The following is a 72,089-nucleotide window of genomic DNA, read 5'->3' as shown; positions in this document are numbered from 1 at the left end:
GGATCCACAAGGTTAAAATACTACTCTAAAAATACTCTCAACTGAAATCCAAGAGGTTAGAGCCGTTGGGAAAATTTGAAATATCAAAAATGCAAAAAGTGCATAAAAGTTGCTCATAACAACTTTTGACAACTTTTGCAAAAGTTGTCAGAATATCATCTTTTGCCTCCTAAGCCTTGGGTCTAGTTAACACCCTCCTAAAACATCTTAAAACACATGAGATTAACACATTTGATCCCGTATTGTCCAAAAGACATAATTGGCTCATAGAAATGCCAAAATAGGAGTTTGGCTCACAAGATGGGGTTCCTTATTACAAACATATAATGCATGATTTAAGACCTATAAAAAACATCCTAAAGACATGTTTAATTCCTTATCCACCCTTCTAAGAGTCTATCTTATCATAATTAAGAGTTTGATGGGGTGCTCCTGCACTAGATCGCAATTTTATGACACTATATTTAGCCCCCACTTTAGCAGGAGTATAAGTGTATGCCAATATTGCCAGTAAAGTATAAGGAAACAAGATTGAAAGACTTTTACCTTGTCAAAGAGGAAAGATACACCAAGCCCCCAGTGGACTTAGGATCTTATGACTTTGATTGACAAAGTAAAAGGGAAGATCAAGAAGGGGAGAACCATGACTACAAGTAGCAAAGTTCCCTTCATTATGAGTCATGAAAAAAAGGATACCAAACATTACAAAGAAAAACAAAGTTCACTAAGTAATTCTAAGTATCAAGAAGGAAAATATGAGCGGAGTGTATGCCCCCATGTTAAAGCGATCACATGTCTTATCGGGAGTGATTTCTTTAAGGTCGGATATACCCAAGAGAAAGAGAAGGGATGGAGCACGTTATCGCAAGGATTTAGCCCCAAATCAAGGAATAAACCCAAGGATAATGAACATAAAACATGAGGTAGTGTCTCTTTCCTCACAGTCAGTATGTTGTATGATAACTCATGTATATCATGTATGTATATGTGCATAATAATCGTCACTCCCCAAAGAAGGACACTACCTTAGAAGAAAGGGAAGAGAGGATGTCTTTTGAGTCAACATGAAAGAGACCAAGAAAAGATCTCAATGTTTTGCATCATCCCAAAGTAGACATTAAGGGAACAATAGAAGAACAACAATACACATAAAAGAATGCTCACAACAAAGAAAGAAAAGAGAGAGAGAGAGAAGATCTACAGTGCTAATATTGCTAATCTAGCATGATATCTTCCTCTCGATCTTACTGATCACTATTTCGGGAAGGCAAGCAACATGCTAGAGGAGCAACATAGAGCACAACAGATGGAGCTATCACAAGATCCAAACAAGGACTATGCTTATGTTGTAAGTCACTTTGTTCGATTCTTGGAGCTAGGATTAATGTTTGTGAAAATTCAATTGATAAAATCTTGTCCACATCAATATATTCATACTCACTATCAGAAGCATTAGGAGTTGTATTGCCATTATGAATAACATTTTCACCCATTTCTTCATCAAATTTTAGAGAAACAAGAGAAAGAATATGAATAGGAGTAAAACCATCACATGTTTTGTGCAACTTATGATTGAGTCTAAGGAGATTGAGTATTTTGAGGGATAGCTTCACAAGCTCAAACACGACATCTTCGTCAGTGTTCTCTCGCACAATAATTCCATTGAGTCTTAGTTGAAGGCTGAGAAGGAGGAGGAATACTTGAAAAAGTAGGAATGTTTCACTCCTTGATATTTGAAGGTTTAGGTTGAGGTCTTTTTGGTTGAACAAGAGGAGAAGCAAGCCTCTTCTCTTGATAAGAGGAAGGAGGTGGAACTGCACCATAGAAAGGAGGAATATTAGGTGTAGGAAGGAGACCGGGTCCATCATGAGGAGGAGGTATAGGTCTAACCTTAGGAAGAATATTGTTGTTCTCCTTAAGAGAAGGTAAAGTCACATCCATAGGAATAGGTTTACGATCTTCCTTAGGAGGGAGATTAGTTCTATCCATGAGGGGAAGAACCTCATATTGAAGAATAATAGGAATGTCAAGTGTTGGAGATCATATATTTCTTCTATTTTTGATAAGATTGAAAAAGAGAATCGCTCCTTGACAGAAGAGATTGAAATTATTTAGGCCAAAAGAGATCAATAGGAACGTCAAGGCTTCTTTCTGATGGACAAAATAAGCTATGTTTCACAATTATGATTTCTCCATTGTAAGAAAATTTCAGACACTTTTGGATTGGAGAAGCAATAGCCTTCATGGAAGATTGCCAAAGATAGCCCAACTTCACAAAGAATTGCTCAAAAGAGGGTAAGATAACAAAGTCAACATCCATTGATTTAGTATGAACTTCAATAGGAAGGGTGATAGAACCAATGGTAGGCTAAGAGAAGCTATCAAATAACTTCATAACCACATTAGAAGGATGATATATTGGTTTATGCAATTGTAAAGTGAAAAGATACTCTTCAATTATGACATTAACCATGCAAGAGGGATCAATCAGGGCACCACGACAAGGGATATCCTTAACCTTCGCAACTATGTATAAAGGGCCATCGGGTGCTCTAATGGTCTCACTAGGGTCAAATGTAATACAAGGATCCTTAGGCATATCTTGTGTTTCTACCTTGTTCACCAATTATGGAGCCATAGAGGTGAATTCCTCATAAGAGAAAGAATTAGGCATAATCTCAATAACATTAGAGGTATGAGAAGGCAAGGGATCAATGAAAATATTAAGATTTTGATTAGGAGGAGCTACTAATTTATTCCCTTTATCATTCACACCTACCATAGATATAGTCTTATTATCAATCAAATTTTTAATCTTATTCTTCATTGCGAAATGTTTCTCAATATCATGACCAAGCTGACAATGAAATTGACAAAAGGAATTGTCATCAAAATAATGGGATGCAAGTTTAGTTAGATCAATTTTTTTTATAGGAGGAAGTTTCATAACATTCATGTGCAATAACTGAGACATAATACTCTATAAAGATTCATTCAAAGAAGTAAACTATCTTTCTCTTTGGAAAAATTTAGAAATAGAAGGCACACCTATTGTAGCATTCACATTGTGGTTTTTAATTGTATCATTGAACTTGATGAATCTTTTTGTTGGTTTGAACTTCGCAAACGGTTGTTGAAAATTGTCCCCCTTATCACTCAAAGCCATAGGAGTGGATTGTTCCATTTGACTCACAACTAGTTGATAATTGTGGAGTGTTGCGCACAACTACGGAAAGGAAGTAAACTAAGACAAAAGATGTTTTTCCCAGATATCTTTTTGTAAATTAGAAATGAAAATTCTTTCAATATCATTATTAGGTACATGAAAAGAAATTTGAGCACACAAATGCTTATATATACCAATGAAATCAATTAGTTTTTCTTTAACCCCTTGTTTACAATGCATTAAATCAGTCAAAGTTATTTTAGGACCAATGTTGTTTTGAAACTATTGAATGAAGGCATTTGATAGTTGTTGAAAAGAAGTGATAGAATAAGATGGCAAAGAGCAATATTATTGTAAATCTTTATCTCTTCATGTTCTTGTAAACAGTTTTGCAAGCAATCGTCGATCATAAACAAAATTAGTACACAAGGTTTGAAATGTTTTGACATGCATAAGAGGATCACCTTTTCCATTATAGAGTTCCAATTGAGGGATCTCAACATGTTTAGGTGGCACAACTTTAACATATCAAAATAAAGTGGGCTCGCAACATCAAAGGTGGGCACACTAAACTTGGATTGACTCATAGAAGCAATTTGTTGTTGTAAGGAAGACATAGTTTGAGCAAGATTGTTAATTGTCATTTTGGTAGAAGAATTGATGATGGACATTGTTGATTGAGAAGGTGGTGTGATGTTATTGAAGGAAGGCATGGCTTGAGAATAAGATGGTGGGACATTATGATAAGTAGGCATAGGTGATGACTAGGTAGGAACATGGACACTTAAAGAAGGAACAAAGTTGTTGAAGGAATTTCCCCCTTGTGTCACATTGATTGGTTGAGGAATAGTTGGAATACTTATGGAATACATACGTAAAGATGAAGGATTAAATGAAGAAGAGGAATTGCCCCCATGACCAATGTTTGTAAGAATGACACTTTGAGTTGAAGTAGCCATGATATTGGAGGTAAAATTAGGAATACTAGTCATAAGGGTATTCAAAGGAATAGAAGGATTGACTTGTGTTGGAGGTTGTGAATAACCTAGGGTTTCAGCACAACTCTTGATAGGCATGACATTAGAATCAACAATATGTGCAATGCCACGCAATATATCAATTCCATTCTTATCACTTTGAATCATGCGCTTAAGGCCTTCAATTAATGGAAGGACTTCACTATTAGGGTATTCTTGGGACATCCATTGTTGAAATTTATCAAATTGATTGTCCAATATGGAAAGTTGATCTATAGAAACCCTAGTTAAAGCTTCTTCTTCATCATGGGATTCATCAATGGGGTGACTAGGCACATGATTAGGATGGGAAGAATTAGCTAGATCCTCATGAAAGAAGTAACCCAAATTCGGCTCCATCTTCTTGGTAATTAAAACTTGGGAAGCCTTAATTCTAATGCTTCGTCTAACGGGGATAGGATAGGTAGGACTAATAGTTGTAAAACTCGTGCACTAGAGGGAAAATTTGAATTTTTAATTTTGGAGCAAAGCTTACAAAATTGATTAATACAAAAAAAAAATGATTACACAATTTCCAAAAATGAAAGGAAATTGAAATTTTAAAATTAAGGCCAAGGGAATGCCACTTAATTTTAAAATCAAGGCAGACTATAATTAACCTCTTAATTTTAAAAAAACTCTTGAAATTTGAAATATTAAATTTTGGAGGTATTTCTGATTCTAGAGGGATAAAAAATTGACAAAATCAACAAATCTTCTAGATTTAAACTATTAAATACAGTCATAACAGTCTCCCAAAATTTTGGGAAAAAAGTCAAGGACCGTGGCAGGAACGCACATGGTCCAACCAACTTTTTTCAAATTTTTGAGGGATAAATATTATGATGATTTCAAAGCTAACCCCCCAAAATTGATGAATTTTATGACCTCTATATGGGCGAAATGAAGGCACAATGTAAAAATAGGACCCTATTAGGGTTTTGAAGAAAAAGAGGATTTGAAATGCAATTTTAAAAAAGGTCAAACCTAATGGATAGGGACACCTTGGAAAATGTTCAGAAATCTGAATTGGAATAAAATTGATTAGAAATTTGCACAATATCTAATTAATTTTAAAAATTAGGGTTTTATGACCTAACCACTTAATTGTAAAATTTGAATTTTGAAAAAAATGGGGGAAATTGAAAATTTGAATTGTAGGAATGAAGACAAGTCTGAGAACAATCAAAAATCTAAAAATTAAATGGAAATCCAATTTTTGCACAAGTTCAAGATGATTTTTTGAAAATTAGGGTTTTAACAAGTAACCTCTTAATTTTGTAAAATTGATTTGGAAATTGAACAATATAATGAGGAAATTGAATTTGATAAACAAGACAATTTTCAAATCTAAGGTAACCACAAGCAATTTTTACAAAATTACAAGTTCAATTTTAATTTTAAAAACTAGGGTTTTTAATGATTTAACCACCAAGTTTGTAGAAATTTGAAACTTGTAAATGAAAAATATGCAATTTTGTTCAAAGGAAAACATGCAATACATCAAGTTTTCACCAAAATGTAATGTGGTCAAATGTGAATGAGAGATCAAGAGGAAAACTACCATTTCCCTTCAAGGAGAGATGAGAGTTTCACTACGGATTTCCCTTCAAACACTTGTCACCTAGTTACATTGGAAGAGGAGAGGATAATTCACTAGATTCAACCTTCAAAGATGAAAATTGAATTCTGAATAAAGTGGGAATGATAATTTGATCCCCTCTTCCTTATTTGAAATGGAAAGGAATTGATTGAATTATGTAGTGCAAAAGTGACAAAGAACTGAATATAACTTCAGATTGGAATATGGGATGAAGGTGTGCACCTAGATTTGGTAGTAATATTATGAGATGAAGTCGCCCTAGGAATTTGAGGAAAAGTTGTTTGGATTGTGGCGAGAATGTACATGGTCCTCCAAACAATCCATGAAACAAAAAGGGTTTTTCTTCCTGTACAAATGGAGTTCAAATCTGAAAGTGCAATTGTGCACCTACAACCTACACATAGAAAAGAGAGGAAAATGGGTTGGGATTGGGGGTTTGCCTTTAGGTCAAACCCTAGTTTTGGAATTAACCAAGTAATGAAAGAAAGTACTTGCAAGTGGCTCTAAATAAAACACTGAATTGTAAATCACCTCAAGGGAGGTTGTGATAGAAGTGCTTGTATGGAATTGAATGTTGGAATCAATCTCCTCTTCAATGGTTGAATCCTTGACTTATATGCAACACCTAGCCTTGAAGGGAGACTTTGGAATTCTCAATGCTGGAAAGGAATGCTTGAATGCTCTTGAATGCTTGATCTCTTATGCAACTTGACAAACTCTAATCTTATCCAACCTCAACTTATAAAAATGAGAGGATGAATACCCCTTAAATACATGTTAGTGGATTTGATTTTTGTCACAAGCCAACATTGGGGGAATTTCCTGCTCAATGCATGCTCTAGGAAGGTCCTACCGCAAAATAGGGTAGGGATAGGGGTGCCATGCCCCTATTCTAGGAGGAGAGTGGCACCTAGCCTACCCCTTTCTCCAAGGAAGAGTGCCGACATGGTGGTGAGGAGGCCAAGAAAGAAGTTGATTCCAAGGGTTGAGAAGTCTCCCATCTCCGATTAGGCTAGAGGATTTGATGTCGCATGAGTGAGGACCTTAATGTAGTAGAAAATTGCTAGGGTCATAGTTTTATGACACTAAAGTTACTTTAGTCTGCTTGCTAGTTTGATAATTGGTGGTATATGTCCCATATAACCTTTCTTGCTCACCTTAACTAGATTATCAAAGTTTATATGGCCTAATATTTTGTGCCACATTCAACTCTCATCTACTTGTCCCATCATTCATTGGGACTCAAATAATTCCTTCATGTTGTACACATTTCCATTTGTTCATTTACCTTCTGCAACAATTTGTCTAGTACTATCCTTCCTTATCTAACAACTGATAGAGTTAAATGTGAATTTGTATCCTTTATCACCCATCTGACTCACACTTATCAAATTATGCTTTAGTCCTTCCACATAGTATGCATCACATGCTTTTAATTTTCCATCTATGTTTAGGGTTCCTTTTCCTTTTATCTTGATGCAAGAGTTGTCTCCAAACCTCACCGAACCTCCATTCCAAACATCAAACTTGATGAACTTCTTTTTGTCTTCGGTCATGTGATTGAAACATACATTGTCTACAACCCATAAATGTCTTCTGTCTACATGCAGGGAAGTTTGCATAATCAAACTTGATTCTACTTTATTCCTATCCTTCTCAACCCAAACCAGATTGGCTTCCTTCTTCTTGTTAGTTGCAATTTTTTGCTTCGGTTTTACTTCCAGTTTCTGATCTGGTACTGACTTCTTTTTCTTAGAAGTCTTGAGTTTGCAATGCTTTACAATGTGGCCAACATTTTGACAATGATAGTATTTCACATTAACATTGAATGATGAATTTGAAAAAACTATTGTAGGATACCAGCTGACTTCTCCTACATTCATAACTCTTATGACCAGAACCATTACATTGATAACAAGTGACATTCATCTCTCGAAGTGCTGCAAACAAATTTCTACTTTCAAAACTAGTTGGGGACTTACACAACAAATTACAATAAGAAATTCTATGACTAAACTTATTACACCAGTAACAGTAACCACAAAATTTGAGTACATACCAATTTGTTGCATTGGACCAGCAAACCTTTTTCTTGTCGGATGTTTTCCTCTCATGTTATTGACTTTAGTGAACCCCTCTTCATCAATCTTGAACTTTCCTTTATGGTTTTCATTCTAGAACAAAGAGTGAACCTTCTAGTTCTGAGTATTCTGGTTCACAGGCAAATTTCTTATAGCTTCAGCATAGGTCTTCTTCTCGGTAGCTTTGTTGACAATAAGGTTTTTTTTTTCTTTACTCTCACTTGAAGAGGTAAACTGTATTTCCTTTCTAGATGTGTCTTTTCTATTTGAACTTTGTCCCTCTTCAAAACATAAACCTCTAGTATCTTTTCAGTGCTTCTAATTACTCAACATTTTGTCCAAGGCTTTAGTGTTGCCCTCATAGTTGATCCTCATCTTCAAATCATCCTTTCTCTTTTCAAGTTGTTTTCTCAGCCTTATAATTTCTTCCAAATTCTGATGCTCCTTCTCTTTCTTTATCAAATTGGAGGATGAAATTTCACATATCCTCTTGGCCTCTTCCAACTAGAGTTTCAAATTGGAAATTGTTTTCTTGGACTCATCCAAAGATTGCTTCGAATGGCCGTGTTCTTTAGCAGCAACATACTTAACCTTCTTGAGATCTCTTCTTGTTTTACTCAACTCCTCAAGAGAACTTATGAGCTCACCTTCCAGTTCCACTTCATCTTCAATGTCTTCATCTTCATTATCTTCACCAATCGATTCATCTAGTGCCATAAAGGGATTGGTTTTTCTTTCATCCTCATAACAGTCATTTTTTGAGGCACTTTCTTCATCTGTGGCATCATCTTCAAAAGTATGCAGGTTGTTTTGATTCTAGTAGCTTCTTCTATATTGTTGGTAGGCATTCTTATTTTTATCCTTACCTGAAGGTCTGCTAGTGCTTTGTTTCTCCTCTCCAACATTCTCACTATAGGGACATTTTGAAGCAAAGTGTCCTATTTTACCATAGTTAAAACATTTGAGAGGTAATTTTTCATTGTACTTATTGGATCCTCTTTTAATCTTCCTTACAAAGTTTGCTACCAATGTGTCCAAGTCTTCACTATATTCTCCATGAGTAATTTCTTTCTTACCCTTTTTGATAGAGTTGAAAGAAGCCTCTTTCTTTGAAGTTTCTTCACTGGTTGTTCTCATCTCATAAGCGGTTAGGGACCCAAATAACTCATCCATTGAAAAGGTTTTCAGATCCTTGGCTTCTTCTATTGCATAGTGTCAAACTTAGATGTGAATGATCTAAGTACCTTTTTGACAATCACTTTATCAACTATATCTTCTCTAAGTCCTCTAATAGTGTTCACCATTTCATGAATACTGTGAAGATAATCAACAATTTTCTCTTCATATTTTATCTTCAAGCCTTCAAGCTGACCTCTTAGTGTTTTAAATTTAGCCTCCTTGACATTGACATCTCGTTCAAACAATCTTTTCAACTTATCCCAAGTTTCCTTGGCAGATGAGCAGTGCATCACCTTAACAAACTCATTATGAGAAAATCCATTGAGAATAACATGCTTGGTCTTGGCATTGTTTTCACAGTCCTTCTTAGCATCTAGATCTATAGGAGGATTATTAGGGATAGTATACCCATTGTTCATAGACATCCAAACATCAAAACCTAGGGAGGACAGATAGGTTTCCATTCTTCTGCTCCAAAAGACATAGTTGGTACCATCAAACATGGGAGCTTTAGATGAGGAAGATTCAATCCTTGCCATTGTGTTCTTAAACCAAAATCTACCCAATCTAGAGAAAGCTTTGACAAACAAGGAACCTAATGCTCTAATATTGATTGTAGAACACAAGATATCATTGAGAGGGGGGGTGAATCAGTGATTATAAATAATTTCAAATAATGTGTGCAATAGGCAGGATAATGAAAGCACTAACAAGAAATCACAAACAAGAGCACATCACATAACACCAGATATACAAGGAAAACCCAATGTGTGAAAAACCTTGGTGACAAATGTTGCTGGAGATCTACTGCTCCAAAACTAGCCTCGTAGTGAAATAATAGTTTTACAATGTTTAGGGCACCAACCCCTAGAAATTTATGGGTACCTACCCAAAGGAGCACTAACTCCTATTCTATTATGAGCACCAACTCAAGGAGCACCAACCCCTACACCGAGCACCCACTTGTTGAAATACAATGAGATATAAAATTAATACAATGATAAACACTTGGTTACAATGAGTTTTGTAACACCTGGAAACTATTCACTCTTTCGGTTAAACTCTTATCTGTCACACAAGTTCTTCTTTACTAACGGTCTTTTGTTCTTACTTTCTAAATCCTTTACAACTTAGAATCACCCTTGTTAGATCTTCTTTGAAACTCACTTTTCTCTCCTTCACAAAATGTTGCTCTCTTTCTGGTTCAGACACTATCAGTTTAATAGACTATTATACTCTGTAACAGTTTACCGATTACCTTAATACTTGTCGGTTAAACCTTCCTTACTGGTTCTTCTCCAACACTTAGTCACTTCAATATTTTCTATCTCACTCAGACTGATCAACTCTTGCCTTGCAGAGATTCACTATATCATAAATCTCTCATCAAGCATCATCTATCACACTACTTCAGTTTTTTGATCTGCATATTTATATATATGCTTTCCCACCAAAACAAAAACTCAAACTTCACTCGCTTAGGGTTTTCTTCACCGGCCTTGATCTAAATCAAACCATATCTCATATTTCTTGAATTGACAACCTGCAATAGTACAACAAAAATATTTGTCCTATTTTATTCTTCCTATGAACATTCACTATATTTAGCAAACTGGACTCTGTTAATCAATCTTGATTTTGTCGATCGTAATAAATGATCTAGTAGTTTCTTTCTCCAAATCAACTAGAAGATCAAATATCCTACTTTGATCATGATGTAAAAGAATTAAATCTTTGCCCTTTGAAATGCTTTGAGCCGCAACCCTCTGCAATTGATCTATGATTTTTGCAGTCAACATTTAATATGGACTTAGTCAGCAACTACCTCACCGATGCACCATTCATCTACCACTGCACATTTTCCATAGAGAGTCCATGTGACATCTCTGTCAGCATCCAACTCACTTGATTGTGTTAGATCAAATTTGGTCACCGACCGAATATTCTACCGATATACACTAACCGGTTAACCTTCATATCGTGCACTTCACTATTCTATCGGTTAGGTCATGTTATATCAGACTGCACTTACTGGGCTTGCATGCTTACTGATTGACATCCCATACCGATTGAAATCAACATGCCAACAATCTCCAATTCCCATAACAATATCTTGCATACCGGTTGACATCAATGACAATGCAATGCCAACATTGTTGTCATTGATGTCAACATATTCCTATGATTTATTTCAATGTGTTTGGAAAGATTTTCTAATTCGGTTTTGTAGTTTGGTTTTCTTGATCATTGTTTTGCAGAGCTTGATATTTCCTCTGGTATATTCCAATGTGATTAGATCTTGTGTTGAGACTTTGGGATATTGTTTTGGTTGGTCTTGTGTATCTTTATTTCAGTTGGTTTGTGATTTAGTGCTCCTCAAGTTATCTCTCTTCATGTCAGTTGTTTATTGGTTGTATTCTTGAGTTTCTATATGTTGATCGATGAAGATTCAAAAATGGTGTTGGTGTAATCACTTCAGATGATTCCAATGTGCTTTTCGGTGTTACCTAGTCGTGTCCTATTTGTTTTAGTAATCAACATTGATCGTTGTGTGAGTTTTTGGTGGTTTTCATCAACCCTTATTGATTTGTGTTTTATGCGGTATTTCTGGTGGTGTAGCTTGTTGCGATTGATCTTGGCATAATTTCCAGTGGATTTTATTTAGGACCTTGGTATGCTATGTAAATCATTATATTGGTCCAATGATTGATCTTTGTATCATGTGATGTAATTTTGTAATTATTAGTTGAGGATCAGGATTTAGTCGACCTTGCTATCAAGGTTGATGAATTATATATATAGGTAAATTATTCATGTAGTTTGGTTGTCGATATTGTGTCTACATTATCAGAGAGATATTTATGTGGGAACAAGTTATTTATCATTCGGTGTTGAGTTTGAGGTGAGATTGGTGTTGCAAAGTAGATAACTATGCTTAACCAAAACTGTAATCAAGCATTTGGAGATGTTATTCTTTCAGTTCACTTCTTTCGGATTGTAGTCTGAATATTATTGTAAGTTAGTGAGACTTCCCTGAGGGTTGTAGCCTTCAAGGCAATTATCTTTTGAGTAGTGAGCTCTAGGTAGTGTGGCTGAATGCATGTGCATTCTCCATTGTAATATTTTCACATACTACTATAGAGTATCATCTTACTGTGGGTAGGATCCCACTGTGGTTTTTCCTTTAACCATTTTTTCCACATCAAAATATTGGTGTTGTGTGTTGTGCTATTAATTTGATTGTTTTTCTATTGTTGTAATTTAGTAGATCTGTTATTATGCTTAAATTTTTTATTTCTAATGAAGACTAATTCACCCCCCCTCTCAGTCTTCCTTCTTGGTTGCTGCTAACAATTGGTATCAAAGCTAGATTCTCTGGTAGAAGCTTAATAATTTGAGGAGGTCTGGGATGGCATATCAAGGTATTATTTTCAAGAAGGATAGTCTAAGATTTGATGGAAGCAACTATACTATATGGAAGAACCAGATGGAGGTGCACTTGAAATATCTTGGAGAAGATTACTGGAAGATCACAAAGAATCCCTATGTTGTTCCTTAGAATGGACCATCTACTCTGGATGAGGTTGAGGAAGCACAATATAATATTAGAGCAAAGGAAGCATTTCTTAGTGCCTTGACTAATTCAAAATTGAAAAAAGTTATGAGACCAAACCGCACATGAGATCTGGGAGAAGCTTGAGATTATGTATGAAGGTGACAAACAGGTGAAAGTTGCTAAGTTGCAGAGTTTAAAAGGAAAATATGAGACATTGAAGATGGGATATGATGAGAACATACATTCTTTTATGGCTAAGGTGAATGACCTTCTCCTAGGTATCAGATGTGTTAGTGGAAGCATTGACGAAGATGGAATTGTTGCCAAGGTACTAAGATCTTTTCCCTCTGCTTATAAACATAAGGTTGTTGCTATTGATAAGATCTGAAGTGTGACTAAAGTGACAAGCGATATGTTGGTTGCAAAACTTGCTGCATTTGAGCTGAGTGAGTTTGGAGAATCATATGGAAAGTCTGAGATAACCTTTAGAGAATTTGTGTTTGTATCTGATAAGAAGAAGTATGATCCTAATGAGTGCAGAATATTCAGATATGAAAGAGAGAGAAGAGAGATAGAAGAGAAAAAAAGAGAGCTTGATGAGCTTGAAGCACTGATTTCTTGAAGATTGCCTAAAGGTGCTGGTAAGTATGATGGAAATTTTCCTTTGAAATGTTTCTCTTGCAATAAGATATGATATTTTGCTTCTAGATGCCCAGAGAGAATGGCTAAGTATGAAAGGCATGATAAGTTTGATAAGCATGATAGGAATGATAGATATGACAAGCATGAGAGGTATGAAAAATATTATAAGACTAACTAGAAGTTTAGAAATTAGAATAACTATTATTATGTTGCCTATGAAGGTGTTACAGACAATGAATCAGAAGGAGATGAAGTTGTGTTTATTTCCATTAAAGAAGATAGACCCGTACCTATTGATTCCACTACCTGTTTTGTTGAGGAGAAAGCTTTGGCTACTAAGATAGAAGAAAAGGATGAATGGGTGATTGACAATGGTTGTTCACATCATATGATTGGTGATAAAAGAAAATTTGTAATCATGGAAAGGTATGATGGTGGAATAGTTATATTTGGAGATGACAAATCCTATGTAATCTATGGGAGAGGTTCTATTTCTTTTGATGGTAAGCATAACACTGGTGATGTCTTGTATCTTGAAGGTTTGAAGAATAATCGTTTGAGTGTTTTATAGATGGTTGATAATGGTTATGATCTACAATTCAAGGATGGTAAATGCAAGATCTTGAATGCCTCTGGTATAGAGATTGCATCTGGGACTAAGACTGAAGGTAACATTTTTCATTTGAATGCTGGTGAGAAAAGTTGTTTGATTATGATAGATGAGAGTTGGTTGTGGCATAGGAGGATGTGTCATGTGAACTTTGATTCAATGATTAAGATCTTTTTTACATATGTTGTTAGAGATATGCCTAAGATAGTTAAGCATGTTAATCCAATATGTAAGGAATGTCAGTTGGGTAAGTAAACAAGAATTTCCTTCAAGATAAAATAATATCCATCTGATGGACTACTAGATCTTGTGCATATATACCTACATAGAATGGATGATTATTTTAGGATGATGTGGGTTGTCTTTATGAAGCAGAAATTAGAAGCATTGGATAAAATCAAAATATTCAAAGGTAAGGTGGAAACTGAGTCTGGATTGAAGGTGAAATGTCTGAGATTTGATAGAGGTGGAGAATTTTATTCTAGTGAGTTCAATTCATTCTATGAGATGCATGGAATTAGAAGACAATTGTCTACTCCTAGAAACCCTCAGCAAAATGGAGTTGTTGAGAGGAAGAACATAATTGTTTTGGATGCTGCAAGGACTATGCTGATTTAGGGAAATGTTTCAAAGATTTAATGGAGAGAAGGCATTAGCACTATTGTTTACACATTCAACAAAGTTCATATCAAAGGTGATACCGATAAGACCCCTTATGAGCTATGGTTTGGTCATGTTCCTACTATGAGATATTTCAAAGTATTTGATAGCAAATGTTATATCAAGAGAGATAAGGATATAGGAAAGTTTGATGCTAGAAGTGATGAAGGTATCTTCTTGGGATATTCAACCAAGATCAAAGACTACCGATGCTATAATAAGAGACTAAGAAAGATAGTTGAGAGTGCAAATATGAAAGTAGACAAAAACCCTGGGAAGCAAATCAGAGCATGCAATTATGATGATGGTCAACATGTTGTTCTAGCTCTTGTTTAGCCTGAAGAACCTAAGTAGAATGATCTAGTAAAGACTATTAATCTGGATGTTGTTGTTGTCAGTGAAGATGTTCAGGATCTTGAGAATCAAAACAATCAGAAGACTCCTAGGTATGTAATATTGAATCATTCTAAAAATCAGATTATTGGTGATAAGAATAAAGGTGTAATGACTAAAAGAAGGTTAGTTGTTGAAGAAGTGTGTTTGATTTCTAAAGTTGAACCTACAGATGTTGTTGAATCTTGTAAAGATGAAAATTGGATGAGAGTTATGGAAGAAGAACTAGATCAGATTGAAAAGAATAATACTTGGGAGCTTGTGCCTAGACCTAAGGATAAGAATGTTATTGGTACTAAATGGGTATTCAAAAACAAATTGACTGAAGTTGGTGAAGTTGTCAGAAATAAAGCAAGATTGGTTTGGAAAGGTTACTCACAACAAGAAGGAAATGATTATGAGGAGGCTTTTTCTCTGGTTGCTAGACTTGAAGCTGTTAGACTATTGCTTTCTTATGTTGCTTATAAAGATTTCAAGGTTTATCAAATGGACATCAAATCATATTTTTTGAATGGTGATCTAGAAGAAGAAGTTTACATTGAATAGCCTAATGGATTTTCACTGTCAGATGATGGAGACATGGTATGCAATTTGAAGAAATCCCTTTATGGATTGAAACAAACTTCTAGAGCCTAGTATGCTAGATTAGATAAATACTTGTTGAAATTGCGATTTACTAAAGGTGTTGTTGTCAGTAATCTATATTTCAAGATTGAAAATGATAACATTCTAATTTTTGAAGTCTTTGTTGATGATATTATCTTTGGTGTTGATGATGACTTGAGCATGAAGTTTGTCGGTGATATGCAATTTTTTTTTGAAATGTCTATGATTGGTGAGATTAAATTCTTCTTAGGTTTGTAGATTGCATGGATAGGAAAAGGTATATTCATATCTCAAACTAAGTATGTGAAGGAATTGCTGAATAAGTTTAGATTAGGTGACTCCAAACCAGTTGGAACTTCTATGGTGACTGGTTGTAAATTGTCCAAGAATGATGAATCTCCTAAAGGTAATGAGAGTTTGTATAGATCTATGGTTGGTGGACTACTATATCTTACTCAGACTAGGTGTGAGATTAAACATGTTGTATGCATTTCTGCTAGATATCAAGTTGATCCTAAAGAGAGCCATGCCACTACTATTAAGAGGATATTCAGATATCTTAAGGGGACTGTGGATTATGGTTTATGGTACCTGAGGAATGATGATTTCATTTTGTATGCCTACACTAATACTGATTGGGTTGGTGATGTAGATGACTAGAAGAGCACTACCGATGGAGCATTATTTTTAGGTAAGAATTTGGTCTCATGGGCTAGCAAGAAACAAGATTTAATATCCTTATCTACTATTGAATCTAAGTACATTGTTGTTGCTAGTATTTGCACTCAGGTGGTCTGGATGAAGCAAATATTAAAAGATATCAGAGTTATCCATGATGAGCATACTATTATATACTGTGATAATTCCAATGCTATCAACAAGTCAAAGAATTTTATGCAACATTCAAAGACTAAACACATGTCAATCAAATATCATTACTTGAGAGAGAAAATTAGTGAGGAGAAGGTGAAGCTGGAGTATGTATCAACAAAGGAATATATAGCTGATATTTTCACAAAGACTTTGTCCATAGATACATTTGTCTATTTGAGAGACAAGTTAGGGATATCCACCTCTCCTGATGAGAACTAGATGCATTGAATTGCATTGATTTGATGAATTTCAGAGCCTTATTCTTTTATCTGAATTGATGATTTGGTGTTGCTCCTTTGCTGCAGTAGTTTATGTTTTGTGGAGAAAAATTTGTGTTTCATATTCAAAGGGGGAAAATAAGTTTGATTTGATATCTTTGGCATTGTTGTCAAAGAGGGAGAGGGTCATGTGAAAAACTATTTTATCTATCTTGATCTTAGGGGGAGTCTGTTGGTGATATCTTCTTTCTTTGCATTGACTATTTTTCACATTTATATGTTGCCATCAATGCCAAAGGGGGATATTTTGGATATGGTTGGTCATTTATGCTGCTAGGATATGTTGTTGTCATTGATGTCAACATATTCTTGTTATTTATTCCGGTGTGATTGGAAAGGTTTTCAGATCCAGTTTTGTAGTTTGGTTTTGTTGATAATTGTTTTGCAGAGGTTGATATTTCCTCTAGTATATTCCGGTGTGATCAGATCTTGTGCTGAGACTTTGGGATATTTTTTTAGTTGCGCTTGTATCTTCATTTCAGTTGGTTTGTGATTTGGTTCTCCGCAATTTATCTTTCTTCATGACATTTCTGATTGGTTGTATTCTTGAGTTTCTAGATGTTGATCGATGAAGATTTGAAAAGGGTGTTGGTGCAACCATTCTAAATGATTTTAATATTCTTGATGGTGTTTCCTAGTCATTTCCTATTTGTTTTGGTGATCAACATTGATCATTGTATGAGTTTTTTATGGTTTTCATCAACCAGTATTGATTTGTGTTTTATGTGGTATCTTTGGTGGTGTAGCATGTTGCAGTTGATCTTGGTATAATTTCTGGTGGATTTGATCATTTGGGAATTTGATTTAGGAACTTGCTACGCTATGTAAATCATTATATTGGTTCAATGATAAATCTTTGTATTGTGTGATGTAATTTTATAATTATGAGTTGAGGGTTAGGTCTTAGCCGACCTTATTATCAAGATTGATGAATTATATATATGGGTAAATTATTCTTGTAGTTTGTGTTTTGATATTGTGTCTGCATTATCAGAGAGATATTTGTGTGTGAACAAGTGATTTATCATTCAATGTTGAGTATGAGGTGAGATTGGTGTTGCAGAGAAGACAACTATGCTTAACCGGAACTGTAATCAGGCATTTGGAGATTCTAATCTTTCAATTCACTTCTTCCAGATTGTAGTCTATATCTTATTGTAATTCAGTGAGATTTCCCTAAGGGTTTTAGCCTTCTAGGCAAATATCTTTTGAGCAGTGAGCTCTATGCAATGTGCCTGAATTAATGTGCATTCCCCATTGTAATATTTTCACATACAACTGCAGAGTATCATCTTACTATGGATAGGATCCCACCATTGTTTTTTCCTTAACTGGGTTTTCCACATCAAAATCTTGGTTTTGTGTGTTGTGTTTCTAATTTTATTGTCTTTCTATTGCTGTAATTTTGTAGATCTGTTATTATGTTTAAAGTTTTAATTTTTGGTGAAGACTGATTCACCCCTCCCTCTCATTCTTCCTTCATGGTTTCTACTAATAGTAAATAAGGTCTTTTAAGAGCATATGTGATTTAATAAGGTCATTGATACCATTAGGTGTTAGCTCAAGTCCTATTAGGGTCATATTGTTAATATTGCTCAAAGAAATTGTTAAATTGACAAAAGTTGTCATTTTGTGAGAAATAGGTCTCAATGGGTCAAAATTGATGTTTAATGGTATGTAAGGTTTTTTTTGGATCTATTTGAACTTATCTAAGTGATTTTGAGTTATGGTTTCATCTAGGATCAATTTTTAGACAAAAGTTGCTCATATTGTCAAAAATTGTCAAAAGTAATTTTTTGTGTTTGAGAAGGTAATTAGGTGTTGGTTGTTAAAACCAATTCAAAATGTAGTTATAGAAATTTGGAAGGATTAGGAACCATTTATAAAGGAATTTCCTCTTTATATGCAAATTTGGTATGTCATGTATTTGAGAAGAATATCAATACAACTTGAAGTTTCTACATTTTTCTAAGTTTTCTCCTACATAACAGACTATTTTTGAGCATTCCTCATCATCTAAAATCATTCATTATCTTGGAAAGCCTATTGAATATTTATTAGGGATGAATTTTCTTTAATTTATATTTTTTGGCATTTGATTTCATTGAATTTTTAGAGAGATATAATAATTCTAGTAAAATCTATCAAAACCCTTACTAGGGCAACCCGAGAGGGAAAAACGATGAGTTTTGGGCCATTGCACAACCATTAATGTAATTTTATATGGTGGATGGAATATTTTTATTTATATATTATTTATATTGTTATGCAAGGACTTCATGTTGACATTGGTATGTGCAAACCATGAGGGAAAGACTGAAAATTCAGTCTTAGACTGTTAAAACTGAGTATGAAGGAGGTATTGGAGTTTGAGTACACCAAGTTTGGTTGTGATAAGTAAATTCAAGGCTTTATTGAGTGCGTAGGCACATAAAACACATATTAAAAGAGGTTAATATCTATTAGAACCAATCTAACCTTAATGCTTTATGAGTGTCCACAAATCACATTAACTATCATAGGTTGACAGTGGGTTACATCACTATTTTTGCAGACTTAGAAATGAGTTTGTTTGTTGGGTTTGATGCTAGGGGTGTAGTGGAATAGTCCTCCATATTCATTACAAATATTTGAAGTCTCATAAGAGAGAAGTGTCCATATAATTGTGACTATCTCCACATTGTGTATGACTGTCCTAAAATCAGTAAAATTACAATAAACATTGTCATGTCTACTTGGGTGGTTGGGAGGGTAGAGAACCATGAAGGAATGTGTTTTTAATTCCTTGTAAAGTTTCAAGGGGTTTGTTTCCTTGTGAGTGTCAATTACATGTTGTTGGTGCAGGTTGAAGCCTAATGGGTGTTTGGTGTTGGGTGAGTGATTACCAAAAGAGAGTGAGTAGTGAATTAGGTGTTGGAAAGTTGAGAATGTTGTTTGAACATATTGGTGAGGGGTTTTTTGAGTATGCTTAAATTATTGGGTGAAGACTAAGAAGCATGAGTGTTTTTTGATGTATTGGAGCAGTTTTAGGGACTGGTGACCTTGTGAGGGAATTAGTGACAAGTAATGGTTGTCGCCTTATTGTATAGGTGAGTTGGGAGAAAGATATCCCCTATTGATTGAATTTGTGGGATTCTCTGCATCATCTGCATATGTAACCTTTTGGTGTAATAAATGCAGTTTTCTTAAATTATTCTGGATACCTTGTATACATAGACAGTTTGTCAACAATTTTTCTACAAATATTCAAATTTGCTCATACTCTTTCAGAATTCCTTCCAAAAGATCTGCACTATCTGAATATAGCTACTAACAATCTAGGATCTTGTAGCATCATTTCTAGTAGGGGAGAAAGGATTGCCATGAAAACTCTTCTTAAGTCAGAGCCCTCAATCTAATTCCCAGAGGAATTTGCAACACTAGAATCATGTGCAGACCCATTTCCAAAATCTAGGTCACTCTTCTTCACCCATATTTTCTTCATTTGATATCTAATCTCTTCCACAATAATTTTTCCTTTTCCCTTATCATATTTTTGTTACAAGTGTGGTTGTTGTTGCACCAAAAGATTGACCTGTTAATGCTCGATACAACCACTAGACTTATAGAATCCACAGGAGCTAGTTAATCCATGTCACAAGCTTGAGCATTGCACTGTATGACACAAGGAGCCTAAGGGCACATACCTTGCAACAATCCCCCCAGGGAAAGCAAGGGGTTTGAACCTATAACCAAGCTCTGATACCACTTGTTACAAGTGTGGTTATCATTGCACCAAAAGATCAACCTATTAATGCCCGATACAACCACTAGACTTATAAAATCCACAAGAGGTGGTTAAGCCATGTCACAAACTTGAGTGTTTCACAGCACAAAACAAGGAGACCAAGGGAACATACCTTGCAACACTTTTTGCACATTCTTTCTCTTGTCTACTAGATACTTCCTATTCACTTTCTTGCTTCTACAAAATCTTTCATTGTGACTAGATTTGTTGCAATTGTAGCACACAACATTTCTCTGATTAGGCATGTTAGTCCCATGATTTCCTCTCAATCTACATTGGTTAGCAATATGGTCAAATCTACCACATTCATAGCATCTAACATTCCTTCTATTGAAAGATTTATTTGCCATACTTCAGTTGGAAAATGCACACTCCAATGAGACATTGCAGGTGATTGAAGGTTTTATCATTGATGTAAACCTTACAATCCTATGACACCGACAAGGCATTCTACCGGCACTAGCAAGATCAAACTCTACACCAGCACTCAGACCACTGGCATCGGCAGTGAAAGGAAGCATACCAACATAGGAAGCCGACAAAATTTTTGTTGTAATATATTTTGTTAATTATTATAAAAATATTGTAAGCCGACTTGGCAAGATGTAAAATGACTCTTATATAAGAGAGATCATTGTAGAACATTGTAATGATGTAGGATTATTATGGAGGAATGTAATTAGGCAAAATAAGGCAGACCTATTATGCGAATTATAGGTTAAGGGTTTATGTAAGAAGTAGAGTAGAAACGGATACTGGATCTAGCATTATAGATGCTATTTTGAAGCAGTACAAGACACTGGATTTATGTAATCCATTTTGTAAGTCAGTGAGACTTCCAATTTTGTATTTGAGTAGTCAGCTCTAGGCACTTGGCCTTCTTGCATGTGCAGGCCCCTCTTGTAGCTGTAATATTCTCTTATTGGCTAGTAAGTGAATATTGTGGGTCACAAATCCCACCGAGGTTTTTCCCACACTGGGTTTCCTTGTTAAATCATTATGGTATGGTGTGTTTTTCATGTGGTTGTTGTTATCTCTGTTTATTACATTACTTTTTGTTTACCGATACACAGTATTAATATGTTCTGCATGTTTTAAGTTAAGAAATTACTCAAACCGGTTAGATACTGATTCACCCCCCCCCTCTTAGTATTTGTGGGAATCCTAACAATTGGCATAAGAGCTTGGTCCTCTATTTTCAGAAGCCTAATAGCTTGAGGAAGATCTTGACATTGGTAGAGATGAAAAACTTGATGAAGCAACTTGAAGCAGCTCTCTCAGAACATGATGGAGAAAAATTGAAAAATATCAAACTTGAAGATGATCTAAAAGAAGCTCAGGATATTATCCAAGCACTTCAAGAAAATATTACTATTGCAAGAAACAAGAGAAGAGAACATTGTGAAAAAATTCAAATTGAGAATGATGAAAAGGAAACTCTTAATGATATGATAAACAAGCTGAAGCTAGAGAACATAGCAACAAAGAATGAAGACTAAGTGATATAGAAAATGAGAACACAAGACTTAGCTATGAAAATGATTTGTTGAAGATAGATCTGATGCACACACAAAATGATTCAAATGAAATGATGAGACAAAAAGAAATCTTAGAAAGAGAACTGGATATTGCAAATCAGCACAAAGAAAAATTCACGAAAAGCTCACAAGAACTTGGTGACTTGTTGGAGAATCATAAACCTAAAGGTGACACTTATTGAATTGGCTTTGAAGTTGGTGAAAGCTTTGGTACTACAAACACACAGGATTATAGCAAACTGGTAAGACAACCTCCTGCTTATAAATTCAATGGAAAATGCTTTAACTGTAACAAGTATGGTCATAGAGAAAATCAATGTAGATCTAGAAGTTATCAGAATACCAATACACCCACCGGTCAATGTTCAAAATGTAACAAAGTTGGTCATAACTCTGAAAAATTGCAGAATGAATGTGAGATTTTATGTTTGTGGAAGATTTGGACACTTATCTAGTCAATGTAGAACACAAATTGGCATAGGTTATGGAAAGGCTATTCAAAAAAATAATGTTACTTGTTATGCATGTAACAAAATTGGGCATATTGCTAAATTTTGTAGAAGCAAGTCCTCACCAGAAAACAACAAAGCTCCTAGCTTGAAAGGAAAAGAAAAAGTTGAAGAAGTTAAGCATGAATTTTCAAAACAATGGATTAGAAAGTCAAACCTAAATGGTGTTGGGAATACTCCTCCACCGGTAGAACCAAGCAACACTCCACCAGTAGAATAGAGTAGCACTCCACTGGCAGGAGTCTCTTCATCCAATTGAAGAAATTTCTTTGAGGGTTTGGCAATCAATATGAAATATGCTATTATTCCCTCAGTTGATGGTGAAAAGTAGAAAATTACTTCTATACCAGCAAATAAAGTTAAGTGACTACTTAACCGACATGCATTAAATGTGGTAGTTGGCAGATTGACATTATAAATTAGTGTTTTTGACTCCATTTTACTTCACCAAGCATTCAAACATTCGAAGAGTGCGAAATCTCTAGAGCTAAGGCGTTTCGAGCAAAGAAGCAGGGCATTTCAGCAATCAATCTTTCCAAAGGAAGAAAAAGGTATTTATAATCATGGCATCCTCTTTTGTACCTAAATTCATAGAAAACCCTACTATAGTGGAAGTGATCAAGCGCCCTAGGCCCGTATTTCAGCTAGTTCCCAAGATAGCAAAGAAAGATGATAATGTTGATGCTTTTTCCCAAATTCCCAAAGGAGTAGTTTATGTAGAAGACCCTAGAATTTATATCCATTTCCATATAGAAGAATTAGGAGATGAAGAAATCAAGAACATGTACAAGACTATCATATGTGATTATTCCGGTAATGTAAAACCCGAACACCAAATTATTGAAACCCTAGGATTCACTGAAATCCTCAGCATTCTGTATTTCCCCAAGGAAGTTATTAGGATAGTATTGAGCAGGGTACATGGTGAATCCTTTTGGCTAGATTCAGTTCATAAAATTACCAAGGAAGTTGTGAAAGTTGTGAAAGGGTTACCCTCCACCGGTAACAGACCAGACAAAACAAAGAAGGTCTCAAATGACCTAGTAATGAATCTAACAGGTGCAACATCCGACAGAAGGTCCTTGAGGGTTAATGATGTGACTGACATAAATGTGAGATTTATTAGCATGATTTTAGGTTACAAAACCACACATGCAAACCAACTAAACTCAGTTTCTAGCTTATGCATAAAAAGTGCTAATGATATGGTTAATGAAAATATGAAAATTGATGTATGTGAATGGCTAAAAGATGGATTGATTGATAATCTAGGAAAGATCAAGAAGGATAAGAAAGGGATATTTAGATTTGGCAATTTACTTGTATGTCTAATGCTACATATAACAAAATAGGTTCCCAGTATAGGTAACAAAAACATTGGATTTGACATACCGGTAGGAAAATAGTTAGCTAACTTATTGAACAATATGGGTGAAAACAAGGAGAAGGATATCAATGAATATTTTCTAGCACTAAGGCCAGAATGAACACCAGAGTCAGACTATCACAGGAAATTGTGAATAAATACAAGGATGACATATGTTTTGTAATTAAGAAGGATGAGATCTGGATGGAAGCAGTGATCCCAAGAACAATTTGGGTTACTGAAATGGGCTATGAGACCGATGACCACATCATTGAGACATATGCAAAAGCCCTTCTAGAAGCACCCAAGGAACCTAAGGAAGAGGTTTTTGGCAGTGCTGAAACCATTGAAAGTCAAATTCAATCCAAGAAGAGAGTAAAGAAAGTAGGAGCAACTGTGAGGAGAGGTTCAAGACAGGCTAAGGCTATCAAAGAAGATGTATTGAAACAAACCAGTATCACTGAAGATGAGTTGGAGGCACTACAGTTTGAAACTCACCTTTCACTGGTAGCCACTTCTTCAAAGAGTGATATGCCTGCAATATTTAAAAGAGTTGTAAGGAAAAGAGAACCTTCACCGGTATCCACACCTTCACCTAGAAGAACTAGGTAAAAAAAATAGACAATGAGGTCTTTGGTCAAGAAGACAACTCCTAAGAAGAAGAAGTTGATACCAAAGAAAAAGACTCAACAAAATATTGCTCTGATTGACAGACTGTTAGATGAAATCACAGAAGAAGGAAAACTCAAAAACAACAACAAACTATATGATTCACTATCAGTTGATGATAAAGAAAAGGTTGAAAACAATGTTATTTTACACTTGGATATCTACAAGAATTTCTTAATGCAAGTTGTAGATGAACTACTAGATGAACTATTCAAGAGACTGGAAGCAAGAAGACAAATTGTGGTAGAGCTTGACAAGAAAATAAAAATTGAAAAATTACTTGCTGTCTACCCAGTTAACTCGCCGAAGGAAATAGATGATCTAATTGGAGAAGCTAACTGGTCAGTATTCTCTACTGCACACCGACATATTTGTGAGGCCCTACCCCAACCCATCCTATCTCTTCAGTTATTTTCATTTTGGAACTATTTTGGATACTAGTTTGGACACACTATGGATATAGAACTTTTCATGATTCCGCGATTTTGGTAACATTGATATATGTGGATGCTTCATTTCTATGCCTTGTGGATTATAGAATATTATATGATTCTAGATTAGGGTAATGTTGTGATGATGCAGGTTATTATCTGAATTTCAGGATTAGATATAATGTTTGGAAAATGTTTGCATATATTGTAGATGGATCAAATTTTGAGGATTATGAGGAAATTGCTTTGAATTGTGACAAATTATATTTCATAATGTCGAGTCTTTGTAGAATGAATGTATTGTATTCTGATTATGTGATTTTATATTTTATATGAGGCTATTTGGGAAGTACTAATGTTTAAATTGAGATGTGCAGGAAAATATCCATGTGACCATGGAAATATTAGGGAGAATCAAGCCTAGGCCAATGTGCGTTAGTAAAACCAGGGGTTGTCTATTTGGAGAGACAACACCCCGTATGTACTGTATTTTATTCGTAAATGTAAAATGTTGCATGAGTGTAATTTGTATTTATTGGAATATTTAAATTGTTTAAGGGACAATTGCCATGTGTTTATTGTGATGTGGAATTATGTTGTAGTGTCACTTGACACCTATGTAGTATGTTGTGTTGGCAATTTGTCATGTCACCTTTTTGAAGGTTTTATTTTTGTTAATGGTTATATCCCCTAATTATCCTTGAAGGAACCAAGAAATCTAGGTTAGAGAGCCACAAGGAAGGTCAACTCAGAGTTGACCCGTAGGTTAACTTCAGGTGGACTTTCTGAAGGTCAAATCAACTCCTAGAGTCAATTTTAGAGCTTTTTTATTAGGCCTCATGGGGTACCTATGGGTGAAGGCCAAAATTGGCCATGTGTCTTTCCCTTAGGACTTGTTTAACCACCCAAAAAAGTGGTTTTCCCAAGATGGACGAATTCCATCTATAGGAGTGCCATCCTTGGTAGGATAACCTTCTTGGAGATAGTAATCCCTCTTCCCCATTCCATTTCCCTTCTCTAGGCACCTAGGTTAGGGAGTGTGTAAGACCTAGGGAAGACCAACCCAATGGGAGATCACTCACTCTACCCAAGAGGTTGGAAGGAGTGAGAGAGGCCTTCTTAGGCTAAGAATGGAAGCTTAGTGAGCTAATCACCCACTCTCCACTTTTGGAGATTTTTGGAAAAATTTGAAAGAAACAATACGAGTTTTAGAAAATTTAGAGGAATTTGGTGGCCAAGATTTGCAGAAAGTTGTGTGGATTGGGCAGCTCATCTTCAACCAAGTTTAGAATACCTATTGGCAGAATAAGGTTGGTTGTTATCTCCTCTTGTTTATGTTGTTTATGTTAGCTATGTTGTTTTGTTGAAGGAAAGATTTGCTTGTAAAGGAAGTGTGTATGTATAATGTTGTAGAAGGAAATAATGTGTAGTTTTATTTCTATGTTTTTTTTCTGTTTTGTGTTTTTGTTTTGGGAGTGTCCAAGATCTCCTACTCTTGGGAGAGTAGGATGATCTTGGGGTGGAAGAAGCATGACAGCCTTGGGTGAGAGGCTCTCCTTAAGGAGAGTGATCTCAAGGGTGTCCTTTGTGACCCTTGCTGCATAGCCTTGTGTATGCATTTGGGGGTCATAAGGGGAGAGAAATGGCTTTGAGCCTTTGGGGGGGCATAAGGTGGTTGGGATGAATTCTGATTGAGTATTTGTGTTGCCATGAGGTGGCTTGTGATATTCTTTTTGGCTGCAGTCTCCCCAACGGTACTTGGTCCACTTCCACCCATAGATTTATCTCCACAAATGTGGTGATAGTGTAGCTTGGGATGGGAAAGTGTATGTGTTGTGTGTTTTCCTTATTGTTATGTTGTATTGCTTGGTTGTAACCCGTCTACGCCTTGATTCTCCTAGCTCGGGGGTGGCTTCTGGTAAGCCTAGGCTGGGAGGTGAGCATCCCATGGTCACAGTCCTAAAATTTACTTGCAGGTGGCTTGGGAAAAAGATTAGGAGTTGCAGATTGATGTGTTGCAGACTTCTATTCAGGATTTTTATTTTTATTTAAATGCAAAAAAAAAAGAGAAAAAGAAAAAGAAGAGAAAGTGCAGATGTAAATATAGGACTTAAAATGATTTTGTTTCTATTTGAATAAATGTAATTTTTATTTTCTGTGTAAAGATTAGAGAAAGATGACTGTTTAGAAATTCTACCCATTTTTATATTGGGCTATTGTAACCTATCATTCTGGAAAGTAATGTAAATTTTTATTATATTTTGATGCCTACTGTGTTGTAGAAGACTACATTTAAATTTGGTCTGTAACATGTTTAGTTACTGCAATATTAAAGAAAAGTAACAGAAAAATGCATTAGGATTCCTTATTTACTATTCATTAGTTTATTTACTGCATTAGTAAGGAAAAGAAAAAGAAGTGCAGTAGGGTTATTATTTACTTGCATAGTGTAAATTCTGTAATTTTATGACTGTTTTAAAAAAAAGGAGTGAACTAGTATTGTTTCTTTATTTATTTCTCACTATTTACTTGCATAGTTTAGATTTTGTTATTTTATGACTGTTAAAAGAAAACCAGAACTATTTCATGTCTGTAGCAAGTTTAAATAAAAGAAATAAATAAATAGATCTATTCTAAATGCTGTTAGAAGACTAAAACGGAATGTAGATGGTTTAAAAAAAAACAAAAAAAAACTCAGATCAATATAAGGGTTTTAACCCTATTACTTCAACATTTAGTCATATATATATTTCTATATGTATATAAGTATATATATTGAAAATATATACCTATATATATAGAAAATATATATATATAAGATTTCCTGTATATGTATACCTCTGTAACAACGAAATTTAAAAAGAAACAAAAACATGTATTCTGAATCCTGTGCATCTCTGTTACAAATCATATAAAATATAATGCAGAATAAACCCTTTTATCCTATATATATATATATATATATATATATATATATATATATATATATATATATATATATATATATATATATATATATATTCTGCATCAAAAAAAATATGCTCTGTGGATGCCTGTAGAAGAAAATATCTGCATATTCATAAACGATACTATGCATATTATATATATATATATATATATATATATATATATATATATATAATACACATAATATACATTGGAAATTAAAAAATGAAAAAAAAACTACATCTTATACCATTTTTATCAACCCACGAAACTTATTAAAAATGTTGCAAAAAAAAAGGGGAAGCAAGTCTCGCGGGCCACTGTGTGCAACACAGTGGACGGCCACGGCCGAACCACTGTGCTACACACAGTGGGCGGCGCCGAAGGGCACCGCACTGTGTGTAACACAGTGGGCGGTCGCGGCCGCCACTGTGCTACGCACAGTGAACGGCGCCCGCCACTGTGTGTATACACAGTGGGCGGCGGCTATGCCGTCCGCCACTGTGTGTACACACAGTGGGCGGCGCTGCCGCCACTGTGCGTATGCACAGCGGCGCCCGAACCCCTGCGAAAACCTCCGCTCTCCCCGCATGAAACCCTCCGCCTCCGTACCTGCAGTCACATTTCAAAACAAAAAAAAAGAGAAAGAAAACAAAACAAAGAAAAAGGGTTAATATAAAACCCTAACCCATTTCGGGTTAGGGTATAATATGTAAAAAAAAATAAGGGGTAAAAATAACATAAGACAAGTGTAATATGTAAAAATGCAACCCTAACCCCATTTCGGGTTAGGGTTAGCATTATAAGAATATATATATATATACATATATATATGTATATATATATAAATGAATATATTGATATATATATATATATGTATATTTATATATACATATATATTTATATACATATTGGAGATTTAGATTTGGGGACATTTAAATTGATTTTAATTTATAATGAGGATTAGAATTTAAGAATTTATAATGTGATATATATATATATATATATATATATATATATATATATATATATATAAAAGGGAAATTAAATTGGAAATTTAAAGCTAGATTTTAGTATAAAATTTGGGGTTAAGTTTATAATTGAAATATTATGGGAATTTTAAACATTGATTTTAATATATGAAATGGGGTTAATTAATGATAGGATTATTATACGTCCATTTACTCCTTAGGAGATTTGAAATTTAAAAAAAAAAAGGATTTAAGAATGAAGGGGTTATCAAAATCGGAAACACCATACATCAACTCGAATAATTTAATTAATTAATCAATAGACTTCCCTAATTATATTTGGGGTATTAGGAAAATTTAAAAAAAAGGGAATTTGTAGAACCAATTTTATGGACCATAAACCCTTTGGGGGTAAGCTTGGGCCAAATTTAATTTAATCGACAAATTAAGAAGTTAGGGAAAATTGGAATTGGCCTTAGCTTATTGTCGGTTTTAGTGGACAAACGACATTGTAGTAATTCGAACCCTCATCAGTTGGATGTATATAATAATTTCGCAGGTGTATCAATTAATCAATAGCATTATCCTTATATGGATTGGGAATGATTTAATACCTTAAGGTAACCAATTATTCCTTGGTTTAATTAGCGACAACTTGTCTTAGGTAATTGAGCTAGCTAACTAATCGGCAATGCAAATTAATCTTCATCAATCAAGTCACTCGCTCGAGTTGGTTATTTAACTTAACCTTAGTAAGTAAGTTAATTACTTCCTAGATAAGACAAAACTTTAAATACAGTCGTTATGTATTAGGATTTATAGCGAGTTCATGACGTCAAAAAAAAATTTGTTGTTCCGTTTTTGTGCCCTAAAGTTTGGGCACGACATCTTGGTATCAGAGCAAGGTTTCCAACACTAGGAACCTTTCTCCATTACGTTTCGCTTTAATTATCTAAATTAATCAAATATTTTCTTAAACGGAAAATAAAAATATAAATATATGAAAATTGAATTGTTTAAATTAATTGTTTATTTATTTTATTTTTGTTTCCTCATAGGATGCCTCCGACTACGCGACAAGCTCGCAAGCGCGGAAGGGGTCCTAGGCGTACACGTATGGCACGCGAGGATGTTGCTAGGGAGGAACCGGTTCCAGAAGGGAACCCGGAAGCACCTCCCGAACCACCGGTTGACCCTAACCGAGACATCTTGCTAGCTCTTCAGAACTTGATCGGGATCGTGCAGGATAGGCTTCCAGCAGAGGACCGTCATGCAGACAATCAGAACTCAGGGAGTCATAGATCAGTGGATAGGGAACGGAGTAGGAGTCCACCTCCTAATTCTGTAGAGGGTGAGGCAGAGCATGAGCCAGAGTCCGTTCACCTGCCCGAACCCCCTCCAGTAGCAGCACCTGTGTACTTTGAGAGAGCACGTCAGGAACCAGGAGACCTGATTAGAGAGGTTTTACGCCTCCAGCCGCCATCTTTTGGAGGCACTACTGACGGAGTAGAGGCTGAGGCATGGCTTTTAAGCCTAGATCGGTGCTTCGCATTGCGATCTTATGAAAGCAATCTGAAGGCACGCGTTGCAGTCCACCTTCTGAGATCGACAGCCTCCACATGGTGGAAGCAAGAGGAATTCAAGTGCGGACTCACTGCAGATACCATCACATGGGAAATCTTCACAGAGAGGTTCAGAGAGAGGTACTTGTCAGAGCATTTCCGGCAGCGTAGGATCGATGAGTTCCATGACCTCCAGCAGAAGGGTCTCACAGTGACCCAGTACGAGAGTAAGTTTATTGAGCTCCTACCTTATGTAGATTACCTAAAGGACGAGAAGCTACTCGTCAACCGTTTTGTTAGGGGGCTTAATGCTGGGATAGCAGGACCAGTGAGGATGGCCGCTCCAGGGAGCCTTCGGGTTGCCGTAGAGAAGGCCCTTATAGCCGAGGAGATTCAGATCAGGCCACAGGACACGAGGGATCGGTTCCAGAACCGAAACCCAGCTCCCCAGCCTTTCGGGTTTCAGAAACCCCATTGGAAAGGCAACCACAGAAATGTTTCGGGGTCCCATAAACCCCCTCCTCCACAGCAGTCACAGCAGAATCAGAGACAGAGGCCACCTCAGGGACAGCAGGGCTCCAGGCCCAAACAGTGGCAGTCACAGGGTCCTAGGCGTGACCAGAGAGTACAGGGTACATACACACCCCCGGCACGGGCTCAGCAGTCCTCCAGGGGTGGGTACAGTGGTTCTAGCCGGACAGGTGGGCATCCTTTTACTAGGCCTCAGGGTGCACAGTTTCAGGCACGCGGTGCTTGCTTCACGTGTGGAGCCATGGGGCACATGGCGAGAGAGTGTCCACAGGGACAGATGACAGGGAATCAGAGGATGGCAACATCAGAGCCTACAGTTGGGGACATGGGCAAGGCCCATAGAGTCTTCACAGCGGTTGATAACCGCCAGGCAGAGCACCAGGCCACAGTCATCGAGGCTGCAGGTAAGGTCAGAGGTAGTAGTATTTCTATATTATTTGACTCAGGAGCGACTGACTCCTTTATATCTCCATTGGTTGTGGAGCGTTGCGGGCTAGTGGCAGTAAGGCAAAGTGTCAGCTGGGAAGTGGAGTTAGCTTCAGGAGCTAGAGTGTCAGTGGATTCAGAGGTTAGGGGATGTCCGCTCCAGATTGGTAATACCACCACCTTAGTAGACCTTAGAGTTACACCACTCGGATCTTATGGCGTCGTACTTGGCATGGATTGGCTTTACGCCCACAGAGCCAAGATGGATTGTCGCTTGAAAAAGGTTGAGTGTGAGGATGATCATGGTGCTCCCATAGTAATCACTGGGATTCAGAGACCCGTGTCTCTTCGTATGATATCCGCAATGCAGCTTAAGAGGAGCATGCGGAAGGGATGCCAGTTGTTTGCTATCACAATCAGTGACCGAGAGGAAGAAAATGAGAAGGAGCCTTCCATAGATGATCATCCCATCCTTGAGGCATTTGCAGACGTGTTTCCTGATGAGCTACCCGGTATGCCGCCCAGCAGGGAAATTGACTTCCACATAGATTTGGTACCAGGAGCCGAGCCAGTTTCGAGAGCACCTTATAGGATGACCACTCATGAGCTTAATGAGCTCAAGATGCAGCTAGAGGAACTCTTAGAGAAGGGTCACATCCGTCCTAGCGTCTCTCCTTGGGGCGCACCAGTCATCTTCGTGAAGAAGAAAGATGGATCCCTTCGGTTATGCATGGATTACAGGCAACTGAATAAAGTAACCATCAAGAACCGCTATCCTTTACCGAGGATCGATGATTTGTTTGATCAGCTTCAGGGTGCCAAAGTGTTTTCCAAAATAGACCTGAAGTCAGGGTATCATCAGTTGAGAATTGTGGAAAGTGATATCCACAAGACCGCGTTTCGCACCAGATATGGCCACTATGAGTTCACTGTGGTCCCATTCGGTCTTACGAATGCTCCAGCTGTATTCATGAGTCTCATGAATGGGGTATTCCGCACCTTCCTCGACCGATTTGTGATAGTGTTCCTCGACGACATATTGATCTATTCCCGAAATGAGCAGGAGCATGAGGAGCATTTGAGACAGGTTTTGCAGTGTTTGAGGGATAACCAGTTGTTCGGCAGTTTGTCGAAGTGTGCCTTCTTTAGATCAGAGGTCAAGTACCTAGGGCATGTTATATCTGGTGATGGGATCTCAGTTGACCCATCAAAGATTAGAGCCATCATGGATTGGCCGGCACCTACCAGTGTGACAGAGGTCAGAAGCTTCATGGGTTTAGCAGGATACTATAGACGTTTTGTGGAGGGATTTTCCAGAGTTGCACACCCCATCACATCCCTCCAGCGAAAAGGGAAGAAATTCGAGTGGACAGAGAAGTGTGAGAGGGCTTTTCAGGATCTAAAAAGGGCCCTTACTAGTGCACCTATTCTTATCGTGCTAGACCCCACGGCCGACTTCATGGTATGCACGGATGCTTCCTTAGATGGATTGGGAGCAGTTCTTATGCAGGAGGGTAGGGTTATAGCATACGAGTCCAGGAAACTTAAGACTCACGAGCTTAACTACCCTACGCACGACCTAGAGCTTGCGGCAGTTGTACATGCACTTGTGAGGTGGAGACACTTCCTTTTAGGTCATCACTTCGAGCTTCATTCAGACCATCAGAGTTTGCAGTATATCTTCACCCAGCCTAACCTTAATGCACGTCAGAGGAGATGGATGGAGTTCCTTTGTGAGTATGATTTTGATGTTCATTACATCAAAGGAAAGGAGAATGTGGTCGCAGATGCCCTAAGTAGGAGACGACATGAGGTTTACACCATATCCATGAGCACTGATTTGAGAGACCATATTTTGCAGCAATTGCCAGAGGATGATTGGTATCTTGAGGTTTGTCAGAGGATCCGTAGTCAGGAGACCCTGGAGGGGAAGTTTGTGGACTACTCTTTGGAGTCTGATGGTTTATTACGCCATAGAGGGCGCATTTATGTACCCTCTTCTGGGGGTTTGCGAGATTTCATTGTCATGGAGGCTCATAGAGCTCCTTATGCAGCACATCCCGGGGTTAAGAAGATGCATGCTGACTTGAGGCAGTTATATCATTGGCCAGGAATGCGGCAGCTTATCGCCGAGTTAGTAGCCCGATGCCTTGAGTGTCAGAGAGTCAAGGCAGAGCACCGCCATCCAGGAGGGTTACTCCAGTCCCATGCTATACCAGAGTGGAAGTGGGATACTATATCCATGGACTTCATTATTGGTCTTCCTATGTCATCGCGTCGCCATGATGCTATCTTGGTGACAGTTGACAAATTGACCAAAGTAGCCCACTTCTCACCAGTTCGGACTACCTTCACAGCTCCAGCAGTGGCACAGGTGTTCTTACGAGACATTGTTAGGCTTCATGGTGTCCCACGCAAGATTATCTCTGATAGGGATTCTCTCTTTACATCTTCCTTTTGGAAGGCATTACAGGCAGCGTTGGGCACTAAGCTCAACTTCAGCACAGCCTACCATCCAGAGACAGATGGCCAGACAGAGCGGGTTAACCAGGTGTTAGAGGATATGCTCCGCATGTACGTCATGGATCATCAGACCCGATGGGAGGAGTACCTGCATTTAGTAGAATTTGCCTATAATAATGGGCATCACACTTCTTTGGGGATGCCACCCTTTCAGGCCTTGTACGGCAGACCATGCAGGACACCTTTGAGTTGGGATCGTATTGAGGACAGAGTGGCCATAGGCCCTGAGTTGGTCCGTGATATGGAGCAACAGGTAACTTTGATTAGACAGCGCCTTAGAGAGGCACAGGATAGGCAGAAGAAATATGCCGATGCAAAGAGGATAGACCGGAGTTACATGGTTGGGGACAGAGTTTTCCTGAGAGTGCGACCGCATAAGAGTCCAATCCGCTATGGAAAGGGTTCTAAGCTCGCACCTCGCTTTGTTGGACCCTTCGAGATCCTTGAGAGGATAGGACCAGTTGCTTATCGCCTAGCTTTGCCACCTAGCCTGTCACGCATCCACGATGTGTTTCATGTGTCAGTTTTGAGAAAATATATCTATGATGAGTCTCATATTTTAGATTGGGATGCCTTGCAGGTGGAGTCGGACGGGCAGTTAGCCTTGGAGCCCATTCGCATTTTGGCACGCCGGACGTTGGCCCTTCGAGGTCGAGAGCTGGACCAGGTTAGGGTCCAGTGGGATTGCTATGATGAGGTTACAGCTTCATGGGAGGATGCAGCACGTATGAGATCACAGTACCCTCATCTTTTTGATGAACTCCAGGAGGACGTTCATACCTAGAGGGGGAGGGTGTGAGGCCCTACCCCAACCCATCCTATCTCTTCAGTTATTTTCATTTTGGAACTATTTTGGATACTAGTTTGGACACACTATGGATATAGAACTTTTCATGATTCCGCGATTTTGGTAACATTGATATATGTGGATGCTTCATTTCTATGCCTTGTGGATTATAGAATATTATATGATTCTAGATTAGGGTAATGTTGTGATGATGCAGGTTATTATCTGAATTTCAGGATTAGATATAATGTTTGGAAAATGTTTGCATATATTGTAGATGGATCAAATTTTGAGGATTATGAGGAAATTGCTTTGAATTGTGACAAATTATATTTCATAATGTCGAGTCTTTGTAGAATGAATGTATTGTATTCTGATTATGTGATTTTATATTTTATATGAGGCTATTTGGGAAGTACTAATGTTTAAATTGAGATGTGCAGGAAAATATCCATGTGACCATGGAAATATTAGGGAGAATCAAGCCTAGGCCAATGTGCGTTAGTAAAACCAGGGGTTGTCTATTTGGAGAGACAACACCCCGTATGTACTGTATTTTATTCGTAAATGTAAAATGTTGCATGAGTGTAATTTGTATTTATTGGAATATTTAAATTGTTTAAGGGACAATTGCCATGTGTTTATTGTGATGTGGAATTATGTTGTAGTGTCACTTGACACCTATGTAGTATGTTGTGTTGGCAATTTGTCATGTCACCTTTTTGAAGGTTTTATTTTTGTTAATGGTTATATCCCCTAATTATCCTTGAAGGAACCAAGAAATCTAGGTTAGAGAGCCACAAGGAAGGTCAACTCAGAGTTGACCCGTAGGTTAACTTCAGGTGGACTTTCTGAAGGTCAAATCAACTCCTAGAGTCAATTTTAGAGCTTTTTTATTAGGCCTCATGGGGTACCTATGGGTGAAGGCCAAAATTGGCCATGTGTCTTTCCCTTAGGACTTGTTTAACCACCCAAAAAAGTGGTTTTCCCAAGATGGACGAATTCCATCTATAGGAGTGCCATCCTTGGTAGGATAACCTTCTTGGAGATAGTAATCCCTCTTCCCCATTCCATTTCCCTTCTCTAGGCACCTAGGTTAGGGAGTGTGTAAGACCTAGGGAAGACCAACCCAATGGGAGATCACTCACTCTACCCAAGAGGTTGGAAGGAGTGAGAGAGGCCTTCTTAGGCTAAGAATGGAAGCTTAGTGAGCTAATCACCCACTCTCCACTTTTGGAGATTTTTGGAAAAATTTGAAAGAAACAATACGAGTTTTAGAAAATTTAGAGGAATTTGGTGGCCAAGATTTGCAGAAAGTTGTGTGGATTGGGCAGCTCATCTTCAACCAAGTTTAGAATACCTATTGGCAGAATAAGGTTGGTTGTTATCTCCTCTTGTTTATGTTGTTTATGTTAGCTATGTTGTTTTGTTGAAGGAAAGATTTGCTTGTAAAGGAAGTGTGTATGTATAATGTTGTAGAAGGAAATAATGTGTAGTTTTATTTCTATGTTTTTTTTCTGTTTTGTGTTTTTGTTTTGGGAGTGTCCAAGATCTCCTACTCTTGGGAGAGTAGGATGATCTTGGGGTGGAAGAAGCATGACAGCCTTGGGTGAGAGGCTCTCCTTAAGGAGAGTGATCTCAAGGGTGTCCTTTGTGACCCTTGCTGCATAGCCTTGTGTATGCATTTGGGGGTCATAAGGGGAGAGAAATGGCTTTGAGCCTTTGGGGGGGCATAAGGTGGTTGGGATGAATTCTGATTGAGTATTTGTGTTGCCATGAGGTGGCTTGTGATATTCTTTTTGGCTGCAGTCTCCCCAACGGTACTTGGTCCACTTCCACCCATAGATTTATCTCCACAAATGTGGTGATAGTGTAGCTTGGGATGGGAAAGTGTATGTGTTGTGTGTTTTCCTTATTGTTATGTTGTATTGCTTGGTTGTAACCCATCTACGCCTTGATTCTCCTAGCTCGGGGGTGGCTTCTGGTAAGCCTAGGCTGGGAGGTGAGCATCCCATGGTCACAGTCCTAAAATTTACTTGCAGGTGGCTTGGGAAAAAGATTAGGAGTTGCAGATTGATGTGTTGCAGACTTCTATTCAGGATTTTTATTTTTATTTAAATGCAAAAAAAAAAGAGAAAAAGAAAAAGAAGAGAAAGTGCAGATGTAAATATAGGACTTAAAATGATTTTGTTTCTATTTGAATAAATGTAATTTTTATTTTCTGTGTAAAGATTAGAGAAAGATGACTGTTTAGAAATTCTACCCATTTTTATATTGGGCTATTGTAACCTATCATTCTGGAAAGTAATGTAAATTTTTATTATATTTTGATGCCTACTGTGTTGTAGAAGACTACATTTAAATTTGGTCTGTAACATGTTTAGTTACTGCAATATTAAAGAAAAGTAACAGAAAAATGCATTAGGATTCCTTATTTACTATTCATTAGTTTATTTACTGCATTAGTAAGGAAAAGAAAAAGAAGTGCAGTAGGGTTATTATTTACTTGCATAGTGTAAATTCTGTAATTTTATGACTGTTTTAAAAAAAAGGAGTGAACTAGTATTGTTTCTTTATTTATTTCTCACTATTTACTTGCATAGTTTAGATTTTGTTATTTTATGACTGTTAAAAGAAAACCAGAACTATTTCATGTCTGTAGCAAGTTTAAATAAAAGAAATAAATAAATAGATCTATTCTAAATGCTGTTAGAAGACTAAAACGGAATGTAGATGGTTTAAAAAAAAACAAAAAAAAACTCAGATCAATATAAGGGTTTTAACCCTATTACTTCAACATTTAGTCATATATATATTTCTATATGTATATAAGTATATATATTGAAAATATATACCTATATATATAGAAAATATATATATATAAGATTTCCTGTATATGTATACCTCTGTAACAACGAAATTTAAAAAGAAACAAAAACATGTATTCTGAATCCTGTGCATCTCTGTTACAAATCATATAAAATATAATGCAGAATAAACCCTTTTATCCTATATATATATATATATATATATATATATATATATATATATATATATATATATATATATATATATATATATATATATATATATATTCTGCATCAAAAAAAATATGCTCTGTGGATGCCTGTAGAAGAAAATATCTGCATATTCATAAACGATACTATGCATATTATATATATATATATATATATATATATATATATATATATATATATATATATATATATATATATATATAATACACATAATATACATTGGAAATTAAAAAATGAAAAAAAAACTACATCTTATACCATTTTTATCAACCCACGAAACTTATTAAAAATGTTGCAAAAAAAAAGGGGAAGCAAGTCTCGCGGGCCACTGTGTGCAACACAGTGGACGGCCACGGCCGAACCACTGTGCTACACACAGTGGGCGGCGCCGAAGGGCACCGCACTGTGTGTAACACAGTGGGCGGTCGCGGCCGCCACTGTGCTACGCACAGTGAACGGCGCCCGCCACTGTGTGTATACACAGTGGGCGGCGGCTATGCCGTCCGCCACTGTGTGTACACACAGTGGGCGGCGCTGCCGCCACTGTGCGTATGCACAGCGGCGCCCGAACCCCTGCGAAAACCTCCGCTCTCCCCGCATGAAACCCTCCGCCTCCGTACCTGCAGTCACATTTCAAAACAAAAAAAAAGAGAAAGAAAACAAAACAAAGAAAAAGGGTTAATATAAAACCCTAACCCATTTCGGGTTAGGGTATAATATGTAAAAAAAAATAAGGGGTAAAAATAACATAAGACAAGTGTAATATGTAAAAATGCAACCCTAACCCCATTTCGGGTTAGGGTTAGCATTATAAGAATATATATATATATACATATATATATGTATATATATATAAATGAATATATTGATATATATATATATATGTATATTTATATATACATATATATTTATATACATATTGGAGATTTAGATTTGGGGACATTTAAATTGATTTTAATTTATAATGAGGATTAGAATTTAAGAATTTATAATGTGATATATATATATATATATATATATATATATATATATATATATATAAAAGGGAAATTAAATTGGAAATTTAAAGCTAGATTTTAGTATAAAATTTGGGGTTAAGTTTATAATTGAAATATTATGGGAATTTTAAACATTGATTTTAATATATGAAATGGGGTTAATTAATGATAGGATTATTATACGTCCATTTACTCCTTAGGAGATTTGAAATTTAAAAAAAAAAAGGATTTAAGAATGAAGGGGTTATCAAAATCGGAAACACCATACATCAACTCGAATAATTTAATTAATTAATCAATAGACTTCCCTAATTATATTTGGGGTATTAGGAAAATTTAAAAAAAAGGGAATTTGTAGAACCAATTTTATGGACCATAAACCCTTTGGGGGTAAGCTTGGGCCAAATTTAATTTAATCGACAAATTAAGAAGTTAGGGAAAATTGGAATTGGCCTTAGCTTATTGTCGGTTTTAGTGGACAAACGACATTGTAGTAATTCGAACCCTCATCAGTTGGATGTATATAATAATTTCGCAGGTGTATCAATTAATCAATAGCATTATCCTTATATGGATTGGGAATGATTTAATACCTTAAGGTAACCAATTATTCCTTGGTTTAATTAGCGACAACTTGTCTTAGGTAATTGAGCTAGCTAACTAATCGGCAATGCAAATTAATCTTCATCAATCAAGTCACTCGCTCGAGTTGGTTATTTAACTTAACCTTAGTAAGTAAGTTAATTACTTCCTAGATAAGACAAAACTTTAAATACAGTCGTTATGTATTAGGATTTATAGCGAGTTCATGACGTCAAAAAAAAATTTGTTGTTCCGTTTTTGTGCCCTAAAGTTTGGGCACGACAATATTGCACTAATGGTTGGAAGAATAAATGAGGTTGCAGATGAAACTGCAAATGGATGGGATATATTCCTTGTTGAGAAGGAAAAATAGGAAGAGTATAGAAACCCCAAGCCAATCAAAGTTTATCAAAAGGACAAAGATAAAGGAAAAGGAAAGGTTGGTGGACCTCCAAGCATCAAAATAAGAGATACTTTATCCCCACCACCTCTGGTTAATCCACTAGTAGCAACAACTGAAGATCAACCGGCTGATGAGAGTATGGATGTATCACAAGAGGATACTAATCCTAATTCAGAGGTATTATATACAGTAGATGTTGATACTTAAAAGGTCAACATTATGGTAGACAAGGACACAACCGGTAAGACTAATATGGCTAGTCAGCCACCAGTAACTGATAACACATAAGAAAAACCGACAGATGATAACAAAGGGCAACAGGCAGAAACACAAATAGAGAAACAAGCAAAGCAATGGGCTCCAGAACAACAACAGGTTCATGTGGAAACAGTGCCACTGGCAACTGGAGAGCAACAAAAACCATTACTTAAGGAAATGGAAACACAGATTGACCTACCAGAGGTCACTACAAGCAAGGTTATTTCCCCCACCGATAGAATTCAGAATGTTGGTTCCTCCTCTGCAAGATTTAAATCAACTAATGTAACTGAAGTTCTTTTAGATTCTATAAAGAAAATAACAGATTGTAGTTCACAGGCTTATAAAGCTATAGATGACACAATTCCAATTTTGAAAATGATAGCTCCAAAATGCAATGTAGATAATAAGGATTCATTGACTCAACTTGACACTTTGTCTAAGTATATTACTGACAACACAGTGACAGTTGAACAAATAAAGGAAGATGCATTCAAAGAGAGGTTAGTAAAAGAAAAACAAAAATTCTTTGAGGATCAAATAAAGAAGTGTACAAGGCAATTTGACACACTTCTACGGGAATTGTGCAGCACACTTAAGGAATTCAAAACTTTGTACAGAGATACTTGCAAGACAAAATTTTTGATAGTTGACATTGACAAGAAAATGAGCAAGATACAGGAGGAAATTTATAAACTAGCTGACAATTTTATTAATTCATCTGATTCATTATCAATTTTTAAGAAAAATATAATAGGTTTTGAGGAAGAGCTACTAAAGCTAGAAAGAGAAAAGGAGAGAATAAAAAGTAAGGCACGGGATCTTAAATGGAGACTAAGTCCAAAATTGGACTACCTAGCATCTTTAAGGAAAGAAATATCTGAGGCATTAGTACAAGGACAGAAAACACTGACAGAGCAAATACAGTACCTCACCGGTATAGTTCAAAGAACAGAGGCAGCAATAAAAGATAGTAAAAATTTTCTTGAAAGCATAAATTTGGTTTTGGCGGATCTTTTTCAAATTGTAACCACCCGGTTGCAAGGTTGAGACAAGAAACCATACTCTATTGACACTTTGACAACCTTTATCATTGATGCCAAAGGGGGAGTAGTGGAATGAGAAAATATATCAGCAAAAGACTCATCTGCTCAGGGGGAGTTCACACATTTTTGGTAACATATTTTTGGACTACACTTTTTAAATTTTCTCATGAGTGTTTCCATCAATACCAAAGTGGGAGATTGTTGGAAAATGCACACTCCAATGAGACATTGTAGGTGATTGAAGGTTTTGTCATTGATGGCAACTTACAATTCTATGACACCAACAAGGCATTCCACTGGCACTAGCAAGATCAGACTCTACACCGGCAGTCAGACATCCAGCACCGGTAGTGAAAGGAAGCATACCGACACAGGAAGCCGACGGGATTTTTGTTGTAATATATTTTGTTTATTATTATAAAAACATTGTAAGCTGACTTGGCAAGATGTAAAATGACTCTTATATAAGAGAGTTCATTGTAGAACAATGTAATGATGTAGGATAATTATGGAGGAATGTAATTAGGCGAAATAAGGGAGACCTATTATGCGAATTATAGGTTAAGGGTTTATGTAAGAAGTAGGGTAGAAACCGGTACTAGATCTAGCATTATAGATGCTATTTTGAAGCAGTACAAGACACTTGATTTATATAATCCATTTTGTAAGTTAGTGAGACTTCCTATTTTGTATTTCAACAGTGAGCTCTAGGCACTTGGCCTTCCTGCATGTGCAGGCCCCTCTTGTAGCAGTAATATTCTCTTATTGGCCAGTAAGTGAATATTGTGGGTCACAAATCCCACCGAGGTTTTTCCCACACCGGGTTTCCTTGTTAAATCATTGTGTTATGGTGTATTTTTCATGTGGTTGCTATTATCTCTATTTATTACATTACTTTTTGTTTACCAGTACACAGTATTAATATGTTCTGCATGTTTTAATAAGAAATTACTCAAACCGATCAGATACTGATTCACCCCCCCTCTCAGTATCTGTGGGAATCCTAACAACTTCTACATTCAATTGATTTATGGCCATACTTATTTTAATTTAAACACTAACTGGAGAAAGATGGACTATTATGATTTATTCTATTTTTGCATTGACTATCCATATGACCAAATTTTTTGCAAACAAAATAGTTACTATAGACACCTAAAAATGTCTCATTAATCACACACTAATTATTCATCCTGATTAATTAAGGAATTCTTTAATTATTTATTTAAGCTAATTATTCTTCTAAATTAACTAAATCATCACCCTTCAAAACTATTAGTCATTCAATTTCTATCCTTTAATTAATTAATCATTTAACCCTTTCTCAAATATTAGTTATTTAATTAATTACGATTAATTTCCTTAGTTAAATATTCTTTATTATTTAATTAATCCCATTTATAATTATTAAATAATTTCATTTAAATTATTTAATTAATTTATTTATTCCTCCAAATCCCCAAAGTCGGATTTCAACTAATTCCATGTAATTTCATTTTCTCAAATTCATATTTCACCAAATGTAAATTTTAATAAATTTCAATAAATCTCATGTGCATTTCAGCATTCGAAAATCAAAACCCAAATTTAAATCAAAATGAAATCGAATTTAAATTCAATCTCCTACAACACATGTTGAAAATCATGGTTGACTGATCAAATTAGTTAACAAATCAATTAACTTAGTTAACTCTCCAATCTCTCCTTTTCACTCCAAATCACCTTTTCAGACTAATCAATCAATTTTGTCTTCTCCTCAATCAATCTAGTCAACTTGCTTATCTATTCAGTCATCTCCCTAATCAATTGTGCCATCTAGTCAATAAATTGAGTTATCTCTTCAATCAATCCACTTAACAGATCAATCAAAATGAGTTGACTAATCATCAAATTAGTTCAACTCTCAATCAACACTTCAATTCAATTTCTCACCCAATCTTGTTGGATATTGTTGTTGTTAGGATATGTTGTTGTCATTGATGTCAACATATTCCCTTGTTTTGGTGTTGCAAAGAGTTGTTTGGTGTTTTGATGATTGCACTCAGTTGATATATTTTATTTATCTATTTGAGATGCTGGAATACATCATTCCTTATTTGTTTTAGTGATCGAAAAGTTTACTTGATCATATTACTTGATCTGGTTTGTAGTTCAGTCTTTCTGTGTAGTAGTTGGCAGAGTTTGGTATTTGATCCAATGAGATATGGTATGATTGTGTCTTTGGTTGCAGATTTGGGAGAATGTTTTGGATGTTCATGTGTATCTTCATGTCAGATGGTTCATGATTTGGTGCTCTGCAAGCTATCTTTCTAGTCTGAATTGTTGCTTTGAGTATTCTTGTGAGTTAGCATGTTGATCGATGAAGATTTGAATAAGTGGTGTGGGGGAAGCTATTACGAATGGTTCTAACGTGCTTACTAGTGTTTCCTGATCATGTTCTATTTGTTTTTATGGTCCGCATTGATCTTTGTGCACTTTCTTGGTGATTTTGTTGATCCAGTGAGATTCTTCGTGTTATGTGGTATTCTTGGTGGTATAACGTGTTATGATTGTTCTTGGCGAGATTTCTGGTGGTGATGTGTGTTTGGAGATTTGATTTAGGTCCATTTTATGTTGTCTATAACCCTATATTGGTCTGGTGGTTTATTTATGTATTATAAGATGTAATTTTGTAATTTAGGGTTGAGGATTTGGCTAATCTTGTAGTGAAGGTTGATGAATTGTATATATAGGTGGTTTAGTCATGTAATTTGGGTGTAGATGGTGTGTCTACATTATCTAAGAGTGGTGTATATGTGCCTAAGTGAATTTATCCTTTGGTGTGGCGTATTGAGCAGAGATTGTTGTAGGGCAGACAAATGTGCTTAACTAGAACTGTCATCAGGCATTAGAAGATTCTATTTTTGTAGTTCATGTAATTCAGATTGTAGTCTCATCATTATTGTAATGTAGTGAAGCTTCCCTGAGGGTTGGAGCCTTCTAGGTCATCTTATTTTGAGAAGTGTGCCTGAATACATGTGCATTACCCATTGAAATATTTACACATACTACTGCAAAGTATCATCTTATTGTGGGTAGATTTTGTGAGGCCTCACCTCGACTCAGTCTGACATTCAGTGGATTTTATATTTAGACTATTATGGATACTTTATTTTGATGCTTTTTGAGACTTAGAACTTACATGATTTCAGGATTTGGATAACATTGCTATGATTTGGTGATTTACTTATATGCTTTTGTGATAGAACACTACATGACTATTAGATAAGATGATATTGCAATGATAGATGTCGTTATTCAATTTGCAGGACTTTACTCTGAATATAGAACTGTGATGTATGTTTAGTTTATGTGAATTGGGATGAAATTGCTTATGTGAATTTGCTTGATAAAAGATGTATTCAATCTGTGCAGATGAAAATTGTATGCAAGTAATGATGTGCATTGTTATGTTATTGAATTATATTATATATGGATATTTTGAAGTACTAATGTGTAAATTGAGATGCGCAGGAAATTTACCATGTGACCATGGAAATTACGAAGAATCAAACCTAGACTTATGTATGTTCGTAAGCCAGGGTTTGTCTATTTGGAGAGACAACACCCCGTTTGTGTTGTATTTTATTCGTAACAGTATATGCTGCATGAGTGTTAAGTGTTATTTAAATTTATTGTGTAAAAACCACAAGAGACAATTTCATGCTTTATTTTTGTAAAAGTGTTTTATTTGTGTCACTTGACACATGTGTGGATTTAAATTTAAATGTTTTATTTGTGTCTCTTGGTGGGAAAGTGTTTAATTATAGTTCTTCTTAAATAAAATAATGTGTTGTCATAAATACTTTGGGAATATAATATTTGGGGTGGTCAACTTATGTTTGACCCGAAAATAAACTTCAGAGGGGTTTAAAATGGGTTAAATGAACACCTAGAGGTAGTTTAATAGGGTTTCCTAAAGCCCATAAGGTATACCTAGGGGTTAGGGGTAATTTTAGGCAAGTTTCTACTTTATAATGATCTTTTTAATGCTTTAAAAATTGGCTTTTTTGAGTTGAGCGAAAATTGAAGATTAGAAGTTTAAATCTAATTAAGATTTTTCCTTTTGGAATGGGAGTCTTTTTGCATTTTTGCTTTCTTTCCTTTTTTTTGGTTTTTAGAAACTTGTGAGAACTCAGGGAATGAGCTTCTTAAGCAAGATTTTTGAGAATTGGAGGGTAATCACCCACTCTCCATTTTTGGAGACAGAAGAAAATTTGAAAGGAAAATAATGTTATGGAATAGAAAAATTGATTAAGGGTAGAAGGAAAAAGATTTGTGGATTGGGCAGCTCTTCATCAAATATCATAAAACCTTTGGGCAGATTAAGGTTGGTTTTAGTTATTCATTTTAATGTCTTCTTCTTGTTTATGTTTGGAAGTTGTTGGTGTAAGAAATCTGTGTTCTTGAAAGTTTGTGTTAGAAAATCTTTTGGTATTTTTGCTTTATGAATTGTTGTGATTTGGGAGTTTTCTCAAGATCTCTTACTCTTGGGAGAGAAGAGGATCTTGAGGGTGGTAGCAGTGACAACCCTCAAGTGAGAGACTCTCTTTGAGAGCGATCACAAGGGATCTTTGTGTGACCCTTGCTGCACGGCCTATTTGTGCAATGGGGGTCATAAGGAGGGATATAAGGCTAGAATTCCTTTGGGGGGCATAAGGAATAAGGGGTTGAGATTCTTGATATTATTATTGTGCCATGAGGTGGCTTCTTGTTTATTTCATACTTGCAGTTCTCCTCAGGGAATTGGTCCACTACCACCCATTGAAAATGTTCATCACCAAAGTGTGGTGCTGTGAAAGCCAAGTTGGGAATGTGTCTGGAATATCTGTATGCATTGCTTTCTATGTGTTTGCCTGTTTGTTACCCGTCTAGGAATTGGTTCTCCGAGCTCGGGGGTGGCTACTAGTTAGCCTAGGCTGGGAGGTGAGCACTCTGTGGTCATATTGTGTTTATCTATTATGCAGGAAAGTCAGGAAAAAGAGAATAGGATCCATGAGAAAGATACAAAAGATTATTTTTGAAGATACTTAAATCCAGTTGCAGATAATTGTTTAAATTTGTTATAGAAGTATGCCTCATTCATAGAAAAGAGAAGCAAGTTGTAATTATTGAAAATAGACTTGAATTTTTACTGTTGTGGCTATTCAAGAAACATCCTGTAAATTGGTAGAATATCTTAGAGTTGTTAAAGAAAAAAAAAGAAAGCTTGTTTTATTTCTACTTCTGGTTTTTAGCAAAAGAAAAGTTATTTTGAGTTGCATGCAAAAGCTTCTTGTATTATGGAAAGAAAAAAAAGAGAATAGCTTTCAATTAAAATTTATCTATATTTTACTTATGGCAAAGTAGGAGTTATTTATGCTGAAAAATCTCAAGTATTTTAAAGAAAAAAGATGTTTTATGTAAATATTTTATTAGAAAAAAAAACAAAAAAACAATGAATCTTTTTATTCTAGAGAAGTATATTGTATTTCCTGAAATGTATTTCTAAATTGTATCTTTAGTTAGTGTTGATTAAAGAGCTTCTCATATATATATATATATATATATATATATATATATATATATATATATATATATATATATATATATATATATATATATATATATATATATATATATATATATATATATATATATATATATATATATATATATATATTTCTGAATAAACTTAATGCTTTTCCCTTTGTCATTTTAGTTTAAAATTTTGTGCATGTAAATCTCTTTTTAAAAAAAAAAAAAACATATATATATTTATATTGAAATATTTACACCCTTTTTAACTATGATTATAAATTTATATAAATATTTATATATATATATATATATATATATATTTATATATATATATATTTATATATATTATATTTAAAAAAAAAAAAAAATTAAATATTTTTTAACCAAAAAAAAAAAAAATTGTTTTGGATCCACGCGGACCCCACTGTGTGTACGCACAGTGAAGGCCGCGTGGCGCCCACTGTGTGCACACACAGTGGAGCCGCTTCGGCTCCCACTGTGTGGACACACAGTGGACGGCCGCGACTGCCACTGTGTGGCCACACAATGGGGAGCCGCTAGCGACGCCCACTGTGTGGACACACAGTGGTGTCGTGGCGCCCACTATGCGCCCACACATTGGCGCCACAACCTCCCCGCCTCCACTTCCGTAACCTGCAATAAACAAAAAAAAAACATGGCCGCCTTGGGGTCTTCGGCCCAGCATGAAAAATTCTTTGTTAAAAAAATATGGATTAAACCCTAGCCCAGGTGGGGCTAGGGCAAAGGAATTTAAAAAAAAATAATATGATATTTAGATTTGTAAATATATATATAAGAAATTAGAACCCTAAATAGGGTTGGGGAAATATGGATTAATATTTAGAAAGTTATTGTGCTTTTGAATTAGAATTAAAATAATTAAAATATATATAATATATATATGTATATATATAGATTCTGGTCATAATTTGGATTAAGTATTTAATTATAAATATATATATATATATGTATATATATATATATATATATATATAATTCTGGTTATAATTTGATGCAAGTAAAGTGAAATAAATAAATTATCGGAGGTAAGCGTAGCTTTTATAATTTTAAATGTATTTAATAATGCCCCGTGTAATTTAAATAGAGTATTTAAAATTTAAATTGGATGTGTAGACTATATGTCTATTTGGAGATTAAATTAATTTTTCCCCTCCTATTCCTTTAGCGTGATTGATTTAATAAACCCAAAGACTAGGTATCTCGTGGAGATAAAATTAAACCAGTTAGTTTTCCGCAAATAATATTTAACAATCTATCGATGCTTGGTTCGTCTCAGAGCTAGATCGAATTTAATTATGAAAGTTTCTATAACGCTTGTCGTGTGAGTGAACTTGTTAATTAATTAGTATGTTTATAAAAAAAAATTTGTTCCATTTTTGCCCTAAATTTTCGGCATGACAGATTCCCACCGTGGTTTTTTCCTTAACTGGTTTTTCATGTCAAAATATTGGTGTTATGTGTGTTGGTGCTATTGTGTTTATCTTTACTCTTACTGCGGTTGTTTAGATCTAAGGTTGTGCTTAATTTCATTAATCCGGTGAAAACTCATTCACCCCCCTCTCAGTTTTCCTTTTTGGTTGCTGCTAATAATTGGTATTAGAGCTAGATCCTCTGGAAGAAGCTTGACCACTTGAGTAGATTCAGGATGGCAACTTATGTATTCAAGAAGGAGTGTCCTAGATTTGATGGAAGAAACTATAGTAATTGGAAGGGCCAAATGGAAGTTCATTTCAAATGTCTTGGAGATGAGTATTGAAAGATTACAAAGAATGTCTACATTGTTCCTTAGAATGAACCGGTTACTGCTACTGAGATCAAGGATGTTGAACATAACATAAGAGCTAAGGAAGCATTTTTGGGTGCCTTAACTAATTCAGAGGTGACTAATGTAATGGGTTTGCAAACTACACATGAGATCTAGAAGAAGCTAGAGACCTTGTATGAAGGAGATGCACAAGTTAATTTCTAAGTTGTAGAGTTTGAAAGGAAAGTATGAAGCTTTGAAGATGGGAGAAGATGAGAATATAACATCCTTTATGGATAAGGTTAATGATCTTGTCATGAATATTATATGTTCTAGAGGAACCCTTGAAGAATATGAGACTTTTACTAAGGTGCTAAGATCATTGCCTCCTTACAAACATAAGGTAAGTGATATTGATGAGATTCAAAGTGTAACTATTGTGACTCGAGATATGTTGGTTGGGAAGCTTTCTGCATTTAAGTTGAGCAAATTTAGAGAATTGCATGGGAAATCTCGGACTGCATTCAAAGCCTCTATATCCGACAAGTAAAAGTATGATCCTAGAGAAAGTTCATTTTGGGTATCCACATTTGACAGAGAGAAGAGAGATATGGAAGAACAAGAAAGAGAATTTTATGAGCTTCAAGCCCTTATTGCTTGGAGATTTCCTAAAGGAGTCAGTAAGTATGATGGAAAGTTCTCTTTGAAATGTTTCTCTTGTAATAAGATATAGGACATTTTGCTTCTAGGTGCCTTGAGAGAATGTCTAGATATGATAAGCATGCAAGATATGATAGATCTAATAAGCATGATAGATATGAGAAGCATGATAAGAATGATAACCCCTACAAGCCCTACTGGAAGTATATAAATCAGAAGATATGTTACTATGTGTAAAGTGGAAAATTGAACTCTAGTGACTTACCACCTAGGACAGAGAAATGAAGTCACAAGGATGATTTTCACTTGGAGATACTTTACATTCAAAAGAGGGGCTTTAATCCACTAGATCCAAATCTAAGGGAGACAAGGAGGTGAATTCCAAGTGGATTGCAAGGCTTAAAGTGTGTTTTGCCCTCTTTTGTAAATAGGAAAGTTGACTTGTTGACTATGTTAGAAAGAGACAGAAAATGAGTGAAATGAGGAGCTACCAGTTTGGGATCACGTTGTAACTTTGGATCTGAGCTAACTAGACTGATACGGATTTTCCCTATAAATTTGGAGAAAAGTTATCAAGATCATGGTAGGAGTGTACATGGTCCTCCATAAAATCTACAAAACAAAAAGGGTTCTTCTGTCTCTACAAATGAATCCCAAACCTGTAGTTATAGCTACGCACCTGCAACCTACACACAGAAAAGAGATGAAAAGGGGTTTTCCTCAGTCAAACCCCGATTAAAGAATCAACCTTGACAGAAAGTAATTGCAAATGCTTGAATGTTAACAATGGAAATGTATACCTTGTAGATCTACAACTTTTTGATGATGATTGCTTTGCTTCTTAAATGTAATCACAAGTGTTGCATGGAATGACATGTAATATGACAAAACCCTAACACACACATAGTTGCAAATGAATGTTGTAATATTGCTCCAATGGATGAATGAAGAAGACTTGCATGCTTGAATGCTTGATGATGTATATATCTTTCCTTATAATTTCTTATCTAATTCATGCTTATGCCAATGAGAAAACCAACTCCCTTTTTATACATGCCTCAGGAGATTAATTCATCTCACCAAAGGCTAACATCGAGGAGATTTGGGATCCCGAAGTGCAGATAGGGTTGATCAAAAAATAAATCATAAATCCACTGAACCACACATCTGACTATGCCCCCTGAGTAGTAGCAACAACACATCAATCCCAAATGAATAGTATCTCTATAAATGTATACCAAACTAATGCTAATCAACATCACTCAAGTCTCTACTGAAGCGGAGGAAACCCCTGATCTATCTCTGAAGTACTCAAATGATTCCTTAGGCAAATTTTTAGCGAAGATATCTACAATCTTCTCTTTAGTGTTCACATAAATCAGTTTGCCTTCATTTGCTTCCACCTTCTCCTTCAAAAAGTTATACTTGATAGATATGTTCTTTGTCTTAGAATGAAATACCGGATTATTTGATATGTCAATAGTAGTAGAGTTATCATAGTGAATAACTACCGGTTCATTACAATCCACCCTTATATCCTTCAACATTTGCTTCATCCATAGAACTTGTGTACAATTAGTAGCAGCAACACCATACTCAGCTTCGGTAATAGATAAAGAGGTACATGATTACTTCTTGTTGATCCATGAAACATGTTACTTTCCAAGAAAGAAAGATCCACCAGATGTGCTCTTTTGGTCATCAACATCTCCAACCCAATCTGCATCTGTATATGCACATAGTGTAAAATCATCATTTTTAGGATACCACAAACCATATTCAGTTGTTCCTTGCAAATACCTGAAAATCCTTTTCACCACACTCTAATGATTCTCTCTAGGATCACTTTGATATCTTGATACAATATAAATTGCATTCGTTATATTCGATATAGTCTGAGTTAGATATAACAAACCTCCAATCATATACTTGTACCTTGTAGTATTTACCAGTGTTGATGCATCTATCTTAGTCAATTTCTCACTTGTAACCATTAGAGTACCAACCTATTTAAAATTTTCCATACCAAATTTCTTCAACAACTCCCTAGCATACTTAGTTTGACAAATGAAAACACCTTTATCAGTTTGAGTAATCTACAAACTTAAGAAATTTTTTATCTCCCCAATCATAGACATCTCAAATTCATTCTTCATATTATCAGAGAATTCCATACATAACTTATCCTCACCTCCAAAAAAGATATCATCAACAAAGACTTCAACAATCAATATGTCATCATCAGTGATCTTATAATATAGATTATTGTCATCATTACCTTTAGTGAAACCAAGCTTCAAAATATATTTATCCAATCTTGCATACAAAGCTCTAGGGGCTTGTTTCAATCCATATAAAGATTTCCTTAACTTGCAAACCATGTTTTGGTCATCTGAAAGTGAAAATCCATCAGGCTTCTCAATTTAAACTTCCTCTTCAAGATATCCATTCAAAAATGCACACTTAACATCCATCTGATAAACCTTGTAGTTCTTATGGCCAACATAAGCAAGAATAATCTCACAGCTTCAATCCTAGCTACCAGAGTAAAAGTCTCATCATAATAAATTCCTTCCTTCTGGGAATATCCTTTACATTAAATCAATCTAGCCTTGTTCCTTACAACGTGTCCATCTTCATTAAATTTATTCCTAAAAACCCATTTAATCTGAATAACATTCTTATTTTTAGGTCAGTGAACTAAAGTCCATGTATTATTATTTTCTATCTGATATAATTCCTCTTCCATAGCTTTTATCCAACATTCATCTTTACATGCTTCAATTACTGATGCCAGTTTAATTTGAGAAATTAAACATACCTCATCAGCTACCAACTTTCTTCTTGTCATCACTCTTTTATTCTTGTCTCCAATGATCTAATCTTCTGAATGAATTAACCTAGCATACTTAGGAGTCTTCTGATTTTCTGTTCCTTTGCTATGATATTTAGTTACTATTGGGTTTTCTGATACTGTTGAAGTAACTAGTTCAACATTTTGTTCCAATGTAGGTGTTACCAATTTAGTTATGATCATTTCCACTATTGGTTCTCTCTCATAAGTTCTGATTTGACTTATGTTTAGCTCATCTACCTTGACATTAGTGCTCTCCACAATTCTCTGCAATCTTTTGTTATAATATCTATATGCTTTTCTTTAATTAGAATAACCAAGGAATATCCCTTCATCACATCTAGGATCAAACTTTCCAATCAAATCATCTCTTTTGATATAGCATTTACTACCAAAGATTTTGAAATACTTAATTGTTGGTATATGACCAAACCATAACTCATAAGGTGTCTTATCAAAGTCTCCTTTGATATGAACTTTGTTGAATGTGTATATTGTCATGCTCACAACTTCTCTCCTATAGATATGAGGTATATTAGCTTTCATCATCATAGTTCTAGCCGCATCCAAGATAGTTTTGTTCTTCCTTTACAGAACTCCATTCTATTGAGGTGTTCGAGTGTAGATAACTATCTCCTTATCCCATTCTTTTCATAATAACTGTTAAATTCATTGGATATGAATTCTCCACCCTGATCAGAACTTGAGCATTTAATCTTCAATCTTGTCTCTGTCTCAACTTTAGCTTTAGAGATTTTAAACTTTTTGAATGCTTTAGATTTCTCTTAGAGAAGTAACCCAAATCGTTCTAGAATAGTCATCAATAATTAGCATAAAATGTATATCACCCTGAAAACTTTTGATTCTAGTAGGACCACACAAATCAGTATGAATAAGATAAGGAACATCATTAGATTTGTCTTGTATACTATTAAAATAAGTTCTGACTTTCTTTCCCATTTGACATTCCTTACATACTGGATTATAGGGCTTCACAATCTTAGGTATATTTCTAACTACCTTAGTAGAACTAATCTTTACAATGCAATCAAAATTCACATTACACAACCTCTTATGCCATATCCAACTCTCATCAATCTGTACACTCAAACCAGAGTTCAAATGAAAGATGTTATCTTTAGTCTGAGTACTAGTTGCAATCTCCAATCCAGATCTGTTGATAATCTTGCATTTTCTATCCTTGAACTATAACTAAAACCCCTTATCCACCAACTGTCCTACACTCAAAATATTATGCCTTAAACCTTCAACATAACAAAAATTATTAGTATCATTCTTACCATCCAATGATATAGTTCCTCTTCCCTTGATCATGCATGTTGTGTCATCTCCAAATCTAACCAAACCGCCATCAAATTCTTGCAAAGATAGAAACTTCCTTTTATCTCTAGTCATATGATGTGAATAGCCACTATCTATCACCCATTCATCCTTGTCTTCAACTTTAGAAGAAAGGGCTTTTTATTTAGGTACTGGATCATCTTCCTTGATAGCCAAGAATACCCATTCCTTTCCATTACCGAATCCACTAGCTGAATCTTGTGTCGATTCATCATCAAAATCAGTCACACCTTCCTCATCCGCATAGTAGTATGATTTGTCTTTGTTACTCTTGTACTTATGCTTGTTCTGATAATCATGGTTAGGCCTAAAAGCTCTTCTAGCTCTTTCCTCAAATCTTGAATTCCTTTCAAGACATATAGATGCAAAATGACCTATCTTATTTCATGTGAAATATTTAAAAGGTGATTTTCCTTCATACTTACTTCCTGTCGGACCTTTAGGTACTCTTGTAGCAAATAGGGCTTCAAGTTTCTCAAACTCTTCATCTTCTTTCTTCATTTCCTCCAGTTCCTTATAATATAAGGTTTTCCAATCACTCTTGTCGGTAGATGATGTAGATGCATGAAAATAAGGTTCATTTTTTTTTTAACTCCAAAAGAACCAAATTCCTAAAGCTCAAAAGAAAATAAGTTCCCAATTAAGGTATCCCTATTAATAGAAGTGTTTTCCATTGTTATCAATTCATTAATTGTAGTAGCCTTCAACTTATAATCCATTGTCAAAGCTCTCGATACTTTCGAAACTATTTTATCTTCGCTCAGAGATTCACCACAACATTGAATTCCCAGAACAATTTCACTAACTCTCTCCATAAAAGCAATAATCCTTTCATATTCTTCCATATTTAGGTTGTCATATCTAACCTAGTAACCATCAAGTTTAGCAATTATAACAATAGGGTCACCTTAATTCCAAGTCTCTAGTTTATCCCATATATACTTTGTAGTTGATTTGTCGGTTAGTCTCATAACTTGTTGATCGGAAAGTGCACACAAAAGAGCTTCTCTAGCTCTACAATCATTTTCAATGTCCTTATCCAAGCCTGTCGGAGGAGGATTGCCAGATGCTAGATTATGAGGTATATATCCTTTCTCAGTGATCTCCCAAATCTCCTTACCAAGACATCTCAGATGAGTCTCCATCTGAATCTTTCATACTTTGTAATTTGTTCTATCAAGCCTAGAAATTTCTCTCCAGAAAATAGTTGCAGATAAACTTGATGAACTTGAACTATTAGATGACATAGGATCTCCCTCAAATGGTTAAGCTTTTGTAGAGAGGACTGGGCTCTGATACCAATTGTTAGACAACTTAGATAACTAGTGAACAACTGAGAGGGGGGGTGAATCGGTTGTTAAAGTATTATAGAACTTTAAGAATTGAAACATTATTACTGGAATAGAAGATATAATAGTTAAGCACAAACATAAACCACATAACATTTACCAATCATCCACAAAAGATAACACCAAGGTTTGTAGGCAGAAAATCCGGTAAAGGGAAAAACCATGGTGGGAAGCCTACCCACACTCAGATAATACTTCTACAATAAGTATGTGATTACAAAAAGAGGGGCCTACACATGTAGGAAGGCCAATAGCCTAGAGTTCATTGATAATCACAAAAGGAACCTCACTAAATACAAAATAAATCTAGACTACAATCCGGAAAGAAGAGTGAACTGCAAGAATAGCATCTCCTATGCCTAAATATAGTTTAGGTTAAGCTCAGTACTAGAGGTTTTAAACCTCTTTCACCAACCCAATTCGATCACCTATGATTGACCAAAACCTCTAGATATGATTACAACCTTTTTCCCACATAGATAATCCTATATCCCCAAAACCCATGAATATGCCCATGATCTACAAAGAGATCTTACATCATATTTATACCAACCTGGGACCTAAACAATTAGGTTGGCCACCTAAAAGATAATACAATAAATTCATAAAATAAACCTGCAATCCAATGATCAACCAAGTTGTCCTAAGACTAAAACAACATTATCCAATCAATAGATCCAACCAAAAACGCATCAGGATCATCCACCAACATGTTACATAAACCAGTCCATAACCTAGTTGAATAAGATAGTATTAGGTTTGGTCCAAAATGAAACACCACCGATCAATAGGAACACAAACAAGATAACCAACAGCATCTCAAAAGCCATCTAGAAGCCACACCAACACCACATATCAAGTGCATCAAAAGATCTTCAACAAAGCTCTGTTGGTAAAACCCTTACCGGTTACCAAAAGGCTTGCTAGAACAAATGATAGCTCCTAAGTCATCAAATCCCAAACCAACTGATCATGATATAATCTGAATAGCATTAATGACAAATCCAAACTAATTCCACAAACTGAAGCTTACCAGATCAATATCATTATCCAACCGCTCTACTAGAACCTATCGAAAATTGGTAAACAACCAAAATAGTCGGTGTTGCCATCAATGACAAAACATCAATGCAACACATAATCAATTCCTCCAATTTGTCAATAGAAACATCCTATTCTTAGTCAGCTCTACTCTTGCAATCAACTATTTACTTGGATACTTATCAATGATAGCACATACATTGTTCTTAAAGAAAACTCTATACCTTTTCTCCATTATCTACCCAATTCTCAATAGATTATATTTTTAACTAGGAATATAGTACACATCACTGATGGTTCTCCTTTCACCATTCTTGGTATACACAACAAACACTCCTTTATCAATACCAAGATTCACCTCAGAGTGAATACTAGAGTCTATACTTGTAAACAACTCTTTATTTCTAGTCATATTATTGCTTGCTCCACTATCCATGAACCAAACATCATTTGAACTTTCTTGAGTCACATTACAAGTCAAAAATATGACTTTTTTATTATCTTTAGATTCCTTTGTGATGTGTGCACATTGCTTGCCAAAATTTTCTTACTTTTTCTAGCACTTGTTAGTAAAATGACCATACTTTTTGTAATAAAAGCATTTTACCTTGCATTTATCATACCTTTGGTTTCCTTATGCCAATTTTTGTTGTAACTCCCCTTGAAAATAGAAAGGTTCTTTTCTGATTTTTCCTTAGGTTATGAATCAATTGTATTATCTCTTTGATTAACATTTTTGCCTCCTCTTCCATTGTTACTAGACCTTCCTTTTCCTTTGCCTCTGCCTCTAGTAACTTGCACCTGAGTTTTGAAAGCATCTTCCAATGGAATAAATCATACCTTGTCATCATTGATTCATGTGCAATCAAAGAACCAGTCAATTCATCAATTTGCATAGTACTAATATCTTTAAACACCTCTATAGGTACAACTACTACAAATTTCTTTGGAAAACATCTAAGAAATTTATCAATTGCTCTCTTATCTGAGAAATCATCTCCATATTGCCTCAATGGATTCATGATGTTCATGACTTGAGTCATAAAACTATCCACAGTCTAGATGTCTTTCATTTTTTAGGTTCTCAAAATCTCTCCTTAAGTTATACAACTTGATATTATTCACCTTGGATACACCCTAGTAATAGGTTTCAAGAGTGTCCTAAGCTTTCTTTGAATACTATACACTAGAAACATTTGGAAATATGGTGTCATCTAAGCCTTGTTGAATAAGACCAAGAGATTTATTATCTTTCTTTACGGTCTCCTTCAATAGATTTTAGTCAAGATTTGATAGGGCCAAATTTTTTGCCTGGCCAATAAGTTATGGATATCCATCAGTGACAAATTCCCAAAGATCATGAGCATGAACTAGTGTTGTAGTTATAATAGACCAGGAATCAAAGTTTTTCTCAATCAAAATGGGAACATGAGACTGAGCGAAATTGTTTGAAGCCATTTTACAATTTTAAGATAACTATAGTCTTTTGAATACTCTTCATACAAAAAGTAGCTCTCTCTGTAAATATTTGTGCTCTGATACCAAACTGTAGGAGGCACGGAAATCACAATAATATAGAGTAGTGAAACAAAACAAAACAAAACGGATCATACAAACTAAATTGAACACAACATGTAGATAATAGTATGTTATAGCATACAAAATAAAATCTCTATTATGAACAATAAGATTACAAATGTGAGACTCTACAGAGTTAAAAGGTCTATATTTTGTCCTTCAAAATCACATCATAGAGTTGTACCCAAAATATATTTATAGGATCCCATATAGATGGTCCAAAAAGGCGGTTATGAAACTTACAATACAAGGCTAGTTGAGATAAACAAAAATTATATTTTATGCGCAACAACTCGGGATAAGCATAAATCAGATTTTATGCAAGGTTCATCTTCATTAGAGGTAGGAGATTAAAGTCAAAATAGAGAATACCCTTTTCCTATTGCATACACTAAGGATAATGACAAATCAAATTATAGATAGCTCATTTTGTAGACAAATCAGACTATAGCAATAGGGGATAAGATTGTCTTCTTATGTTGGTGATTAAGTGTTGGAAATTGACACTCATTTGGTGATTTTAGAAGGCTTTCGGTGGTTGATTATTTTTTTAGGGTTGTCATTGATGGAAACTCTTCATGGTGATTCGATCCAAAAGTCATGATCCATCTTATCCAAAAGATGGAGGTAACCGATAGACAATTAACCAATGAAACATGGTAAAACAACGTATTTCAGTAATGTTTTGATCTGGAATGATCTTCGATGATTACAGATTTTTTTTGTGATCTCATTAACATGGAAGACCTTTAGGAAGCATGTGGTTATAATCACTTTTTTTGGTGCTATGTTTTGTTCAAGATTGAAGTTGACTTAATCTACATGTTACACCTCTTGAAGCCGACTTGAAGGAGATTTTTTTTGTGGTAAGATTGGATATATAAGATCATTTTGACAATTGATTTTTAGTGTATTATATGTACGGTGATCTATTTTTGTGTGACTAGAATCACAGTTTCACATGCACATTTTTCTTTTAGACTAACCCGTAGCTAACACAGACAGAGACAAAGTATTTAGCAGAGCAGAGATAGTCAAAGTTTCATAGCCTAACTGGAACTCATCTTTGCATAGTTAGATGTTGATTAAGAGTTCATTTAATTGTATTTACACATTGTAAATAAATTTTAATTCAATGAGACTTCCTTGAGGGTTGTAGCCCTCTGGGAAACTTAATTTCAGCAGTTAGCTCTAAAAAGTAAGCCTAAATTCAAGTGCATTCCCATCTATGTAATATTTATGTACTCCTAGCCATAGTATATAAAAATTATGGGATCTAGACCCACCATGGCTTTTCCCTTTCCAGGTTTCCACGTAAAAATTTTGGTGTTGTGGATTTATGTATTTATTGTTTCATGTTTATGTTCTTATCTGTTATGCATTGTTAATCGATGGATAAATAATAAGTTTGTGGTTTCAATTTCCAGTAGATCACTGATTCACCCCCCCTCTTAGTGATCTCTAATTCTAACAATTGGTATCAGAGCCTAGTTCCTTTGAGGAAGCTTAATTGCTTGAGGAATATTTGGGAGATTAATTCAATGGATTCTAATTTCTAGAGACAACTCAATGTGGCACTTGAGGATCTTGATGCAGCTAGAAGTGAATTTTGTACCTTGAAGAAGAATCTGAATGTTGTTGATGAATTCATTAGTGAGCTAAAGGATCAAGAAAGTATCTCTAGAGAAAAGAGAAAGAAATTAATGGACAAGTTAAAGGAGAAAGAAGATCAGATCATGGAATATCAGGACAAAGCTGATGAGGTTAACAAGCTTGAGAGAGAGAATGTTGCTTTGAAGAATGAGATACAATCCATTGTGATGAGACTGACTAAGGAGATTGAGGACCGAAAGAAGAATGAAGAGAATCTGGGATAATCATTGAAGGAAAGAGCTAATGAATGCTTCAGGCTTACCTATGAGAATGATTAGTTGAAGCTTACATTGATACGATCAAGGAACAATGGTCAATAACTTGAAAGACATGTTGTTACCTTGAGGGATGAACTTGTTACTACCAATAAATACAAAGAAAAATTTAAAGCTATCTCAACAAGACTTGATGAGATGCTGGAAAGTCAGAGACATGGAAAGGATGTGTGGGGCCCAGGATTTGAGAAAGGTGAATCCTCTAGATCTAGATAAGGCAATACTAAACCTGATCAAAAGAAGAGAAAGAATCCTCTGGTAAGATAGCCTAATGCTCATAAATTCAATGGTAGATTTTTTACTTGTAACAAATTTGGTCATATGGAAAGTCAGTGTAGAAGTAGGATGAATAATGGAATGGTGAACAATAACAATATGATGAAAAATATGAATAATGTTTCTACCTTTACTGTTCAGTGTTTCATATGCAATAATTTTGGACACAAGTCAAATATGTGTAGAGTAGTAATAAATAACTTTCAAAAAAAAAAGATACTGTGCATGTAGAATGTTTGGACATATCTCTAATCAATGCAAGATAAGACAAATAAGATGAACTTCAGACCTATGAAGAATAATGTTGTTTGCAAAGCATGCAATAAAACCAGTCATATTGCAAAATTTTGCAGAAGAAAAAATAGTGCTCCAGTTGACAAGAACAAATCAGATGAAAAGAGAAAGGTAAAATTTGATGAGATTAGAGATCGGTATAAGAAGATGTGTGTAAAGAAGGATGAATCTAAGGCAGATAATGGATTTGTATGTAAATCTGGTGCATAATCTTCATCCAGTAACTAGGGCTTTTCGCCTTAGGGGAAGGCAAATCAATGCAAATATTGTAGTACACCTTGATGAGATATGTAGTGAATGGATTATAGATGGCAGTTGATATCTAGAACTCAGATGGCTAATTTTGGCATCTAATAGCGAAACAGGGCATCCAATTGAATATTTGAGGTGCATTTATTTCAAAGTGAAATTAGGGTTTACAAAGTTAAAAGGGAAATTTTGATAATCATTCATTACTTTGTGAATAGTGTTTTTGAGCTGAAAAACAAGGCGATCAAAGTTTCTAGGCAATCAAAGAGCTAAAAGAAATCCGGCAAAGTGATCTAGGGCATTCGATAGTTGGTTAAGGTATTTCTCAAAGGGCATTTTTCTAAGTCTAATTTTCTGATATTTTTAAAATGGCATCTACATCTTCCATTGCTACTCCATTGGTGGTTGAGGTTAAGGACATGACCCATCCTGTATTTAAGAATACCCCTTACAAGTCCATGGAAGAAAACCCAGTTGGAGCATTTTCCTTCATTCCACATGGAGTATTGCATGTCAATGTTGTTCGAGCTTATATTACTATGAAATTGAAGAAACTGACTCAGAAGACATCTTGGACCTATATACTAACAGAATCGTGGATGATATTGGCAATCCTAAGCAAAAATTTGCACAAATTGAAAAGATAGGGTTTCACCCAATTTCTGAACTTTCTGACTTTTGATGAAAAGGAGTGGGTAAGACATGTATTGAGTAGGATCCATGCTGAATTTATGTGGCTAGACCAACCTTACAAGATCATTGTTGATGCAATTAAAGAAGTTACATGTTTGAATCAAACCGGTGAGAAGATAGGGTTGCAGAAGGTTGCGAACCCTACCGTGAACAAGCTAACTAGTGTATAATTTCATGGGCGATTGATGAAGATCAACACAATTAAAGAGGATGATGTTCAGTTTGTTGTAATGGTGATTGGTTACAAGGTGTATCAATCTAATAGACTAAATTCAATATTCAACACTTCTATTCATGTTGCTTACAAAATGGTCAAGGAAGATGGTCACTATGACCTGTGCAGTGTGTTGTTCGAGGAATTGCTGATAAATTTGGAGAAGATTAAACAGGATAAGAAGCATGTTTTAAAATTTGGATCTTTTATTATCTATCTGGCTCTCTATTTCATGAACCAAATCTCCAGAATAGGCAAGGTACAAAGGTCTTATGACAGACCGGTTGCACAACAAATAAAGAAATGACTGGATAGTCTTGGGAACCAAGATAATCAGAATGTTGCATTGTGGGCTTTCTTTAAAAATTTTTAAGATAAAATGAAACAAAGAGTGAGAATCCCCAAATAAATTGTCAAGAAATATGAAGGAACAATCTACTTTATGTTGAACAAGGATGAATACCTGATGGAAGAAGTTCAACCCTAGATAGTATGGATAATGCCAATGGGGTATGAGGTTGATGAGGCTACGTTGGATGCATATGCACAACACTTGCTAAATGCTTTGGAAGACACCAAGGAGGAGAGGTTTGAAACATGCAAAGAGAAATCAATGAAGTTGCACTCCAAGTTCTCTGAATCGGCGAGGAAGAGGAAGGTGGCAAAGATTGTGGAAGACATTCTTGTTGAGGAATGCCATCCCTGGGATACTATAGCAGAAAGGGATGTAGCTGAAAAAAAAAGAAACAAAAGACTACACCTGCTCCCATTAAAACAAAGGTAACAAGACCTTCTCCTGCTTTGATGAAGACACCTTCGGCTGAAGTTGAGCCATCCAGTGTATCTACAAAAGGGAAAGGTGTTATGAGGAAGAAGCAAAAGACACAACGAGAATATGTATTTGTTTCTCTAGTGGAATCAGAAACTGAATCTGATTTGGAAATTCACAAGGCACTGAAGAAAGGTGAATTCGCTAGAGTGATCCAGAAACCCCAATCTGGTGGTGAGAAGGAGGAGCTAAAGAAGAAGAAGGCAAGATCTAATCCTGTATTGGCAGATAAGCCTAAGAAAGGAAATAAGACAAAATCAAATCTGGATGAGGCTATAGAATCTGGTAAGATAAAATCTTCTAAAATAGAGTATCATATTATTCCTCCTCTATCTACTCAGGAATTAATTGATGAAATTATTAAAGATGGAAATTTGAAGAACATCTCTGTATATCAGGGATAACTTTAAGAAACCACCACTCAGGCAACTGTGTAAAATCCTAGTGAATCAGACATTATTTTCAGGGGGTAATTTTCATAATGATGGCGAATTTTTTTTTCAAAATAGGGCAAAAAATTATTTTGTATTGGCGATTTTTTCTAGGGTACAAAAATTCCATAAATTTCTGGCGAATTATACCTTGTTCTATATGAAAAATATATATATTAGGAGGCAAATATTTTTTTGTTAAAAGGAACAAATATATAATTGTATGGGCGAAAAATTTGACTCTGAAGGAAAAATTATTTAAATGTATTGGTGATTTTTATCCACTGCTTGAAAATTATTTAATTTGTTTTGGCGAATATTTTGTTATTTATGGAAAAATATATAATTTATTGGCAATTTCATGAATTCGTTGTCATTAATAGACAAGGCACATCACATCACATCAATACATCACATTGAGTATGGAGTTTGCATGATGTATCAATAAGCGGGGCCTCTTTGACATGTGGAGGGTGACACATACCTAAAATCCATCAATAATTTTAAACCATTCAATGATTGTAGATCAATGGCTGAAGCTTTATTTCGGCCCAATTTTTTGAAGAGAACATAGCTCACCAGAAAGTGCTCGAAATGGAATTGGATTCAATAGCTGCATATCAAATGTCATGAATCACGATCAATAGTTTTGGTAATTTAATATATATCTATTCACTTACTGCAATCCACTCTATCCCCACGACTTCCAATGTGGTATTTGCCAAATTGGTACTAGTTTATAGTTGTTTCCAATTTCGCACACTCGTGCATTTATGGGAAAGATTTGCAGAGATACGAAAGATTTAAAAAATTCAAAGCAATGAATATGGTTAGAGAAGTAATTATTACAATCAAGAGCTTCAATTATTTATATATGATCTCTGCTTCTTTCATCTTCAACTAGCCTTTGCCATTTGCTAGATAAATCATCGGAGCTCATGGTATTTAAATTCTTCCTCTGGTTTAGGTTTATAGGCTCAGTTTGTTTAATTTGTTAATCTTATTTTTCAAGATGGACACTCCCATCTGCTTGAGAAGTATTTCTACAAAGGACTAGAGGGCCTTTCTGGGCTTCGTGAGAGACCCAACCCTCCAATAAGTCTGCAAGGAGGTTGGGTCGTTCACCAATGAGGTTGTGCAGATGGTGTTGGGCAGAGAGTTTCTGCGAAACAAAAAATAGATACCGTGTTAACACAGACATTACATCCCAATTCTTGGCATCTATTCTAGACCTGGGAGGAGACAAGGTGGATATGTTGATGTTGTTGAGGAAGGTTTTTAAGGAAGACTTCCTTAGAGACGACATTATTGTTGTCATCCTTGTAGAAGTAGGGGTGGGGATCCATTGGGTGAGTGAATTATCCAAGCTTCTCCTCCCTGACCAAACAGTGTCAGTGGTCAGGCAACCATTTCTCCTGAACCTAAATGCGGAGCACTTGACGCGTCACAGGAAATGGGTGCAGATTGGCAGGGACTTCCTCTGAAAAATGGTTGCTCCTGTACAACTTTCCAAACTACATGTGGCTTGAAGAATTCTCTCATCTTATGTTGTCTAAAGAGTTCTACATGGAAGGAGGGCCAGATTATTAGGGAAAAGTTGTAAACCATCCACTACCTGTGCCCTAGCCCTGCCCCCCTGGGCCCCTAGTAATTATTTTTTCCTATGTCCTCGAAACCTAATAGGCTCAGTGGCTCACTCATTTTGGGTTTTAAGTTTTTGAGGGTCTCAAGTCTCAGTCTTCAGACATAAAAATTTTAAATTTTGAAAACATAAATATTAATGATAATTTTTCAAATTCCAGTTTGTTTCAGTTTGCCTTTTAGAGTCTTATGGATATAAAAATGCTTTCTATAATTCTATTTCATTTTTATTAATTATTTTTTTTCAAATTCTTTTTGTATATGAGCTACATTATTTCAATTATTTGTTAAACAATGGAAATAAATTTAATATTGTGATCTTTTTTATGTAATGCTTCTTCCTCTATATTTAATATATAAAAACAAAAATTCAGTTTGTTTCATTAATTATTTGTACATTGATTATGGTTGATTATAATTTTATAAATATATAGTTAATATTTGAACTAAAACTCCAACTTACTTATATTAAACTAAATTTAATTATATTAAATTTACTTATTTTAATTATATTAAACTTACTTATTTTATTTATATTAAATTAAAATTTATATTAAACTAAATTTATGTTGAACTTTTATATATATTTTTAGTCTTTATTTATTTATTAAATTAAAATTTATATTACACTAAATATATTTTGAACTTTTATATATATTTTTAAACTATATTTTAAAATTATATATCGTAAACATATTTTTAAAGAATTTTGTTAAACTTTAAATTAATATTTTAGATTTAATATTGAATGTTTTCTTTTTTATATTAAACTTTTACCTTTCAAATTGTATATCAAAATTTATATTTTTATTTAGTTATTTGTTTTATTCTAGAAACTAAGTTTCATGTTTTATACTATTTTTTAATTTCAAATGTTTACAAATAATATTAACATTATATTTAATAGTTATCTCAAACAATTGCACATCTTTAAAATTTAAATGTCTCTTATTATGGGACTGACGACATCTAACAACACTCAACAGCTATCATCGTCTGTTGGATGAGCAAAGATCAACGGCTTAGGGTGGATTTTAGCCCAAATGTGGGAAGTGAACACATTTGTGAGAACTTCGCCCGGAATTGAACATTTTAAATTTAATTAAATATAATTAAGTCTATAAAGCTCTTTTTTGGGTGGAAGTTTAAAATGATTAAATAGACTTTAAAAATAGACCCAAAAAGTGACACGAGTATGGTGACGTGCCAGAAAAATGGCAGAAGTCATGGGACCCACGACATCTTAAAACATGTACCATCGTCCATTGGATGAACAAAGATCAACAACTTAGGGTGGATTTCGGCCCGAATGTGGGAAGTGAACACATTTGTGAGAACTTCCCCCAAAATTGAATATTTTAAATTTAATTAAATATAATTAAGTCTATAAAGCTCTTTTTTGAGCGAAAGTTTTAAATGATTAAACAGACTTTAAAAACAAACTCAAAAAGTGACATGAGTATGGTGACATGCCCGAAAAACTGGTAGAAGTCATGGGACCCATGACAAGTGACAATAGGTACCATTGTTCGTTGGATGAGAAAAGATCAATGGCTTAGGGTGGATTTCCACTCGAATGTGGGAAGTGAACACATTTGTGAGAACTTTGCCCATAATTGAAATATTTTAAATTTAACTAAATATAATTAAGTCTATAAAGCTCTTTTTCGGGCAAAAGTTTGCAATTATTAAACAGACTAAAAAAATAGCCTCGTAAAGTCACACAAGTATGGTGACGTGCCCAAAAAATGGCAGAAGTCATGGGACCCATGACATCTGACAATAGGTACCCTTGTTCATTGGATGAGAAAAGATCAACAGCTTAGGGTGGATTTCGGCCCGAATGTGGGAAGTGAACACATTTCTAAGAACTTCGCCCGGAATTGAACATTTTACATTTAGTGTCCTCAGAATTTATACTGAAGTAATGAATGTTTTGTCCTTCGACATCAAATAGTTATTAATAATAATTAATAAAACTAAAATATGATTCTTAATGTCCTCAAAATTTATACTGAAGTAATGAATGTTTTGTCCTTCGACATTGAATAGTTATTAATAGTAATTAATAAAATTACAACATGATTCTAGATATTTTGCCCTTTAGGTATTACTTTTGTACTTTTCAGAGTTTTCAAAATAAGAGACTCATAAATCATAATCGTATTTCATTTCATGGACAAACCTGTAAATTGAGGGAGATTCAGAAACAACTACTAGATTGAGGAATGCAAGTTGCAACAAATATTGTCTACGCCAATCTAGTGAAATAGAAATTCCGGGTAAAATCTAAAACACCTACATCCCGCCTTTTTTGCTTTTTTTAATCTCATGGTCTAATTTGAGGGTTAGCATTTTCAGGTTTTTATCTAGAATTATTTTGAATTATTAACAATAACAGCGATGGGGAAAACGGGAAGCAGTAGTTCAACAGGAAGCCAAGTGAAAAACAAAATGTACCTAAACAAACTGGTTAAAACACCAGGTTTTACTGATGAATACCATGATATTTATGACCCTACTATCCATGGTGAAAAGTGTATCATAGATATTAGATATGCATTGTCTAGTAAGGCAGAAAATGCATGTAGAGAAAAATTTACTGTTTTCAACCCAATGTTAAAACAAAGAACATATAAAATTGCATCATTGGATGGTGGATTGGGAAGCATGGTGTTACCTGAAGTATTCCCTTGCCCTGATTTTGTCATGGTTTGCACCAAAAATTATGATGAAGATAAAAAAGAAATTGTCAATAAAAATACAAAAGAGGAAATTCTATCCATAAACGAGGGAGAATTTGCTCGTTTGTTCAACCTAGGATTTGAAGCCCAAAACTCAAATGTCCAAATTGACCTTGGAAAGCTGGCAGATAATTATGAGAGACTCAATCCAAGTCACAGAGATTCATTTATCAAAGCTCTAATAAAGAGTGGTACTGGTATTGTGTTGGATCAATATCATAAGCCTCCTTATGATTCTAACATTTTTGTTCCATGGGTTGGGGATACTATTTCCTTGATGTCATTTTTCCTGGGATTGGAAAATGATAGGGAAGTGGGTGCAAACCTTCTTGAAATGATTTATAACATCCATTGTGTAGGTCAGCCAGTAAGATATAATTTTATTGAGCACATTGTTCAATCCATGCAAAAACAATTACTAATGATCAAAAAAGGTTCGTGTAAAACATTTAGGTTCGCATCCTACTTGTGCTATCTCCTTCTATCCAAGTATCGTGCAATATTAAAGACCAACAAGCTTCAAATTGTGAACTATAAGATTGATGAGAAGACTGGGAAGAGAACATAGTGTCCAATATATGAATGGACACCAAAGATAAGGATGCATGATAGCATAAAGAACTACAACCATTTTGTAGACTTCTTTTTGGCACCAATGTATAATTAAATTACAAGCACTCTAATGCCTAGGTTGCCTATGTCTTGTAGAGATTGCATTCAACTTGGAAGTCAAATAGAATTGGCTAACTGGTTCTTCATGGAAGAATTCACTGTGTTAAGGTTTTATGGATCAGCAGTAAAACCATAGAGACTTCCAATACATGTGACAGAGAGGGTATTTGCATTGGAGTATGTATGGCAATTGGAGAGAACAAATAGGCTCTTCCATGGTCAAAAAAAGAAGAGCATATTTCCTTCCTTGCCTTTCTCATGTGGAGGGTTCACATTTGAGAGAAAATAATTCAATGTGGCACATGATTTTTTGACAGTTTTTAACTTTGGTGATGAGGGTCTCTGGCAATATGATCCATCGGTCTAGTTCAAGAAACACTTAAGAAAAATGGGAACTCTTCAGCATTATGTCAACATGAAAGTAAACCATTGCTAGAAAATCTTAGAAACATGGACTCCTGGGATGAGGTTAAAAAAGAGATGGAGAAAATTGTAGCTAACAATAACATTTCAACAGAAGAAATTTCATCACAAATTATGGCATTGCACACACAAAGGACAATAAAGGAGGGCCAGGGCATCCAAAATAGGAGTTCCTACAATTTCTACTTAAAATATGCTAATTCATCTAAGAAATCTATTCCCAAATCAATTCTACAAGAATGTAAAGAGAGTTTTTGGACTCAAACCAAAATAAATGATTTTTGGACTATGAGGAAGAATCTTAGTGAACCAAAGACCAATGCAGAATTTGAGACCATCGACAAGGATGGAGAGTTTAGCAAATTGTGGAATATGGAGCATCCCACAACAACATATGACAGGAGTGAAGATGATAATGAGTATGAGGTTGAACCCTCTCCAACAACTACTACAACCCCTAAAATATTAGGTGCAGTCAATGAGTCCATGAAAGAAAAATATAGCAAAGGGGAAAGCATTGTGGAAATAATGGGTTTTGAAGGTGATGGTCTAGGTGCTAGAGGAGAGGGCATTTAGTATCCACTTTAGGTACAACTTCCATCAGAATCAAAATCAAAAGCTCCCATTAAACTAATCATTGGACTTGATTCTTTAGATTCATCATGGATAGGTACTACTCATTACCCTCAGGGTCCACCTACATTTGTTTCAGGTTCAAATCCACAACCACCACCACATCATGATATTCCCATTGGTGGTGAATCAATTTCCATTGCCACAGGTGGGGATAGTTTTCCCATTATTGTTCAGTCAAGTGATTTTGTGATTGGTGGGGTTGGCATGGGTACTACTAGTACTACTGATACTAGTTGTCTTGTTGTTGGACAAGGGCTACAACAAAATATCTCTCGCAAGAGGCCACTTGTGGTAGATACTAATACTATTAAAAATTCTATATCAAGTGCCATTAACACTACAAAATAATCATTTGCAGCTTCAGATCACACAACTAAAAAGATTATGAAAAATACACATGAAAGTGTTAGTGGGAGTGGGACAGGATCAGGAATTATTGTTGGTAATCCTAGTCAAAAATTAGTTAAAACTATAGGAATAAGTGGAACCAGAGCCTTTGGTATTCGTATGTCACCTTTCAAACATTTAATTTGTTCAACAGGCCTAGATTTTCAATTTTGTGATTACTATGAAAAATATGAACACACAACAAAAGAAAATAAAGAAAAAAAGAAAACATTTCATAGGGTTTCCCTAACTAAAGTTTTAAACAAACAACCTACAAGGAATAGGGTATTTCCAACATATGACCCATAGAAAGATATGATGGAGTTCATGGTTATTATGCCCCTGGCCCCAACTAAAGATAAAAATCCACCACACAGTCAGATAGATCCCTCTGAATTTCAAGTTAGCACCCTCCAAATGGATTTTTCCAAAGTACATAATGTGGACAAAATTAGTGTGTCAAAAAGGACTAACGAAGTGGTCTACGCTTCACTGCTAAAGGTGGAGAGAGAAAAAAATAAATTGGAGAAACAAATAGAAAAGTTATAGGCAGACCTGGCAAACGAAAAATCAAGGAGAAAAGCAACATATAACAAGTGCAATGATTTATAGAAAAGGATAAAAAATTCGGGCTCTGCAGTAGAAATTGCAAAGTAGGAGAAGATGGATGCATAATTAAAGGACCTGAGTGAAAAAATGGCTAAAAGCAGTAAAAAAATTGATGATGAAAAAGACAATTTTCAAAAATTATACAAAAGTTATAAGTTTGTTGCTACTGAAATGAGAAAAATATAGGACCTATTGGATCGTGGGAAGGAAAAAGAAAAACATTTGCAAGAGGAAGTAGAAGAAGAAAGAAAAAAATGTGCACAAATGAAAGAAGACCTGCACAATGCAAATGATAAAATAAAAAGTTTGGAGGATAGATTGAAAGATAATATGAAAAATACAGTGAAGTATATACAAGAAAAGATTTGGCAACAAATAATGCAGAGGAGTGACAAGTTGTGTGAATGGTTTGAATTGAATAAAAGTCTGAGAGTAATTTATATGAAAATCAAAGGGCACTTTGAGAAGAGCATACATGTTTATTCAAAAGAGGATACGGCAAAAAAGATTCTGCAAGTAGTCTACAGTTCCAGTGACAGCTACTTGGCATCCAACGGAATTAAGAGTCGCATTGATGTCATAGTTAAGACATCGTCTATCATTCAAAAATGCCAGAAACTAAGGGAAACATGAGAAGTTATGGAAAATTGTGGAAAAAAGATATTTAAGCTGCAAGAAAAGAAAAATAATTTGATTAAACTTGGTTTGCCTAAGACCGTTGACCCATCAAATAAATTCATTGGAAAAGAAGCTTACAAAAAAGTATGGAGATAAAAATGAAGTCTGATTTAGACTTGCTTCCTAAGGACACAACTCCCCAAAGCTTTCTGGAATTCATCCAACCATTTACAACTCTAAATTTGGTATTGGATGAAACACTGATGTCAAGTCAATCTTCTAAATATGGAATGTTGACAAAGTTGCAGTTGACTTTCCATAGTTTACAGAATATTGACCTTCCATCAGACGAAGAGTGGAGCACCCTACAAAAACTGGCACAAAAATCTTAAGAATCATAGTATGTATTGCACAATTTTCTTCTTTTACTCTTAATTTCAAGGTTTTATGTTTTTCCTATTCGGAATTTGACATCGCTTGAAATAACTCTATTTTGTGAATAGGAAAAAACTAGCACTCGCTATTGCTATTTTGCTAATCCAGCCTATGAATCTATGATGCACAGTGCAAAACTTCAGCCAGTAAATTTGTATTCTCAAATTCTCCCTTGCTTTAATATTTATGCATTTCTCTATTTCTGATTACTAGGTTTTAGGCACTGCTAGTATCTATATTTAATTTGTCATGGCATGAATTAATATTTAATTTTGAACTTTGTTTTTTGAACAGGAGACATCAGACACGTAGCAGATGTTAAATTACTAATATGACATGTGATGGCCATATAAATCTGTGTTGAGTTTGTGATTTTGATGTTGAGTCTTCACATGTTGCAAACTTGCAATTCGACCTGAAGTTGTTGTTGCTCCCTTGTTTCTATAAAAGGGAATTCAGGGTCATTTGCAAAGGGTTCTAAAACTTTGTATTCACTTTTGCATGGACATTGGAGAATCACACAGGAGCTGTTGTTTCTCTCTTGTTTCTATAAAAGGGAATTCAAGGTCATTTACAAAGGGTTCTAAAACTTTGTATTCCCTTTTGCAATTTGAATGGAGAATCACACAGATTGGTGTATTACTATTGAATGAATTGTATCATATGGCTGTATTTTGAAAGAATTAATGAAAATATAATTTCTCGACATGTGTATTACTATTGAAGGAATTGTATCATATGGTTCTGAAATGTATCACACAGATTTGAGACTCAAACATGTCTAAATAGACAATAAACATCTTTGTATCAGTAAACACATTATGGTCTTTTTTTATTATTATGCTATTTTAAATCTGGAAATAGAAAGTTAAAAAATACAATTACAAATCAATATTAAATTCTAATTGCAAAAAGTAATATACTTTTGTAATATGAACGATGAGATACAATAATAAGATTAATAAATACCAATCTCTTACAGTTGCCATTCATCCTCATCAAATTCAGAGTTTTCTTGATTCTTGTATGTGGTTTCTTCACTCTGAGTCTGCATACCTTCATTGAACTGCATCTCAATGCTACCAGTAGGTCCAGTATATGATTCAATAGTCCCACTGGCACTTTGGTTTGAAGTGTTGCCCAAACCTCTTCTTTCACATTTGGACCTCCAGATTTGCAGTGCCCTATCGTAAGGAAAAGTGTGGACATCATACCTAGATGTATAGAGCCTCAAGCAATTTTCCAAATTTTTGTCTAGTTTGTTTCTTAGCTTTGATTTTAGGAACCCCATAGCACTGAAAACTCTCTCATCTTACACTGAACCCAATATCATGGTAAGACATAAATCAGCAAGCTTCAATATTCTGGCATTGAATCACGCAACTCTGAGTTCTCAAATATAGTTCTCCAAAGCCTTGTTATTGATCCCTCTTCACAAGGGTTCTCCATTTTGTCATATTATTCTCTTATAGTGTATGCAAAATGAGATGATTGCTCTCGAAGATGAGTTTTGTCTAATATTCCATTTATAGTTACTCCATTCAATTCTTTGGATATGCAAAATTGTTTTATCAAAATCAGTAGCTTACTTCAAAAATCAGATGCAATGTTGAGGCTCCAATAATGAGGAAACATAATAGACATGGCTTCGAGAAGGTTGTCAGGAGGGAATCTACTTTTAATTTGTGAGGAAAGATCATACACAATTTTCTTCACAGAAGTAGTTACAATTTCAACAATCTTGTTGAAATATTCCCTTATAACTCTTTCTAGTTGCTTCCTAGGGT

This window comes from Cryptomeria japonica, chromosome 11 (assembly GCF_030272615.1).
Source record: "Cryptomeria japonica chromosome 11, Sugi_1.0, whole genome shotgun sequence".
Lineage (NCBI taxonomy): Eukaryota > Viridiplantae > Streptophyta > Pinopsida > Cupressales > Cupressaceae > Cryptomeria > Cryptomeria japonica.
Note: the sequence above shows the minus strand (reverse complement) of the source record.